This window comes from Oncorhynchus nerka, linkage group LG13, assembly GCF_034236695.1.
Source record: "Oncorhynchus nerka isolate Pitt River linkage group LG13, Oner_Uvic_2.0, whole genome shotgun sequence".
In the NCBI taxonomy this organism is placed as follows: domain Eukaryota; kingdom Metazoa; phylum Chordata; class Actinopteri; order Salmoniformes; family Salmonidae; genus Oncorhynchus; species Oncorhynchus nerka.
Genome location: NC_088408.1, coordinates 81080953 through 81153041, shown reverse-complemented (window position 1 = coordinate 81153041; position 72089 = coordinate 81080953).

Sequence of the window (72089 nt, the reverse complement as noted above, 5' to 3'; positions counted from 1 at the left end):
ATCCCCTTTCTCTCTCTGTATCCCCCTCTCACTCTCTTTCTCTGTATCCCCCTCTCACTCCCTTTTTCTGTATCCCTCTCTCTCTCTCTCTGTATCCCCCTCTCACTCTCTCTCTGTATCCCTCTCTCTCACTTTCTCTGTATCCCCCTCTCACTCTCTTTCTCTGTATCCCCCTCTCTCTCTCTCTCTCTCTCTGTATCCCCCTCTCTCTCTTTCTCTGTATCCCCTCTCACTCCCTTTTTCTCTGTATCCCTCTCTCTCTCTCTGTATCCCCTCTCACTCTCTTCTCTGTATCCCTCTCTCTCTCTCTCTCTCTCCCCTCTCACTCTCCTCTGTATCCCTCTCTCACTCTCTCTCTGTATCCCCGCTCACTCTCTTTCTCTGTATCCCCGCTCACTTTCTCTGTATCCCCCTCTCTCTCTCCCCTCTCTCTCTCTGTATCCCCCTCTCACTCTCTTTCTCTGTATCCCCCTCTCACTCCCTTTCTCTGTATCCCCTCTCACTCTCTTCTCTGTATCCCCCTCTCACTCTCTTTCTCTGTATCCCTCCCCTCTCTCTCTCTCTCTCTCTCTCTGTATCCCCCTCTCACTCTCTTTCTCTGTATCCCCCTCTCATCTCTCTCTTTCTCTGTATCCCCCTCTCACTCTCTCTTCTCTCTGTATCCCCTCTCACTCTCTTTCTCTTTCTCTGTATCCCCTCACTCACTCTCTTTCTCTATCTCTCTCTGTATCCCCTCTCTCTCTGTATCCCCTCTCTGTATCCCCCTCTCACTCTCTTTCTCTCTGTATCCCCCTCACTCTCTTTCTCTGTATCCCCGCTCTTTCTCTGTATCCCTCTCATTCTCTGTATCCCCCTCTCACTCTCTCTCTCTCTTTCTCTGTATCCCCTCCCCCTCTCTGTATCCCTCTCTCCCTTTCTCTGTATCCCCCTCTCTCTCTCTGTATCCCCCTCTCACTCTTTTCTCTGTATCCCCCCCTCTCACTCTCTTTCTGTATCCCCTCTCACTCTCCTTTCTCTGTATCCCCTCTCACTCTCTTTCTCTGTATCCCCCTCTCACTCTCTCTCCCTTTCTCTGATCCCTCCTCTCTCTCTCTTTCTCTCTGTATCCCCCTCTCACTCTCTTCTCTGTATCCCCCTCTCTCTCTCCCTTTCTCTGTATCCCCCTCTCTCTCTCCCCCTCTCTCTGTATCCCCTCTCACTCTCTCTCTCTTTCTCTGTATCCCCCTCTCACTCTCTTTCTCTGTATCCCCTCCCTCCCTCTCTCTCCTCTCTTCTCTGTATCCCCCCTCTCACTCTCTCTCCTTTTTCTCTGTATCCCCCTCCTCACTCTCTCTCCCTTTCTCTGTATCCCCCTCTCACTCTCTCTCTTTTCTCTGTATCCCCCTCTCACTCTCTCTCTATCCCCCTCCACTCTCTCTCTCTCTCTCTCTCTCTCTCTCTCTCTCTCTCTCTCTTTCTCTGTATCCCCCTCTCACTCTCTCTCTCTCTGTATTCCCCTCTCACTCTCTCTCTCTCTCTCCCCCTTTCTCTGTATCCCCTCTCTCTCTCTCTCTGTATCCCCTCTCACTCTCTTTCTCTGTATCCCCCTCTCACTCCCTTTCTCTGTATCCCCCTTTCACTCTCTCTCCCTTTCTCTGTATTCCCCTCTCACTCTCTCTCCCTTTCTCTGTATCCCCCTCTCACTCTCTCTCTTTTTCTCTGTATCCCCCTCTCTCTCTCCCTTTCTCTGTATCCCCCTCTCTCTCTCTCTCCCTCTGTATCCCCTCTCTCTCTCTCTCTGTATCCCCTCTCTCTCCCTTTCTCTGTATCCCCCTCTCACTCTCTTTCTCTGTATCTCTCTCTCTCTCTGTATCCCCTCTCACTCTCTTTCTCTGTATCCCCCTCTCACTCTCTTTCTCTGTATCCCCCTCTCACTCCCTTTCTCTGTATCCCCCTCTCTCTCTCTCTCTCTGTATCCCCCTCTCACTCTCTCTCTCTGTATCCCCCTCTCTCCCTTTCTCTGTATCCCCTCTCTCTCTCCCTTTCTCTGTATCCCCCTCTCACTGTCTTTCTCTGTATCCCCCTCTCACTCCCTTTCTCTGTATCCCTCTCTCTCTCTCTCGCTCTGTATCCCCCTCTCACTCTCTCTCTGTATCCCCCTCTCACTCCCTTTCTCTGTATCCCCTCTCTCTCTCGCTCTGTATCCCCCTCTCTCTCTCTCTGTATCCACCTCTCACTCTCTTTCTCTGTATCCCCCTCTCACTCCCTTTCTCTGTATCCCTCTCTCTCTCTCTCTGTATCCCCCTCTCACTCTCTTTCTCTGTATCCCTCTCTCTCTCACTCTCTCTCTGTATCCCCCGCTCACTCTCTTTCTCTGTATCCCCCGCTCACTCTCATTCTCTGTATCCCCCTCTCTCTCTCTCTCTCTCTCTGTATCCCCTCTCACTCTCTTTCTCTGTATCCCCCTCTCACTCCCTTTCTCTGTATCCCTCTCTCTCTCTCTCTGTATCCCCTCTCACTCTCTTTCTCTGTATCCCTCTCTCTCTCTCTCTCTCTCTCTGTATCCCCCTCTCACTCTCTCTCTGTATCCCCCTCTCACTCTCTTTCTCTGTATCCCCGCTCACTCTCTTTCTCTGTATCCCCGCTCACTATCAATTCTCTGTATCCCCCTCACTCTCTCTCTGTATCCCCCTCTCATTCTCTTTCTCTGTATCCCCGCTCACTCTCTTTCTCTGTATCCCCCGCTCACTCTCTTTCTATGTATCCCCCGCTCACTCTCATTTTCTGTATCCCCTCTCACTCTCTTTCTCTGTATCCCCCGCTCACTCTCTTTCTCTGTATCCCCCTCTCACTCTCTCTCCCTTTCTCTGTATCCCCCTCTCTCTCTCCCTTTCTCTGTATCCCCTCTCTCTCTCTCTGTATCCCCCTCTCACTCTCTTTCTCTGTATCCCCCTCTCACTCTCTTTCTCTGTATCCCCCTCTCACTCTCTCTCCCTTTCTCTGAATCCCCTCTCACTCTCTCTCCCTTTCTCTGTATCCCCTCTCACTCTCTTTTCTCTGTATCCCTCTCTCTCTCTCTCTCTCTGTATCCCCTCTCACTCTCTTTCTCTGTATCCCCCTCTCACTCTCTTTCTCTGTATCCCCCTCTCACTCCCTTTCTCTGTATCCCCCTCTTACCCCCTTTCTCTGTATCCCCCTCTCTCTCTCTCTCTCTCTGTATCCCCCTCTCACTCTCTCTCTCTGTATCCCCCTCTCTCTCCCTTTCTCTGTATCCCCCTCTCTCTCTCCCTTTCTCTGTATCCCCTCTCACTCTCTTTCTCTGTATCCCTCTCTCTCTCTCTGTATCCCCTCTCACTCTCTTTCTCTGTATCCCCCTCTCACTCCCTTTCTCTGTATCCCTCTCTCTCTCTGTATCCCCCTCTCACTCTCTTTCTCTGTATCCCTCTCTCTCTCGCTCTGTATCCCCCTCTCACTCTCTCTCTGTATCCCCCGCTCACTCTCTTTCTCTGTATCCCCCGCTCACTCTCTTTCTCTGTATCCCCCTCTCTCTCTCTCTGTATTCCCCCTCTCTCTCTCTCTCTCTCTCTCTCTCTCCCCTTTCTCTGTATCCCCTCTCACTCTCTCTCCCTTTCTCTGTATCCCCCTCTCTCTCTCCCTTTCTCTGTATCCCCCTCTCTCTCTCACTCTGTATCCCCTCTCTCTCCCTTTCTCTGTATCCCCCTCTCACTCTCTCTCCCTTTCTCTGTATCCCCCTCTCACTCTCTCTCTCTTTTCTCTGTATCCCCCTCTCACTCTCTCTCTCTCTCTCCCTCTCTCTTTCTCTCTCTCTCTCCCTTTCTCTGTATCCCCCTCTCACTCTCTCTCTCTCTCTGTATTCCCTCTCACTCTCTCTCTCTCTCTCTCTCTCTCTCCCTTTCTCTGTATCCCCCTCTCTCTCTCTCTCTGTATCCCCCTCTCACTCTCTTTCTCTGTATCCCCCTCTCACTCCCTTTCTCTGTATCCCCTCTCTCTCTCTCTCTCCTTTCTCTGTATCCCCCTCTCACTCTCTCTCTTTTTCTCTGTATCCCCCTCTCTCTCCTTTCTCTGTATCCCCCTCTCTCTCTCTCTCTCTCTGTATCCCCCTCTCACTCTCTTTCTCTGTATCCCCCTCTCACTCTCTTTCTCTGTATCCCCCTCTCACTCTCTTTCTCTGTATCCCCCTCTCACTCTCTCTCCCTTTCTCTGTATCCCCCTCTCACTCTCTCTCCCTTTCTCTGTATCCCCCTCTCACTCTCTCTCTCTTTCTCTGTATCCCCCTCTCACTCTCTCTCTCTCTCCCTCTCTCTCTCTCTCTCTCTCTCTCTCTCTCTCTCTCTCTCTCTCTCTCTCTCCCTTTCTCTGTATCCCCCTCTCACTCTCTCTCTCTCTCTCTGTATTCCCCTCTCACTCTCTCTCTCTCTCTCCCTTTCTCTGTATCCCCCTCTCTCTCTCTCTCTGTATCCCCCTCTCACTCTCTTTCTCTGTATCCCCCTCTCACTCCCTTTCTCTGTATCCCCCTCTCACTCTCTCTCCCTTTCTCTGTATCCCCCTCTCACTCTCTCTCCCTTTCTCTGTATCCCCCTCTCACTCTCTCTATTTTTCTCTGTATCCCCTCTCTCTCTCCCTTTCTCTGTATCCCCCTCTCTCTCTCTCTCTCTCTGTATCCCCTCTCACTCTCTCTCTCTGTATCCCCTCTCTCTCCCTTTCTCTGTATCCCCCTCTCTCTCTCCCTTTCTCTGTATCCCCCTCTCACTCTCTTTCTCTGTATCTCTCTCTCTCTCTCTCTCTGTATCCCCTCTCACTCTCTTTCTCTGTATCCCCCTCTCACTCCCTTCTCTGTATCCCTCTCTCTCTCTCTCGCTCTGTATCCCCCTCTCACTCTCTCTCTGTATCCCCCTCTCACTCCCTTTCTCTGTATCCCCCTCTCTCTCTCGCTCTGTATCCCCCTCTCTCTCTCTGTATCTACCTCTCACTCTCTTTCTCTGTATCCCCCTCTCACTCCCTTTCTCTGTATCCCTCTCTCTCTCTCTCTGTATCCCCCTCTCACTCTCTTTCTCTGTATTCCTCTCTCTCTCACTCTCTCTCTGTTTCCCCGCTCACTCTCTTTCTCTGTATCCCCCGCTCACTCTCATTCTCTGTATCCCCCTCTCTCTCTCTCTCTCTCTCTCTGTATCCCCCTCTCACTCTCTTTCTCTGTATCCCCCTCTCACTCCCTTTCTCTGTATCCCTCTCTCTCTCTCTCTGTATCCCCCTCTCACTCTCTTTCTCTGTATCCCTCTCTCTCTCTCTCTCTCTCTGTATCCCCCTCTCACTCTCTCTCTGTATCCCCCTCTCACTCTCTTTCTCTGTATCCCCCGCTCACTCTCTTTCTCTGTATCCCCGCTCACTCTCATTCTCTGTATCCACCTCACTCTCTCTCTGTATCCCCCTCTCACTCTCTTTCTCTGTATCCCCCGCTCACTCTCTTTCTCTGTATCCCCCGCTCACTCTCTTTCTCTGTATCCCCCGCTCACTCTCATTCTCTGTATCCCCCTCTCACTCTCTTTCTCTGTATCTCACTCTCTTTCTCTGTATCCCCTCTCACTCTCTCTCCCTTTCTCTGTATCCCCCTCTCTCTCTCCCTTTCTCTGTATCCCCCTCTCTCTCTCTGTATCCCCCTCTCACTCTCTTTCTCTGTATCCCCCGCTCACTCTCTTTCTCTGTATCCCCCGCTCACTCTCTTTTTCTGTATCCCCCACTCACTCTCATTCTCTGTATCCCCCTCTCACTCTCTTTCTCTGTATCCCCCGCTCACTCTCTTTCTCTGTATCCCCCTCTCACTCTCTCTCCCTTTCTCTGTATCCCCCTCTCTCTCTCCCTTTCTCTGTATCCCCCTCTCTCTCTCTGTATCCCCCTCTCACTCTCTTTCTCTGTATCCCCCTCTCACTCTCTCTCCCTTTCTCTGAATCCCCTCTCACTCTCTCTCCCTTTCTCTGTATCCCCCTCTCACTCTCTTTTCTCTGTATCCCTCTCTCTCTCTCTCTCTCTCTGTATCCCCCTCTCACTCTCTTTCTCTGTATCCCCCTCTCACTCTCTTTCTCTGTATCCCCCTCTCACTCCCTTTCTCTGTATCCCCCTCTCACCCCCTTTCTCTGTATCCCCCTCTCTCTCTCTCTCTCTCTCTCTCTGTATCCCCCTCTCACTCTCTCTCTCTGTATCCCCCTCTCTCTCCCTTTCTCTGTATCCCCTCTCTCTCTCCCTTTCTCTGTATCCCCTTCTCACTCTCTTTCTCTGTATCCTGCGCTCACTCTCTTTCTCTGTATCCCCGCTCACTCTCATTCTCTGTATCCCCTCACTCTCTCTCTGTATCCCCCTCTCACTCTCTTTCTCTGTATCCCTCTCTCTCTCTCTCTCGCTCTGTATCCCCTCTCACTCTCTCTCTGTATCCCCCTCTCACTCTCTTTCTCTGTATCCCGCGCTCACTCTCTTTCTCTGTATCCCCCGCTCACTCTCATTCTCTGTATCCCCCTCACTCTCTCTCTGTATCCCCCTCTCACTCTCTTTTCTCTGTATCCCCCGCTCACTCTCTTTCTCTGGATCCCCGCTCACTCTCTTTCTCTGTATCCCCCGCTCACTCTCATTCTCTGTATCCCCTCTCACTCTCTTTCTCTGTATCCCCCGCTCACTCTCTTTCTCTGTATCCCCCTCTCACTCTCTTTCTCTGTATCCCCCTCTCACTCTCTTTCTCTGTATCCCCCGCTCACTCTCTTTCTCTATATCCCCCGCTCACTCTCTCTCTCTGTATCCCCCTCTCACTCTCTTTCTCTGTATCCCCCTCTCACTCCCTTTCTCTGTATCCCTCTCTCTCTCTCTCTCTCTCTCTCTGTATCCCCCGCTCACTCTCATTCTCTGTATCCCCCTCTCACTCTCTTTCTCTGTATCCCCCTCTCACTCTCTTTCTCTGTATCCCTCTCTCACTCTCTCTCTGTATCCCCCGCTCACTCTCATTCTCTGTATCCCTTTCTCTCCCTCTCTCTCTCTCTCTCTCTCTCTCTCTCTCTCCCTTTCTCTGTATCTCTCTCTCTCTCTCCCTTTCTCTGTATCTCTCTCTCTCTCTCTCTCTCTCTGTCACCCTTCTTTTTCTCCTTATCTTTCTTCCTCCCTTTCTTTCCCTCTCTGCATCTTTCTCCCTCCCTGACTTTCTCTCTCTCCCTTATTTCTCTCTCTTTCTCTTTAGCTACATCTGTCTCCCTCCCTCTCTCTCTCTTTCCTCCATCTCAACTGTTTCCATTCTATCAGCTTTTCCTCTGGAGACTGTCAAAATGTCTACTGACACAAATAGAGTCAACAATACGTTTATTTTCCAAGTAATAGTGGTAATTGATACATGTCCATTAGGCAGTGCTGTTAGCTGCTGTGCTATGGCAGGAATCACATTTAAAAGCTGAAGAGTATACACACATCCAGATACCTTTTTGCTGGTGCTGGAGTTGTAGGTGAATTGATGAAAAATTGAAATGAAAAGCGCTGCACACTGCTGTTCATGCTCTCTCGTGATTTTATTGTTTCAATGTTTTGACCCTTAGGTCTTCATCAGGCATCCATATCCCAGCTGGGGGCGGCAGGTAGCCTAGTGCTTAATAGCGTTGGGCCAGTAACCAGAAGGTTGCTGGTTTGAATCCCCTAGGTGAAAAATCTGTCAATCTGCCTTGAGCAAGGCACTTAACCCTAATTTCTCCTGTAAATTTCTCTGGATAAGCGTGTCTGCTAAATGACTAAAATATAGAGGAAGTGCTCAGTAATATCACTTCTTGAAACAGAAGGTAAAAACATACCAGTTCACCATGTAAATATTGTAAATAGAAAACCATACATGAGGAATGTGATAAATATTTACAGTGAGATATACACTACCATTCAAAAGTTTTGGGTCACTTCTAAATTTCCTTGTTTTTGAAAGAAAAGCAATCAATATTTTAGCTAATTTATTACAAATAAAAACAGAAATACCTTATTTACTTGAGTATTCAGACCATTTGCTTACCATTTTTCATCCTTGAGATGCTTCTACAACTTGATTGGAGTCCACCTGTTGTAAATTCAATTGAAAGGCACACACCTGTCTATATAAGGTCCCACAGTTGACAGTGCATGTCAGAGCAAAAACCAAGCCATGAGGTCGAAGGAATTGTCCGTAGAGCTCCGAGACTGGATTGTGTCGAGGCACAGATCTGGGGAAAAGTACCAAAACATTTCTGGAGCATTGAAGGTCCCCGAGAACACTGTGGCCTCCATCATTCTTAAATGGAAGATGTTTGGAACCACCAAGACTCTTCCTAGACCTGGCCGCCCGGCCAACCTGACCAATCAGGGGAGAAAGGCCTTGGTCAAGGAGGTGAACAAGAACCCGATGGTCACTCTGAGCTCCAGAGTTCTTCTGTGGAGATGGGAGAACCTTCCAGAAGGATAATCATCTCTGCAGCACTCCACCAATCAGGCATTTATGGTAGAGTGGCCAGATGAAAGTCACTCCTCAGTAAAAGGCACATGACAGCCCACTTGGAGTTTTCCAAAAGGCATCTAAAGACTCTCGGAACAAGGGAAACCAGACTATCTGGTCTGATGAAACCAAGATTAAACTCTTTGGCCTGAATGCCAAGTATGGAGCAAAGTACAGAGAGGAACTTCCTTTCCTGTGACGGTCCTCATGAGAGCCTGTTTCATCATAGTGGTTTATGGTTTTTGCAACTACACTTGAAGAAACTTTCAGTCCGGACTTACTGACCTTCATGCCTTAAAGTAATGATGGACTGTCGTTTCTCTTTGTCATGCCCTGACCTTAGAGATCCTTTTTATGTCTCTATTTGGTTTGGTCAGGGTGTGATTTGGGGTGGGTATTCTATGTTCTATCATTTGAATTTCTATGTCGCCGCCTTTTTCTAATAAAGAGAACATGTACGCTCACCACGCTACACCTTGGTCCTCTTCATTCAACGGCCCTGACAACTTATTTGAGCTGTTCTTGCCATAGTATGGACTTGGTCTTTTACCAAATAGGGCTATTTTCTGTATGCCTCCTCGACCTTGTCACAACATAACTGATTGGCTCAAACACATTAAGAAGGAAAGAAATTCCACAAATGAAATTTTAACAAGGCACACCTGTTAATTGAAATGCATTCCAGGTGACTAACTCATGAAGCTGGCTGAGAGAATGCTAAGAGTGTGCAAAGCTGTTATCAAGGCAAAGGGTGGCTACTTTGAAGAATCTCAAATACAAAATATATTTTGATTTGGTTAACACTTTTATGGTTACTACATGATTCCATATGTGTTATTTCGTAGTTTTGATGTCTTCACTATTATTCTACAATGTAGAAAATAGCAAAAATAAAGAAAAACCCTTGAATGAGTAGGTGTGTCAACTTTTGACTGGTACTATATGTAAATGTGATATTTAATTTTTTAAAAACGTTTTTTTATACATTAGCATACATTTCAAAAACGTGTTTTTGTCATTATGTGGTATTGTGTGTAGGTTGATGAGGGGGGAAAAACAATTTAATACATTTTAGAATAAGGCTGTAACGTAACAAAATGTGGAAAAAGTCAAGGGGTCTGAATACTTTCCAAATGCACTGTAAACAGTTTTCAATTAGAGTAAAAACAGTAGTTTGGACATTTTAGAACTATAAAAACAGTTTAAAGTCAAACTCCTCATTAAGGCGAAGAGGGTCTATGTATCCAGAAAGATTCCCTTAGTAGTTTCCTCTCAATGTCCCTTCCCCTGCATGACATCTTGACCATTTATATCCCGATGTATCTCACAAAGCTAATAGGATGTCTGGCTTGAACAGCAACAGGGTTTTTTCTCTCACCTGTCTGTATATTGCTGCGGTGCTCACTGATCTGGGTCTTAAGGCTTCTGCAGGTTTTCCCTATGTAGGACAGACCACAGGGACATTTCAACACATAAACAACATTGGTGGACATGCAGGTAATCCGGCCTCTGATCTTAAATCTTTGTTCTGTGCGGGGGTTGGTGAACGAGGGACATTTGTACATGAAACTGCATTAAACACATTGGCAAGATTTGTAATTCCCCTCTGGGACATTGTCCAAGAAGGTTTCACCTTTCTCTGGGGGGTAATCAGATTTGTAATTCCCCTCTGGGACATTGTCCAAGAAGGTTTCACCTTTCTCTGGGGGGTAATCAGATTTGACCACAATGTCTCTCACGTTTGGTGGTCTTTTAAAGACCATATATGGGGGATGGTTTAAGATGGGTTTCAGTTGTGGTTCAGTGTCAACAATGTATCTGTGCTTCCTGATGATGTCCTTAAATGCCTTCCCTAAGGGTACGTATTGGGTGAAGCATGAAGGGACACATTCTGCCTTTTCTTTAACTTTTGGTTGAAGGCTTTCCAACTCTGTTAGCCCTTCATGTTTGACCCAATTGTCTTTATATCCCCTTTCCTTAAACCTTTGTGTGAGGTCCGTGGTCTGTTTCTGGTAGGAAGCATCAGAGCTACATATCCTTCTAATGCGGCTGAATTGACTTACAAGACGACTTTTAATAAGTGAACGTGGATGGAACCTGTCACCTCTAAGGAGGGTGTTCCTGTCCATAACTTTTTATGGTAGAGATCTGTAGAGACTGAGGTTTTGTCCTTAAACACATCAAGAAAACTGATTTGGGATAGGTCATAATTAATGATGAAACGGAGCAGCTCATTTATAGTTTAGATAGGCATGGAAATCCAAAAGCTCTTCCGGGGTCCCTGTATAGATCAGGAAAATATCATAAAACATTTTCCGAATTAGGAAAATATTGGGGAGAAAGGGGTTAAGTTCTGGATTCAGCACCACCTGTTTTTCAAACATTCCTAAATACAGGTAGGCATAATTAGAAACCATAGTTGCTTTCCCTTCAAATCAAATCAAATTCTATTCATCACATGCTTCGTAAACAACAGGTGTAGACTAACAGTAACAATAACTTTTCTATATACAAAGTTACCAGTACAGAGGTGATGTGCAGGGGTCCAAGGTCATTGAGGTAGATATGTACATATAACTAGGAATAAAGTGACAGAGAGCAAACAGTAGCCACGGCGGATGTGATGAGTCAAAAAAGGGTCAATGCAGATAGTCCTGGTAGCTATTTATCTAACTATTTAACTAACTATTTAACAGTCTATTTAGTTAAATAGTTAACTAACGATTTGACAGTCTATTTAGTGAACTATTTAACTATGTAGCAGTCTATTTAATTAACTATTTAACTAACTATTTAGCAGTCTATTTAGTTAACTATTTAACTAACTATTTAACAGTCTATTTTGTTAACTATTTAACTAACTATTTAACAGTCTATTTTGTTAAGTATTTAACTAACTATTTAGCAGTCTTACGGCTTGGGGGTAGAAGCTGTGTGTCCTGTTGGTTCCAGACTTGGTGCATCGGTACCGCTTTCCGTGCGGTAGCAGAGAGAACAGTCTTTGACTTGGGTGGCTGGAGTCTTTGACCCTTTGGTCTGTAAGAAAAAGTCTCCTCTGAATAGAAAAATAGTTGGAGGTTAGTACCAGTTCAGCCAAGTCCACATTACATTTGGTGCTGGGTAGATTAGGGGGACGTTCATTGAGGTAGAACATGAGGGCCCCTAGGCAGCCCTGAAGGGCGATGTTAGTATATAGACTGGTAACATCAAAAGTACACAGAATAGAATTTTCTGGTATGTGGTCCACAGATTTCAGGAGATTGATAAAATCAATAGAGTCTCTGGTGTACGTGGGGATAACTCGCCCAGGGTTTCACAAAATGGTTTACAAAGGTAGAAATGTTCTCTGTCAAAGATCTGTTACTACTCACAATGGGCCTACCTGGTATAGGTGGCGTCATGCACTTGTGAATTTTGGGGAGAGTGTATATGACAGGTGTGGTTGGGCAGTCAACTTTCATATACTCATATTCTGTCTTTGTAATTTCCACTTCATTGAAACATTTAGACAGTTTATCATGGATCAGAGACTTGGATTGATTTGGAGGATCCCTAGAGAGTCTTCTGTAAAATTCATCATCACTGAGTTGTTTTCCATTGCTATTGCACCTTTTTATAAATGATAGTGGAGTTATTCTTGAGCTCCTTAAATGATACTTTCTCTACTTTGGACATTTTGTGGAATACCTTGTGTTCTCGCTTCTGAGACAGGAGATTATGTACACCACATGATCAAAAGTATGTGGATGTCTGCTCGCCGAACATCTCATTCCAAAATCATGGGCATTAATATGGAGTGGTTCCCCCCCTTTGCTACTATAACAGCCTCCACTCTTCTGGGAAGTTCTCTATGCAGGCCAGTCAAGTTCTTCCAAACCGGTCTCGACAAATCATTTCTATATGGACCTCACTTTGTGCTCGGGGGCATTGTCATGCTGAAACAGGAAAGTGCCAAAAAGTTGGAAAGCACATATATCGTCTAGAATGTCACTATATGCTGTAGCCTTAAGATTTCCTTTCACTGGACCTAAGGGACCTAGTCCGAACCATGAAAAAAAGCTCCAGACCATTATTCCTCCTTCACCAAACATTACAGTTGGCACTATGCATTGGGGTAGGTAGCGTTCTCCTGGCATCCGCAAAACCCAGATTCGCCAGTCGAGCTGCCAGATGGTGAAGCGTAATTCATCACTCCAGAGAACAAATTTCCATTGCTCCAGAGTACAATGGCAATGAGCTTTACACCACTCCAGATGACGCTTGGCATTGCGCATGGTGATCTTAGGCTTGTGTGCGGCTGCTCGGCCATGGAAACACCTTTCATGAAGCTCCCAAGGCAGTTTGGAACTCGGTAGTGATTGTTGCAACCGAGGACAGGCGATTTTGTTACATGCTATGTGCTTCAGCACTCAGCGGTCCCATTCTGTGAGCTGGTGTGGCCTACCACTTCGCGGCTGAGCCACTGTTGCTCCTAGATGTTTCCACTTCACAATAACAGCACATATGTTGACCGGGGCAGCTCCAGCAGGGCAGAGATTTGACGAACTGACTTGTTGGAAAGGTGGCATCCTATGATGGTACCACGTTGAAAGTCACTGAGCTCTTCAGTAAGGCCATTCTACTGCCAATGTATGTCTATGCAGAATGCATGGCGGTGTGCCCGATTTTATACACCACTCAGCAATGGGTGTGGCTGAAATAGACAAATCCACTAATTTGAAGGGGTGTCTACATATTTTTGTATACAATGTGTATATCTTTCTAAAATAGGTGCCAGTATGTTTTAAGAGAGGGGTTTCTTTTGGGAGTTATGTGCATTTTCCCTTATCATGTCCTCAGAGCGAAAGTCAAGTTCATTGTCATTTAGGTTATCAATAGGAAGAGCATTAGAACTATGTCTTGTCTGGTTACTTGTTTCATTCAATAGATGTACATTGGCAGGTGCATAGGGAGCAACTCCGTTATCAAAGAACTTGGTTAATGTCACGATCGTCGTAATGAGCGGACAGTGTGAGTATAGATCCACATATTTTTAATCGCCATGAAACAAACAAAACAATAATGAAACAACAAAACGTGAAGTCATGACGTTCACACAGGCAACTAAACACAAACAATATCCCACAAAACACAGGTGGGGAAATGGCTACCTAAATACGATCCCCAATCAGAGGCAACGATAAACAGCTGCCTGTAATTGCGAACCATATTTGCACCAACATAGAAATAGACATACTAGATCACCTCCTAGTCACACCCTGACCTAATACACCATAGAGAACAAAGGGCTCTTTATGGTCAGGGCGTGACAGTTAACCTCAAGCTGAAGAAAAAACATCTCATCTAATTTTATTGGTCACACACGTGATTAGCAGATGTTATTGCGGGTGTAGCAAAATGCGTGTGCTTCTAGCTCCGACAGCTCTGTAATATCTAACAAGGAATATCTAACAAATTACACACGATATACCCAAGACACTAATCTAAGTAGGAGTGAATTAAGACTATACACATACGGACGAGCGATGTCAGAGCAGAATGGACTAAGATACAGTAGAATAGTATAGAATACAATATATCCTGTACATATGAGATGAGTAATGCAAGATATGTAAACATGATTAAACAATTTAAAGGCAAAGCTCCCAAATACGAATAGAGTGTATGTAAACTTCTGACCCACTGTGAATGTGATGAATGAAATAAAAGCTGAAATAAATCATTTTCTCTGCTATTATTCTGACATTTCACATTCTTAAAATAAAGTGGTGATCCTAACTGACCTTAGACCGGGAATTTTTACTAGGATTAAATGTCAGGAATTGTGAAAAACTGAGTTTAAATGTATTTGGCTAAGGTGTATGTAAACTTCCGAATTCAACTGTAAATGTCCTAAAGCAAAAATATACATGAATAATACGTTATCTGATGAAATTGCTACAGAAAGGGGCACAAGACAGGGAAGACCTCTCTCCCCACTCATGTTTGCACTGGCTAAGGAACCGCTTGAAGAAAGAATTAGACATGATACAAATGTAACAGGTATCAGTACTGGTAAACATGAATATAAAATAAACTTATTTGCAGATGATCTCCAGATATATCTGACCAATACTGAAAACTCAATGCCCACTTTGAAATAGAATGTTAGAATCTATTCAGGAGCTTCTGTGGCCTTACTGTACACTAGTTAATGGTTATTGCAATAATGTTCTGCTCAGTTTTACCTGCCTAAGCATACTTTACCCGCCTGGATAGTATATAGATGTTCACACCATAGGGAGGGAGATAGACAACCTTTTCTGTCAGCACAATTATAAACCAATGTGCTGCAGAGTTCTACTCCCTTTGCTTTCTTTGAATCAAAGCAAAGCAGAATAATTAGCCAACAAAGAACCTTGCTCTTGGTCCTTGGTGTGTTTTCTCTCTCTCTCAACTTTTCTTTGTTGTTTTACTGCTTGGCTAGCTTTTGTATTCCCACTCACTTCTCTCTGTTCTGTACTCCTAACGTGTAGTTCCATCTTCGAAGGCCCGTCCTTATAGGGCAGCACACTTAATGGGGCATTCTCTCACTCTCCATGTTGTATCTCTATTTTTCTCTCTCTCATTTCCTCTCACTTCTCCCTTTTACACCTGAGCTTCTATCTTTTTTTCTTCCCCAGTAGAGAGAGATACAAAAAGAGAGATGGAGGAGAAAGAGAGAGGAAAAGGGAGAGAGCTAGAAAGAGAGAGAGATGTAGAGAGAGGTAAAGGGATTGTGTGAATGGCTGCCATGAAGATTAAGCTATTTGGCAGCAGTGTCACAGACCTCCTCAGCGTCACATCCAGGGTGGGTGATGGAACGAGTGGAGGGGTGGGGGGGAGAGAGAGAATGGAGGAGTGGAGCGCTCCATCCATCATCGTCATGCAGGACTGACACAACAAAAGACAGAGTGCTGGGTGCGGCCTCTATGTCAGCAAAGGCCGGGGAACTTCAACAATATTTTTTGGCGCCTGTCAGGCTGTCCAATAAAGGAGGCCGATATATGAACTATCTAGCACTGATGTAATGCGCCTCATAAATCCACTTTAATTACTGAGTGTGGGGACAGCCAGTGGGAGCCCGACTGGATTTATGGTGTCTCTCCGCTTGGCATCTTAAGGACTCTGTGCTTTTAATATCATTACTCTGTAATTTATTATGCACACCCAGACCTACAGCATAACTCATGTTTATTTGTTCCCACTTCTTTGACACAGGCATTTAGCACATTTCACTTGGGGTTTAATATTCTTTTCTAATGAGCCCATTATGTGCTGGTGTCCTCTGGCTGGCTCGCACTCGGGTAGACTAACGTTGGTGCTGGGCCTGGGACTGGGCCTGAGGAGGCACAGGGGCTGGGACTGGGGCCTGGCCCGGCCCAGTCTGTGTGTAGTCCTGCCCCAGCAGCAGCTATCATCACTGGGAAAGGAAGCTCAGTGGAGAGGGTGGGAGGTGGCAGTGAGAGGTAGGTTTTAAGCCCTGCAGAAAGAGCAAGATAGATCTCTCTCTCTTTCCTTCCTTCCTTCCTATCTCTCTCCAAGCCAGGCAGAACAATGAGTGGGGGGAAGAGAGGTTACAGAAGAGAAAGAGCAAGGGGGAAAAATATAAAACATTTAACATTTGTGCAGGGTGAGGACAGACCTGCCATGTCATGCTAATAGCTTCCAGAGCAGGTTTCCATATTACATCCAGGGTCAAGGCCGTCTCAGCCCATCTCCCTAATGCTAGCAGCTAAATGCCTGTGCAGCCCCAATGACAGTGACATATTCGTTTTGCAGCCTTTCACAATCTGATATCTCTGAGTTTGCCACCATACTAAAGATTTGATTCATATCGTTCCATTTGGGCCCTGTAATTCGCCACGACTGCAGTGCCAAATAATGAGTTGTTCCATATCAGAGCAGAGAGAGCAGGAGTGAGGGAATAAGGGAGAGAGAGAAGGCAGGGAGGGAATGAGGGAGAGAGAGGGGTGGAGAGAGAGAGAGTGAAAAAGAGAGAGAAAGATAGAAAGAGAGGCAAAAATATAGGGAGAGAGTCGGGAGAAAAAGAGAGAAAGCAAGAGAGAGAGAGGCCATGCTAATGAGACAGCTGGTTCATTAAGCTTCCAAGGTGGTTTTACTGGTACTGACCAGCTCTTTAAGATTAGAGCAGAGAGGAGTACTGACTTAGAAAGAGCATCCAGTAAGTATTTAGGAAGAAAGTTAACCATGCTGAAGACAGATAGTAGGAGGGAGGAAGGATACATCACATTACAGTAAGGGAGGAATACGCTGGAGTTAACAGGGAATGGGTTTCTTCAAAGTAGCTGATGATTACATCATAACCACAGAGTCATCATGTTGAGGTATTGAATGCTTGTTAAACCATGTAATGGCTGCTGTATTCTTAATGTTAGCATTTTATACATGACATTTTGCCAGGTCCCCCTCAAATGCGAAGGAAGGTTTCTAAACTCCAGGGTCTTTCCTGGTAAAATAAAGGTATTAAAAATGTGTAAACTGTAGCATTATCCACTGGGTTGCTTGATACAGCATATGTCAGTATCTCCTCTTTCTTTATACTATCAGTGAGAAGAGTGAGAAGAACACACCCAGAGAGTGAAAGACAAGTTCTCTTCTGACCTGCAGCCTCCCTGAGGTAAAGTAGAACCCTGCCCTGCCTTGGTCATGTGATTTCTCTGTGCAGGGTTGATGTTGTTGCTGTAGTGACTTGCTATAGCTAGTCAGCCCATTTAAGTTCTTGTGCCCAGGTATCGTATTGTTTCGTCCCCTGTTGTGTCAGACAGAAACATTTGGAATATAATTACTCCAAACAACATATACCGTAGCTACAGTGGTGTGGAAACACCAAATAGAATCACAAATCAAATCAAATGTTATTAGTCACATATACATGGTTAGTTCCTTTTCACTGACCAATTCAAGTTATCCTTTGAATAGGAGTTGAAAAATGAATACTATAAAAATGGCGATATTTTTCATTCATGTGAAATGATATTTCTCATATCCTTTACTGTATGGTGTCACAATGGGTAGATTTGACCAGGTGGCGAATCGCATCTCTGCATGTCTGGCAGACATATCAGTGTGGATGACGGATCACCACCTCAAGCTGAACCTCGGCAAGAAGGAGCTGCTCTTCCTCCCGGGGAAGGACTGCCCATTCCATGATCTCGCCATCACGGTTGACAACTCCATTGTGTCCTCCTCCCAGAGCGCTAAGAACCTTGGCGTGATCCTGGACAACACCCTGTCGTTCTCAACTAACATCAAGGCGGTGGCCCGTTCTTGTAGGTTCATGCTCTACAACATCCGCAGAGTACGACCCTACCTCACACAGGAAGCAGCGCAGGTCCTAATCCAGGCACTTGTTATCTCCCGTCTGGATTACTGCAACTCGCTGTTGGCTGGGCTCCCTGCCTGTGCCATTAAACCCCTACAACTCATCCAGAACGCCGCAGCCCGTCTGGTGTTCAACCTTCCCAAGTTCTCTCACGTCACCCCGCTCCTCTGCTCTCTCCGCTGGCTTCCAGTTGAAGCTCGCATCCGCTACAAGACCATGGTGCTTGTCTACGGAGCTGTGAGGGGAACGGCACCTCAGTACCTCCAGGCTCTGATCAGGCCCTACACCCAAACAAGGGCACTGCGTTCATCCACCTCTGGCCTGCTCGCCTCCCTACCACTGAGGAAGTACAGTTCCCGCGCAGCCCAGTCAAAACTGTTCGCTGCTCTGGCCCCCCAATGGTGGAACAAACTCCCTCACGACGCCAGGACAGCGGAGTCAATCACCACCTTCCGGAGACACCTGAAACCCCACCTCTTTCAGGAATACCTAGGATAGGATAAAGTAATCCTTCTCACCCCCCCCCCCCCTTAAAAGATTTAGATGCACTATTGTAAAGTGGCTGTTCCACTGGATGTCTTAAGGTGAACGCACCAATTTGTAAGTCGCTCTGGATAAGAGCGTCTGCTAAATGACTTAAATGTAAATGTACATTTGTAGAGGGGGGAGATTGTTGTCTGACTGTCACCTCTCTCGGTGTGTGTGTGTTTGTGTTACGTGTGTGCTTGTGTCTTTGTGTCTTTTACAGCATGATACAATTCTAATTGGTTTACAAAAGTACTAACTGGCCTACAAACAGTGAGTTTGCTAGAGAGAGAAAGAGAGAGAGAGAGAGGGAGAGAGAGAGAGATAATGAAAGGAGAGAAAGAAAGAGGAGTGAGAGACAGATTCTGTGTGTCAGTGCAGGGGGCATGAAGATTAAACAGAGAAAAATCTGCAGCCTGGTATGCCTTGAGAGAACAGGAGGAGGATGACATGGGGGAGAAGGAGAGGAGGGCAGGGGGAGGAGAGGAAAGATGAATGTGGCAGGAGAGGTGGAGGTCAGGGCGGGGAGGAGGGAGGGGTGTAGGATGGGGAGGGAATGGGGGAGGAGGCTCATTGGTGCTCAGTTGACCTGGAACTGACCTAAAGAGCTCTCCAACCCTTCCCTGACCCGACCTCCACAACGGACCCTGGATAAAGGAGGTCATAAAGTGAGCGTAGGATTTAAAAAAGGACAAAGGGGATGAAGAAGGAGAGAGGGACCCCCCTCAAAAACATCTGGTGGTAAGTCACCATTTTTTCACGTGATAAATACTCTGTCCTTCCTCCTTAGAGCTATCAGCAAAATTAGGGCCGGTTCAAAAGTTCCTCTAAGCCTATCCATTTAAAGTTCCTATTCCTTTTATTTATCAGGTAAGTTGACTGAGAACACATTCTCATTTGCAGCAACAACCAGGGGAATAGTTACAGGAGAGAGGAGGGGGATGAATGAGCCAAAACTGAGGAATATTAGGTGACCGTGATAGTTTGAGGGCCAGATTGGGAATTTAGCCAGGACACCAGAGTTAACACCTACGATAAGTGCCATGGGATTATTAACAACCTCAGAGAGTCAGGAGTCCCGTTTAACATCCCATCCGAAAGACGGCACCCTACACAGGGCAGTGTTCCCAATCACTGCCTTGGGATATTTATTTTTAGACCAGAGGAAAGAGTGCCTCCTACTGGCCTTCCAACACCACTTCCAGCAGCATCTGGTCTCCCATCCAGGAACTGACCAGGACCAACCCTGCTTAGCTTCAGAAGCAAGCCAGCAGTGGTATGCAGGGTGGTATGCTGCTGGCCTTTGATTCAGTCCTCAAGCTAGCACTTCTCTATGAGTCAAGGACTCTTTCTCTCTCCAACACCTTCAAACAAACACACTGTGTCATATGTATACAGATAGACATCAGATTCCAAGGCCAGTGTTTTTCACTCCCTCCCTTTCTTTTCCTCTGAGTTAATGTGTACTCAAACCAAGAGACTTCTTTGGGACAGACCACTCTGTTGTTTTCCATGTTGTTTTGAATACTCATGGAAATGTGGGTTAGTCATGGCCCACTTTGAATGCTCCCAGAGAGTGTTCTGCTTGACTGGTGTCAGAGCTCGGGTCTGGTCAGTGTGAGAGATTTGGAGGATATGAGTGAAAAACATTTTTTTGGGGGGGATAAGTTGACTGAGAGCACATTCTCTTTTACAGCAACAACTTGGGGAAGTCTGTGGATGAATGAGCCAACTGGAAGCTGGATGATTAGTTCATGATTGTATGAGGGAAACATTAGGAATTTAGCCAGGACACCAGGGTTAATACTCCTACCATGAGATAGTCAGGACACAGTCCCCTTCACTGCCTTGGGATCTCCTTAGACCAGAGGATAAAGTGCCCCCTACTGGACCTCCAACACCACTTCCAGCAGGATCTGGTCTCCCATCCAGGGACTGACCAGGACCAACCCTGCTTAGCTTCAGAGGCAAGACAGCAGTGGGATGCAGGGTGGTATGCCTGAGAAAGGTCTGCCTGCCTGTACGCCTGCATCTTTGTCTGCCTGGCTGCCTGGCTGGGCTGTGTATCCGCGGTGTGTTGACCCCCTGTAATTACACTTTACGATCTGTTCCACAGTAACTGCTCCATAAATCTCACGACGCCTGGCTCCTCCACCCCCGACCCCCTACCCAACCCTCTTTATCATGCAAACATCGTAATCCCGGCCGCAATTTCCTCTCTTTATTGGCAGTCACTTCTGATTTAATGGCCCTTTGATGATTGCACAGTAAAATGGTACATGAGGTGATTGCTCCAGATTGCAAGGGAAGAAGGGTGTGTGTGTGTGTGTGTGTGTGTGTGTGTGTGTGTGTGTGTGTGTGTGTGTGTGTGTCTCTTCTGTGTCTGAGAGTTCTCACTGTCTGCTTGCTGACAGAATGCAGGCAGAATGCTGACAGAATGCAGGCCTCACTAGTTTCAGGTCAACATCCATCAATGCAGGCCTTTTACTGTTACTGTGCTGCCAGTATACTGCAGTGTTGTGTTGTCCTGTTTTACTTCATTGTAAACACCAAACTCTGTTTCCTTGTTGCTATGCTATGACAGTTGGTCCACTGAAAATACTTTTTTTCATGATGAGCCTCTTTCCTATTGGCTTGTCTCAGACTCCCTTTCTCCTTCTCCTGGAATGACATATATATACTGTACCAAAGGAACTAGCCTAGTTCATGTTGGCCCTGGTCAAATATAAGGCACTATAAAGTATGGATGGGAACTCACAATATAATATTATCACGATACTTACAGTTGAAGTCGGAAGTTTACATACACCTTAGACAAATACGTTAAACTCAGTTTTTCACAATTCCTGACATTTAATCCTAGTAAAAATTCACAGTCTTAGGTCAGTTAGGATCACCATTTTATTTTAAGAATGTGAAATGTCAGAATAATAGTAGAAAAAAACGATTTATTTCAGCTTTTATTTCTTTCATCACATTCCCAGTGGGTCAGAAGTTAACATACACTCAATTAGTATTTGGGAGCATTGCTTTTAAATTGTTTAACTTGGGTCAAATGTTTCGGGTAGCCTTCCACAAGCTTCCCACAATAAATTGGGGGAATTTTGGCCCATTCCTCCTGACAAAGCTGGGGTAACTGAATCAGGTTTGTAGGCCTCCTTGCTCGCACACACTTTTTCAGTTCTGCCAACACATTTTCTATAGGATTGAGGTCAGGGCTTTGTGATGGCCACTCCAATACCTTGACTTTGTTGTCCTTAAGCCATTTTGCCACAACTTTGCAAGTATGCTTGGGGTCATTGTTCATTTGGAAGACCCATTTGTGACCAAGCTATAACTTCCTGACTGATGTCTTGAGATGTTGCTTCAATATACCCACATAATTTTCCCGCCTCATGATGCCATCTATTTTGTGAAGTACACCAGTCCCTCCTGCAGCAAAGCACCCCCACAACATGATGCTGCCACCCCCATGCTTCAAGGTTGGGATGGTGTTCTTCAGCTTGCAAGCCTCCCCCTTTTTCCTCCAAACATAACAATGGTCATTATGGCCAAACAGTTCTATTTTTGTTTCATCAGACCAGAGGACAATTCTCCAAAAACTGCGATCTTTGTCTCAATGTGCAGTTGCAGTTTTTTTATGGCAGTTTTGGAGCAGTGGCTTCTTCCTTGCTGAGCGGCCTTTCAGGTTATGTCGATATAGGACTCGTTTTTACTGTATATATAGATACTTTTGTACCTGTTTCCTCCAGCATCTTCACAAGGTCCTTTGCTGTTGTTCTGGGATTGATTTGCAAAAAGAAGGTGGAGAAAAAGCTGTGAAGGAAAAATCCTGGATTGTTGGTGCAGGTACAGCCAACTAGAGCAAAAATAATATTGCAATATTGTCAGAACTATGCGATATGATATATTATCAAAAATAATACCCTGATATATAACTGTAGCGATGTTTCCCCCCAACTATAATAGGGAATAGGGTGTCATTTGGGACGTAGTCCTAGAGTTTTTTAAGGTCAGGGGCCAGGGCTAACTGTGTCATGTGATCAGGCCATTTCTCAGTAGGAGAGGATGGGCTGTGTGCTTCAGCTTGTTACTCTATTTCCCTCCTGCTGTTAACAGCCTCTCTGTCATACTATCATACCCTGTCAGTAAACAACTGCTCCAAGAAAGTAGGAGCACAATTATCAGAGTGCCCAGCCTTACATACCAATGACCGCGAAGAGATAACCTTTAGTACATACAGTATCTGTGAAAATGTAGGTGCGTCATTTATTAGAGGGTATTAGAGGGTAGCAGGTTGGTGGCCTCGGCCATACTACCCAGAGACAGAGGACCTGTCCAGAAACAACCCATAGCCCCTAGCATCTTGCCCCCATAGCCCTCAGCCCTTAGTCCTAAACTGTCACGGTTCATGAATCCACTGCCTCCTTTTCCTTTTCTCTCTCTCTCTCTCTCTCCCGTGTTTGTGTGGGCGTGGTTCCCAATCTCGGCCTGATTGTCTGCGCCAGCTGGAATCACTTATCTTCCCTTTATATGTTCTGTAACCAGTGTTTCTTGTTGTCAGATCGTTGTTACTTCCCTGAGGTTGTGTCGTGTGTCCGTGCTCATCTCTCGCCGCTCTTGTGTGGATTATCTGCTGTGCTCCTTCCCACCCATCCGGACACTCTCCCCTGGGTTTCTCAGCACGCTTTCATAGGAGGATGCGCCCTAGTCCCTGGGTCGGATTCCGTCTGAGTACAGTCTGTCTGTCCTGTTGCTGCTGTAACCTGTATTCATTAAACCATCGTTGCTTGCATCTTGCATCCGCCTCTGTATTGTTACAGAACGATCTGACCAGACCATGGATGCAGCGAGTTCAACGAGTCTGACCGAATTCATTTCCCGCAGTATCACGAGAATGGATCAACAAGAGGAGAACATCTCCAGCACAGGTCGGGCAGTACAAGCCATTGCGACGCAGGTATCCCAGCTGACCCAACAATTACAACATCTGAGGGGTCCCGCTGCGCCACCTACACCGGCAGTTCAACCCGCCCCGCCAGAGCCGGATTCCCAGCTAGAGCCACGGCTACCGACACCAGAGGGTTATTCAGGTGATCCTGACTATTGCAGAGCTTTTCTTACGAGATGTTCCATGCATTTCTCGTTGCAGCCACGGACCTTCAACCGTGAACAGTCTAAGGTAGCATTCGTACTCACACTGCTATCAGGCAAAGCGGCTCTTTGGGGAACGGCGGTGTGGGCGAACCAGGACCCATGCTGCACCTCTTTCCAGACACTCTCCGAGGAGATGAGAAGGGTTTTCGATCGGGCCGTGGCGGGTAGGGAGGCGGCCAGACTACTCGCTGACCTTCGCCAAGGAGACCGTTCAGTATCGGAATACTCCATCCAATTCCGCACTCTGGCCGCAGAGTGTCAGTGGAACGAGGAGGCGCAGTGGGACATGTTCCTGCATGGGCTGGAGGACCGGATCCAGAAGGAGATTTATGTTCTGGACCTTCCCAGGAGTTTAAATGGACTAGTGGAACTAGCCTTGAGGGTCGACGCTCGTCTGAGTCGTGTTGGCCGCCGAGCATGCCCTAACAGACCGTATAACGACACGGAGTGCTGGCATGTCAGCGGCGGGAACACGGCCAGTTCAGCCTCCGCTCACGAACCCATGCAGCTGGGAGAGCTCGCCTCTCCGGGAAGAGAGGGAGGCGGAGATCCCAAGGACTCTGTCTCTACTGTGGTAGAGCGGGCCACTTTATCCACTCCTGCCCGGTAAAAGATTAGGCCCGGTAGTAAGAATGAGGCTACTATCGGGTGGTGTCACCACAGAGAAGACCTCATCATCTACTCTCCTCCCGGTAAGACTAAGATGGGCCAACCACACGCACGACACCCAAGCCTTACTGGACTCAGGAGCAGAGGGTAATTTCATGGACTTCAAGCTCGCTCACAAACTCCAGATTCCTATCACCTCACTCACGCACAAGATATCCGTCAACGCTCTCAATGGTCAAGAACTACCCAACATTTCTCACACCACTGAACCTATCACACTCATCACTTCTGGCAATCACACTGAGACACTATCATTTCTACTCATGGACTCACCCCTTGCACCATTAGTTCTCGGCCACCCTTGGCTCACCCAACACAACCCCAGAGTTGACTGGGGTCATAACTCTATATCCATGTGGAGTAACAAATGTCTTGAGTCCTGTTTAGTGTCTGCTTGTTCGTCTGTGTCTGATTCTGTGTTTCTAGAGGAGGCAGTGGATTTGTCTAACGTGCCCGTTGAATACCTCGACCTGAAGGAGGTGTTCAGTAAGTCCCATGCTGCTTCTCTTCCTCCGCATCGTCCCTATGACTGTGCAATAGAATTATTGCCAGGTGAGTCTCCGCCTAAAGGCAAGTTATATTCACTCTCTGTTCCTGAGAGGGAGGCTATGGAGAGATACATCTCTGGTTCTCTGGCATCTGGATTCATTCGTCCTTCCTCTTCTCCAGCGGGGCGGGGTTCTTCTTTGTGGAGAAGAAGGACGGATCTCTGCGTCCTTGCATTGATTACCGTGGGTTGAATAACATCACAGTGAAGAATACCTATCCCTTACCGTTGATGTCCTCAGCCTTTGAAAGGTTACAGGGAGCATCCGTGTTCACTAAGTTGGATTTACGTAATGCATATCATTTGGTTCGCATAAGGGGGGGGGACGAATGGAAGACCGCGTTTAACACCCCCAGAGGGCACTTTGAATATTTGGTCATGCCTTTTGGGCTATCCAACTCCCCAGCGGTTTTCCAGGCACTCGTAAATGACGTGCTGAGAGATATGATTGATCAGTTCATATATGTTTACCTGGATGACATACTGATTTTTTCTTCTTCTCTCCAGGAACACGTTCAGCACGTCAGACGAGTGCTTCAGAGGTTGTTGGAGAATGGACTTTTTGTCAAGGCGGAGAAATGCATTTTTCATGCACAATCCGTTCCATTCCTAGGTTACATCGTCTCGACTGAAGGTATTCGCATGGATCCTGACAAGGTTAAGGCTGTGGTGGATTGGCCAAGCCCAGATTCCCGTAAGGCCCTACAGAGGTTTCTGGGATTCGCCAATTTCTACCGGCGTTTCGTTCGCAACTTTAGCCAGATAGTCGCTCCTCTTACCGCCTTAACCTCCCCAGAGTGACGTTCAGGTGGTCCGATACAGCCGAGGCTGCATTCGTCAAACTCAAGAGCCGCTTTGTTTCGGCTCCCATCCTCATAGCTCCCGATCCCTCGCGTCAGTTCGTGGTGGAGGTGGACGCTTCAGAGGTGGGGGTAGGTGCGGTACTTTCCCAACGTTCCTCTTCTGACGACAAGATGCACCCTTGCGCGTTCCTTTCCCATCGGTTATCACCTGCGGAACGCAACTACGACATTGGCAACAGAGAGTTGTTGGCAGTGAAGTTAGCACTGGAGGAGTGGCGCCATTGGTTAGAGGGTTCGGGGGTACCTTTTATAGTTTGGACCGATCACAAAAATTTGGAATATATCAGAACCGCCAAGCGACTCTCTCCAGGCAGGCGCGGTGGGCACTTTTTTCGGACGTTTTGACTTCTCTCTCTCGTATCGCCCGGGTTCCAAGAATGTCAAACCCGATTCCCTTTCTCGCATTTTTGACCATTCCGAACGCCCATCCACTCCCGAGTGCATCCTACCCGGGACCCTAGAGGTCTCCACACTCACATGGGAGGTTGAATCGAGGGTCAAAACGGCCTTAGAAGGGGTAACGCCTCCGCCCGGTTGCCCGCCTAATCGGTTGTTTGTGTCGGAGGGGTGTCGGTCCGATGTTATTCGGTGGGGGCATTGCTCCAACGTAGCGTGTCATCCAGGAGTCAGTCGCACTAGCTTTTTGGTTAAGCAACGCTTTTGGTGGCCACTGATGGCTCGTGACATTCACAGTTTTGTCTTGGCTTGCTCGGTTTGTGCCACTGGGAAGACTTCTAATCGACCCCCAGATGGGTTACTCCAACCGCTGTCGGTCCCTTCGAGACCCTGGTCCCACATCGCGCTAGATTTTGTTACCGCCTCCCGCCCTCCCAGGGCAAGACGGTTGTTTTGACCGTGGTGGACCGGTTCTCGAAGGCGGCTCATTTTATTCCCTTGCCTAAATTACCATCTGCCAAGGAGACAGCGGTAACTGTCGTGGATCACGCTTTCGCTTACATGGTCTGCCGATGGACGTAGTTTCTGACAGGGGCCCCAATTTGTGTCCAAGTTTTGGCAAGATTTTTGTAGGTTACTGGGAGCGAGTGTCAGCCTGTCTTCAGGGTTTCATCCCCAGAGCAACGGTCAAGCGGAGAGGGCCAACCAAGATTTGGAGAGAGTGTTGCGATGTTTGGTTTCTAAGAATCCCTCTTCCTGGAGTCAACAACTCTCTATGGTTGAGTACGCTCACAATTCGTTGCCAGTGGCAGCCACGGGTCTCTCTCCGTTTGAGTGTAGTTTAGGTTACCAGCCACCTATCTTTCCCAGTACGGAGTCCGAGGTGTCTGTTCCCTCCGCTCACGCTTTCATCCAGAGGTGCCGTCACGCATGGAGCAGAGCCCGTGAGACTCTTCTCCGGGTGGGGGCGCGCACCAAGGCTAAGGCCGATCGCCACCGGTCGAAGCCTCCGGTATACGTCGTTGGCCAAAGAGTGTGGCTTTCTACTAAGAACATTCCACTCCGATCCGTTTCGAACAAGCTTGCCCCCAAATTTATCGGCCCGTTCAAAGTCACCAGGATCATTAGTCCGGTGGCGGTCCGGCTCCAGCTTCCTCCGGCGTATAGGAGAATTCATCCTACCTTTCATGTGTCTAAAATAAAACCTGTGTTTCAGGCACGCATTAACCCACCGGTCCCGGTTCCCCGCCGCCACGACTTGTTGATGGGGAACCCACCTTTTCTGTCAATCGTATTTTGGACTCTAGAAGGAGGGGACGCGGATTCCAGTACCTGGTGGACTGGGAGGGTTACGGCCCGGAGGAGAGAAGTTGGGTACCTGCTAGGGACATTCTGGATCACTCCCTTATCGATGATTTCAATCGACAGGTAAATTCGCCTGAGAGAGGCGTTCCTAGGGGGGGTATTGTCACGGTTCATGAATCCACTGCCTCCTTTTCCTTTTCTCTCTCTCTCTCTCTCTCCCGTGTTTGTGTGGGCGTGGTTCCCAATCTCGGCCTGATTGTCTGCGCCAGCTGGAATCACTTATCTTCCCTTTATATGTTCTGTAACCAGTGTTTCTTGTTGTCAGATCGTTGTTACTTCCCTGAGGTTGTGTCGTGTGTCCGTGCTCATCTCTCGCCGCTCTTGTGTGGATTATCTGCTGTGCTCCTTCCTACCCATCCGGACACTCTCCCCTGGGTTTCTCAGCACGCTTTCATAGGAGGATGCGCCCTAGTCCCTGGGTCGGATTCCGTCTGAGTACAGTCTGTCTGTCCTGTTGCTGCTGTAACCTGTATTCATTAAACCATCGTTGCTTGCATCTTGCATCCGCCTCTGTATTGTTACATAAACTCCTTCACATTTGTGGATCTCTGAGAGGACTGCATACATTTAAGCAATATGGCTAAGAAAAAGCATAAATCTATCCACTCCTTTAAGATCTCTACAAGTGGTGTAGGATGCTATAGGGGCAAGGGGTTGTTTGTGGACAGGGCCAGAGACAAAGACAGAGGCTGGGTGCAGTGAGTGGGCAGACCTATCTGTCATGGCCTCCCAGCTGACTGAGTGTGGTGAGGAGTGAAGGAGTGAAGTGAAGTTAGCGGGCTAGAGAGGGCGTCACTGGCGGACAGCTAGAGGGCCACTCCTGTGGAATGTTAATCCCTCCTCTCTCACCACCCACTCCCTCCCTCCAACCTCTTCTCCTCCGATCTTTAGCTACCTGCCTGGGCTCTTTTGTCTACTCACTGTTGTTGTTCGTCATCAGCGGCTGGAACAAGGGGTCAGGAGAATGGGCTTGGTATGGCCACGGTGGGGTGGCAGGGTGAAGGGAGGGGGAGTGTTTCCTCAGCTACCTCCCTCCTACTGCCCTTGAAATCCCCTCTTCACCAAACCTTCTCCTGGAGTTTGTGTCTTTAAAGGAACTAAATAGAAAGCATTTTTTTCATGACATATTATTGTATTGCAAAAACAATCAATGCATGTCAATACCTTTTCTTGTTTTATTATTTGGCAGATTCTGCTGTATCACATTCAATGGAGGATCCATTGCTCTAAATTCTAGTTGAAATGGATGTGCCAATCAGCTGTGGATATGGAACGGGCCCAGGAGCAAAGCTGTAATGTATTCCCAGGGTGCAATGGTTGTCGTAAATACAAGCATACAACCATATTGTTGAGCGGCGGATCATATTTTACATTGTTAACACGCCATCTGGTTCTCCCTATAAGCATTCATTACACATAATGGAACACACTCTACAGGCAGGGTACTGCAGAGTACACCCTGTCACGCACAATACGAACACTCACACAGCACTAGAAGCTTTCAGAGTGTAAACAGAGGACATGGTTCAAATGAGGGTAATGCATAACAAAACATCAGAGAGAGAGCAAGCGAGAGAGAGAGGGGGGTGGGGGGAAGGGGGTGGCATTGTACATGACATTGTGACATTCCTGAAAAATAAAAAGGAAAACGCTGCACAACGCTGTGGAGATTTTTTGGTTATAACATTTCAACCCTTTCAACCCTTAAGTCATCAGGCATCCATATCCCAGATGGGGATATGACCTATATATTGGGGCAGTGCTCAGTGACATCACTTCCTGAAACAGGAGGTAAAAACATATATCGGTTCACAATATTAACGTTCAATATATAAAAATATATAACCATACATGTGGAAAACTTTTGAGTGGGATAATGCTGACTACAAGCAGCAGAAGGTGTATTTCTGGAGAGATGGCTTCCCCGCAAGAAATGTAGGAAGACGGCAACAAACGAAGTCCCCTCCCACTCACACGGAGCAAGACACGGTAATACACTTGTCCAATAGGTCTATATCTGACACAAGCTCATCTGCGTTAGTGATAATGGGATATATTTGATCATGTGAATGATTAGAATATTCCACCCTGAAACCATATGATTGTATGAAATTTATTAAAATCATGATGGAAATTGATTAGAATCATGAGATTATTCTAATGGTGTGTGTGGTTTTAGTCAGTAGAATTATATATCTGTGTGTGTGTAGGTTATGTCTAATATAGTATCTTAAAAACAGACTGTCTGATCAAGATTCGGTGCCGACCTTGGCTGGGGCCACTGAGAGTACTTCCCAGGGTCTCCCTATCTTAAGGGAGGATGGGGAGTAAGTCTCACGGATTCCCCTAATCTTTGTCGGCTGGGTAGCAGGACATTGTGTGCTAATGTTAGAGTGAATGTGTGTGCGTATGTTAGTGTGAATGTGTGTGAGTGAGAAGCCAGTATAAAATGAATTGTTTTGTACAACAGACCAGCGCTCTCGTAAATAAACTTTCTGACTATCGTAGCTGGGCCTCCGTCTGATTCATTTCAACCAGTTTCTTACCAATTCTGGGTTTTATGTCCGAGTAGTGAATTGAATTGGGTTTATGAACATTGAGAACATAATTCTCGTAACACTTAGGTAACAAAATATACTTTGTCTCAACATTACAGGCCAATGACTTTGATACAGTTATAGATGTCTGCCACGTCGCCGAGATCGACGTCTTGCTTACGGACAGACTAAACACATTCTTTGCACGCTTTGAGGATAACACAGTGCCACCGACGCGGCCTGCTACCGAGGACTGTGGGCTCTCCTCCGGGGACGACGTGAGTAGAACATTTAAACTCATTAAAACTTGTTAACTCTCGACAAGGCTGCCGATCAAGACGGCATCCCTAGCCGCGTCCTCCGAGCATGTGCAGACCAGCTGGCTGGTGTGTTTACGGACATATTCAATGTCCCCACATGCTTCAAGATGGCCACCATTGTTCTTGTACCCAAGAAGGCAAAGGTAACTGAACTTAATGATTATCGCCCCGTGGCGAGTCACCTCTGTCATCATGAAGTGCTTTGAGAGACTAGTCAAGGATCATATCACCTCCACCTTACCTGCCACATTAGACCCACTTCAATTTGCTTACTGCCCCGATAGATCCACAGACGATGCAATCGCCATCACTCTGCACACTGCCCTATCCCATCTAGACAAGTGGAATACCTATGTAAGAATGCTGTTTATTGACTATAGCTCAGAATTCAACACCATAGTACCCTACAAGCTCATCATTAAGCTTGAGGCCCCGGGTCTCAACCCTGCCCTGTGCAATTGGGTCCTGGACTACCTAAAGGGCCGCCCCCAAGTGGTGAAGGTGGGAAACATCACCTCCACTCCACTGATCCTCAACACTGGGGCCCCACAAGGGTGCGTGCTCAGACCCCTCCTGTACTCCCTGTTCCCCCATGACTGCGTGGCCAAGCACGCCTATCTACATTGACGGGACCGCAGTGGAGAAGGTGGAAAGCTTCAAGTTCCTTGGCGTACACATCACTGACAAACTGAAGTGGACCACCCACACAGACAGTGTGGAGAAGAAGGCACAACAGAGCCTGTTCAACCTCAGGAGGCTAATGAAATTTGACTTGTCACCTAAAACCCTCATGTATTTTTAAAGATGCACATTTGAAAGTATCCTGTCGGGATGTATCACCGCCTGGTACGACAACTGCACCGCCCGCAACCGCAAGGCTCTCCAGAGGGTGGTGCGGTCTGCCCAGCGCATTACCGGGGCAAACTACCAGCCCTCCAGGACACCTACAGCAAGGACATCAACCACCCGAGCCACTGCCTGTTCACCCCATTATCATCCAGGACGTGAGGTCAGTACAGATGCATCAAAGCTGGGACCGAGAGACTGAAAAACAGCTTCTATCTCAAGGCCATCAGACTATTAAACAGCCATCACTATCACATTAGAGGTTGCTGCCTATAGGCATAGACTAGGAATCACTGGCCACTTTTAAGGAATGGAACACTAGTCACTTTAACTTGGGTCAGATGTTTCAGGTTGCCTTCCACAAGCTTCCCACAATAAGTTGGGTGAATTTTGGCCCATTCCCCCTGACAGAGCTGGTGTAACTGAGTCAGGTTTGTCGGCCTCCTTGCTCACACTCGCTTTTTCAGTCCTGCCAACAAATTCTCTATAGGATTGAGGTCAGGGCTTTGTGATGGAGATTCCAATACCTTGATTTTGTTGTCCTTAAGCCATTTTGCGACAATTTTAGAAATATGCTTGGGGTCATTGTCCATTTGGAAGACCCATTTGTGACCAAGCTTTAACTTCCTGACTGATGTCTTGAGATGTTGCTTCAATATATCCACATCATTTTCATTCTTCGTGATGCCATCTATTTTGTGAAGTGCACCAGTCCCTCCTGCAGCAAAGCACCCCCACAACATGATGCTGCCACCGCCGCCCTTCACAGTAGGGATGGTGTTCTTCAGCTTGCAAGCGTCCCCCTTTTTCCTCCAAACATAACGATGGTCATTATGGCCAAACAGTTCTATTTTTGTTTCATCAGACCAGAGGACATTTCTCCAAAAAGTACAATCTTTGTCCCCATGTGCAGTTGCAAACTGTAGTCTGGCTTTTTTTATGGCGGTTATAGAGCAGTGGCTTCTTCCTTGCTGAGCGGCCTTTCAGGTTATGTCGATATAGGACACATTTAACTGTGGATATAGATATTTTTGTACCTGTTTCCTCCAGCATCTTCACAAGGTCCTTTGCTGTTGTTCTGGGATTGATTTGCACCTTTCGCACGAGAGGAACATTCATCTCTAGGAGAGAGAACGCGTCTCCTTCCTGAGCGGTATGAAGGCTGCATGGTCAAATGGTGTTTATACTTGCGTACCATTGTTTTACAGATGAACGTGGTACCTTCAGGCATTTGGAAATTGCTCCCAAGGATGAACCAGACTTGTGGAGGTAGACTATTTTTTTATGAGGTCTTGGTTGATTTCTTTTGATTTTCACATGATGTCAAGCAAAGAGGCACTGAGTTTGAAGGTAGGCCTTGAAATAAATCAACAGGTACTCCTCCAATTGACAAATGATGTCAATTTGCCTATCAGAAGCTTCTAAAGCCATGACCTAATTGTCTGGAATTTTCCAAGCTGTTTAAAGGCACAGTCAACTTAGTATATTGAAACTTCTGACCCACTGGAATTGTGATACAGTGAATTATAAGTGAAATAATCTGTTTGTAAACAATTGTTGGAAAAATGACTTGCCAAAACTATAGTTTGTTAACAAGACATTTGTGGAGTGGTTTAAAAATGGATTTTAATGACTCCAACCTAAGTGTATGTAAACGTGCGACTTCAACTGTATATATGTTTATTTCATGTATTATTTAAGCTAGAAAGTTCAAAGCTTTCAAAGTTTTTAATAGAAAAGCCCATTCAAGACGGTCGAAAGCCTTTTTGGCATCAACAGCCATTATTGATGAGTCTATATCTTGTTATTTTGCGTATTGTATTAAACTGAAACGTGTTCTTGTATTTGTTTGTAAGTGCTTTTTTAAAAATAAAACCCTATTTGATTGATATGTATCAAGTCTGGTAAGGTTTTGCCATTCTATTGCTTTTAAGCTCAATTGGATATCATGACGGTTTTTTAAATACAAATATACAAAATATACAACATTTAAAAAAAAAGTTGAATAAAGTTTAGTACTATTTCATTGTCACAATTTATTAAACTTTTTTTGGGAAATTTATATTTTGTACATTTGTATTTTAAAAAACATCATGATATCCGATTGGTAGTTACAGTCTTGTCCCATTGCTGCAACTCCTGTATGGACTCAGGAGAGGCGAAGGTCGAGAGCCATGAAAAACGAGAGCCATGAGTCTGAAAAATGACCCTGCCAAGCTTCTTTAAACACTGCTCGCTTAACCTGGAGGGAAGCCGCACCAATGTGTTGGAGAAAACACCGTACAGCGTGCATGCGCCCAGCCACCACAAGGAGTTGCTAAAGCACAATGGGACAACGACATCCCAGCTTGCCAAACCATCCCCTAACGTGGACAACGCTAGGCCAATTGTGCACCGCCTCATGTGTCTCCCGGTCGGCTGTGACACAGCCTGGGATTGAACCTGGATCTGTAGTGATGCCGCTAGCACTGCGATGCAGTGCCTTAGACCACTGTGCCACACGGGAGGCCCAACAATTTATGAAACTTATGGGTCTATAATCAGTGGGGGACTCTCCAGATAATAATGGCTGTATCCAGGCACTCTGCGCTGCGTTGTGCTAAGGAACAGCCCTTAGCCGTGGTATAATGGCCAAATACCACACCTCCTCTAGCCTTATTGCTTACTTATAATAGTGGGACAAAGCCATTTTTTAAAAACATAGTGAATGCTCCTTAATTTCATATCTGGATTGTGTCTCAAATAGCACCCTATTCCCTATATAGTGCACTATGGTGTCTGGTCAATAGTAACGCACTATGGGCAATACTGTGCCATTTGGGAAGCACACCTGGTGGTGTTTTAATTCACCAGGGGCTTGTTCCTTTCAGCGTTTGGAATCAGGGCTGCATCACATGCATGGTGGTGTGTCCTGGTTTGGTCAGTGATCACCTTGGGGGAGAGAGACAGGGGAGTACAGCAGCCGCATCAGTGTTGGTGTGTGTGTGTGTGGGGGGGGCTTTGTCCTTGGTTTCTCCTGTCGTCCTCTAGAACAGCAGACAGGAGGAGAAAGGCTACGTACATTACAGCATACTAACACAAGACACTCTAACCAGGCTGCAGATGTCATTAGTTACAGGTACAGAGGGTGTGTCAAACACTGATCTAATGTAATGCAATCTGGGCCTGATCAATATATGGTTGTGTCTCAAATGGCATGCTACTCACTATACAGTATAGTGCATGAATTTTGACTAGGGCCCATACCACTCTGGTCAAAAGTAGTGCAGCATGTAGGGAAAAATATGCCATTTGTGATACAGTCAAAGTGTGTTCTTAGTTTGACTATAACTCTGATGATGTCATACACTCAGTGTACAAGACATTAAGGAACACCTTCCTAATATTAAGTTGCAGAAACCCACCCCTGTTTGAGTGTATCTTTTGCCCTCAGACCAGCTTCAATTAATCAAGGCATGGGGACTACAAGGTGTCGAAAGCATTCCACAGGGATGCTGGCCCATGTTGACTCCAATGCTGACTCCACTCTTCTGTCAAGTTGGCTGGATGTCCTTTGGGTGGTGGACCATTCTTGATACACACAGAAAACTGTTGAGTGTGAAAAACCCAGCAGTGTTGCTGTTCTTTACACAAACCAGTGCGCCTGGCTCCTACTACCATACCCTGTTCAAAGGCACTTATATTATTTGACTTGCCCATTCACCCTATGAATGGCACACCTACACAATCCATGTCTCAATTGTCTGAAGACTTAAAAATCCTTCTTTCACCTGTCTCCTCCCCTTCATCTACACTGATTTGAAGTGATATCAATAAGGGATCATAGTTTTCACCTGGATTCCCCTAGTCTGTCTATGTCACGGAAAGAGCAGGTGTCCTTAATGTTTTATACACTCAGTGTAGAGAGTATTGACAACAGCACTTGCACTGTCAAAATGTCACTTTTAGTTTTTCCCTCCAAAATCATCAGCCAGGCCAGATCCTCTCCATAATGTTTCAGCCGCCCTTCTGCAGGTCTAGTAAACAGTGATGTCATCACAGCTAATCTATTGGATGAGCAGCTACAACCCCCAGATGAGATCATCAGCACTATGCTCTATCTCTAATGGACGTTAAACCGGTGTGCCTGGCACCTACTATCATACCCCGTTCAAAGGCACTTAAATGTTTTGACTTGCCCATTCGCCCTCTGAATGGCACATACACAATCCGTGCCTAAATTGTCTCTAGGCTTAAAAATCCTTCTTTAATAAGGCTAGAGGGCCTTATTCGGACGTGCCCAAAGTAAACTGCCTGTTACTCAGGCCCAGATGCTAGGATATGCATATAATTGATAGCATTGGATAGAAAACTGTTAAATGTCTGTGAGTATAACAGAACTGATATGGCAGGCGAAAACCCGAGGAGAGTCCATCCTGAATTTTTTATTTTTCTGAGGTCCCCACCCATTGAAATGTTTGTCTATGGGATATTCAAAGGAAATCCTCCAAGATTGCAGTTCCTATGGCTCCCACTAGATGTCAACAGTCTTTAGAAAGGGTTTCAGGCTTGTTTTTTGAAAAATTACTTAGTAATTGTAGTTTTTCAAGGTGTCTCTCATTTTGGACTGTAGTCAAGTGGCACTCTTGGATGGGGGCACGCACTTCATTATTTATCTCCGGTATTGAACATACTACATACCGTCTTAAATTTGATTGTTTATTTACATATTAGGGTACCTGAGGATTGATTAGAAACGTTGTTTGTGTAACGGATGTGAAACGGCTAGCTTAGTTAGCGGTGCACGCTAAATAGCGTTTCAATCGGTGACGTCACTTGCTCTGAGACCTTGAAGTAGTAGTTCCCCCATGGCTTTTGTGGAGCGATGGGTAACGATGCTTCATGGGTGTCAGTTGTTGATGTGTGCAGAGGGTCCCTGGTTCGCGCCCGGGTATGGGCGAGGGGACGGTTTAAAGTTATACTGTTACATTGGTGTACGCTAGCTAACACACTTATTTACAGCAATCATATGCCAAAGCACATCCCAAAAAGCCCCTCAATCCCTAACAGGTCCCATATACCCACACATGTATAAATAAGTAACGTACAGCAAACTTGTACACATTGTAAAATAGAAAACAGTATTCAGAACGTGACCTGCCCCTTGCATCACATTTTCATACTGGGGAGACCTGACGTTCGCGATCTCCCCCTATCTGCAAGCGGGGCCAATCACAACACACCTTATTGTCATCAGAGTTGAACTAACCAATAAGAATGCTTGAACATTAAATACACATTTCTTTAGAGGCAAGTGGAAACATAACCAACCCTGTTACAATTGACTTGTTTGGACGAAGATTATTGGTAACTTTTAGGATTCCTTTGTATGCATGTTGAACGAGTGGAACGGGTGGATTACTGAATCAAACGCGCCAACTAAACTGACTTTTTTTGGATATAAAGAAGGACTTTATCAAACAAAATGACCATTTGTTGTGTAGCTGGGACCCCTGAGATTGCAAACAGAGGAAGCTCTTCAAAGCTAAGTGATTTATTTTATCGCTATTTCCGACTTTTGTGACACCTCTGCTGGTTTGGAAAATGTTTTTAATGCTTTTGTATGCAGGGCGCTGTCCTCAGATAATCGCATGGTATGCTTTCACTGCAAAGCCTTTTTGAAATCTGACAAAGCGGCTGGATTGACAAGAAGTTAAGCTTTTAAATGATGTATGACCCTTGTATTTTCATGAATGTATATTACGATTTTTGTATTTTGAATTTCGTGCTCTGTATTTTCACCAGATGTTGTCGAGCGTCCCACCTAGCCCAAAGAGGTTTTAACCTGTCTCCGTACCTTCATCTTTACTGATTGAAGTGGATTTGACAGGTGACATCAGTAAGGGACCATAGCTTTCTCTTGGATTCACCTGGTCAGTCGATGTCGTGGAAAGAGAAGGTGTTCTTAATGTTTTGTACACAAGTTGCAGTAGGTGCCATTTAAGATGATCTTGGCCTTATTTGGCCTTATTTCTATTACAACATATTGGATGACAGTCATTGATATTTCATTCACCCAGCTCAATGTAACATTGATAGGTTTAGGCTATTAGGCTAATGGCACCCTCTCCGAGTTGGGCATCTCCGGCGCGGCCCATGCTTGGATTGCGTCCTACATGACAGGTCGCTCCTACCAGGTGGCGTGGCGAGAATCTGTCTCCTCACCACGCGCTCTCACCACTGGTGTCCCCCAGGGCTCTGTTCTAGGCCCTCTCCTATTCTCGCTATACACCAAGTCACTTGGCTCTGTCATAACCTCACATGGTCTCTCCTATCATTGCTATGCAGACGACACACAATTAATCTTCTCCTTTCCCCCCTCTGATGACCAGGTGGCGAATCGCATCTCTGCATGTCTGGCAGACATATCAGTGTGGATGACGGATCACCACCTCAAGCTGAACCTCGGCAAGACGGAGCTGCTCTTCCTCCCGGGGAAGGACTGCCCGTTCCATGATCTCGCCATCACGGTTGACAACTCATCGTGTCCTCCTCCCAGAGCGCTAAGAACCTTGGCGTGATCCTGGACAACACCCTGTCGTTCTCAACTAACATCAAGGCGGTGGCCCGTTCCTGTAGGTTCATGCTCTACAACATCCGCAGAGTACGACCCTGCCTCACACAGGAAGCGGCGCAGGTCCTAATCCAGGCACTTGTCATCTCCCGTCTGGATTACTGCAACTCGCTGTTGGCTGGGCTCCTGCCTGTGCCATTAAACCCCTACAACTCATCCAGAACGCCGCAGCCCGTCTGGTGTTCAACCTTCCCAAGTTCTCTCACGTCACCCCGCTCCTCCGCTCTCTCCACTGGCTTCCAGTTGAAGCTCGCATCCGCTACAAGACCATGGTGCTTGCCTACGGAGCTGTGAGGGGAACGGCACCTCAGTACCTCCAGGCTCTGATCAGGCCCTACACCCAAACAAGGGCACTGCGTTCATCCACCTCTGGCCTGCTCGCCTCCCTACCACTGAGGAAGTACAGTTCCCGCTCAGCCCAGTCAAAACTGTTCGCTGCTCTGGCCCCCCAATGGTGGAACAAACTCCCTCACGACGCCAGGACAGCGGAGTCAATCACCACCTTCCGGAGACACCTGAAACCCCACCTCTTTAAGGAATACCTAGGATAGGATAAAGTAATCCTTCTCACCCCCCCCCTTAAAAGATTTAGATGCACTATTGTAAAGTGGCTGTTCCACTGGATGTCATAAGGTGAAAGCACCAATTTGTAAGTCGCTCTGGATAAGAGCGTCTGCTAAATGACTTAAATGTAAAAAAAAAAATGTATTACATGATACTTGAATTTTCCCTATACCCATAATTAGGTTGTTACAACCTAGCCTATGAATGAAAATTTACAACGTAGATTCAAATGTCGAGAGAAAGTTTTGTATTCAAGGTGACAGACATTCACACATTCAATACCGCATTGCACACTCTTGCCTGAATCTAGCTGATCCAGGGTGTAATCATTAGTCCAACAGTTGCAAATGAGAGTTTCTTTTTGAAAAATGAAGGTATGTTTATCTCCCTGTTTCGTTCCGTTTGTTTCTATTTCAGAAACATTTTACAACAGCATCTACGGAATGAATACATCCCTGCTCACACACAGACTTAGCAGCCAATTCATAGCAGCCAATTCCTTCCTCCTCTCACCTTTTCCCTTTGCTTGTGGACTTCAGTGCACAACACATCAGCTGTCTGTGACCAGGTGAGAATCTGACTGCCGATAAACTGCCGATAGGTACTCATCACAGTAGGAGACCGTTCCCTCTCTTGCTAGAACAAAATATGTACCTGCTGTGTACTGACCTGGTACAGACAAATCTGCCGTTTCTACTTGCAGAATCGCAATGGTCGGCACTGGCCGACAACTTGACGTTGATCCCACCAGAGAGCAGGAAAGAAGAGGGAACTTTTTCCGGTCTAATCCACTCTTTTCATCAGAATTGTTCCAAATAGCTAGTCAAATCATGCTAACCATTTATATAACATTAGCCAGCTAGCTATAAATATATCTATGGGCTGTATGGGTGATTATGGAGAGCAAATTAAATAGTTTATTTATCATCTTGATGGCTAGTTATCTAGCCGTGGCCATCTGGTTAGTATCAACAAGGGCTTTCTACAACAATAGCAACATTAACACAGCTAGCTAGCTGAAATTGACTAGACCATAAAGTAACATACACGGACATCCATTGCCAAACAATGCTACTAACACCTTCTGGTTTGGAATATTTTAACAAGGCTGAGTGGCTGACGATTTCAAGGTCTTTACTGCGTGAACACAAAAGGGAATGACAGCCGCAATCTGTTCAAAGGTGCTAAATACTGAAGGCAGGCAAACATTTGACAATCCTACTGGTGTGTCTGAGCTTGAAAACAAAGCGCGCTGTCCAATCAGCACATGAACGCAAGATTCACATTCAGTGCGATGTGTGAGAGCCTTTAGCCAGACTATATAGCCTTGCGCAGCGGAGAGTAAGAGTTTTTCCAAACTGAAGAGCCTGTTTTTGTAGCCAATCATATCACACTTCCACCGAGCAGCCCGTAGGTGAGCTCTCTCTCTTTCTCTTTCCATTAAATTCAATTCAATTCAATTTAAGGGCTTTATTGGCATGGGAAACATATGTTAACTGTCACCCCTGCTCCTGCTCTCCCTCTCTGGCACTCAAGGGCACCAGGCTGCCCTTCATTACGCACACCTGTCACCATCATTACTTGCATTAGCGCTACCTGGACTCACCTGGACTCCTTCACTTTGTTGATTGCCTTCCTTATTTCTGTCTGCTCCCCCATTTTTTCCCCAGTGTCAGCATTAATGTTGTTATGTGTTCATGTCCAGACGCTGTCCTGTTCCATGTCCATTGCTATTAAATGTTCACTCCCTGTACCTGCTTCTCGTCTACCAGCATCGATCCTTTCAGAATGCTGACACCACTAAAAGAAGCATCAGGGAGTTTTTGTTTTTTGTTTTGGTTAGTGACGTCGGGTCCGGCAGTTTTTTTTGTTAATTCTTTCCAATGTGTCAAGTAATTATCTTTTTGTTTTCTCATGATTTGGTTGGGTCTAATTGTGTTGCTGTCTTGGGGCTCTGTGGGGTCAGTTTGTGTTTGTGAACAGAGTCCTCTCTCTCCTCCCCCTCGCCCCCCTCCCACCCCTCTCTCTCTCCCCCCTCTCTCTCCCTCTCTCTCTCTCAATTCAATAAACATTACACTCACAAAATACATTTCAAATGTTATTTTACCGGCCATGTGCAAATAGTCTCTCTCTCTCTCTTTTTTTTTCCTGCCTAGGTGATGATTAGCCACATAAGTTCACTTGTGCAACAGGTACTCCTGTCTCAGTGCCCTTGTAAGGGCATACTCCTGTACACTGCACTGTTTACTCTTTAGCTTCAACCTTCAAAGAGGGAGGGAGGGAGCCAGCTGCATTTCCCGTTTAGAAGTCTCTCATAATTACAGATATGGACATTTTTCCTGGCTTCATCCCAAATGGCACCCTACTCCCTATTTACTGTACATATTTTGAGCAGAGCACTATGGGCCCTGATCAAAAGTAGTGCACTGTATATGGAATGGGGTGCCGTTTTGGATGCAGCCCTCCAGTCCCCTAGGTGTGATTAATGAGGTGCACATGGAGCCCCATGTGCTGCACCTGAGAGACTCACCAAGCTGAAATGTCTTTCCGGCCTTTCACCCTGACATTCTGTATCCCGGATGAAAAACGACGTCTTTGACATGGTTCCTTACTGTGCCAGTCAGTCCTCTCCCACGCATATTTCTCTCCACCTAAGCCTCGTACCACACAAAGCTTAGATACAATTCAGACTGTGTGTGTGTCTATGCCACTCTGCATTTAACTCACTTATCTAGACAGCTACAGCTATTCCTGTTGGAGCAGGACAGGACTTCTGCTTGATTCTGAAGATTGTTACAATAATAGACAAGCCATTGGAAGGAATACGGGCAGCTAAAGCAGGAAGGATTTCAGTGATCCACGCTTGATAAAAAGCCCAATGGCCACTTTCTGCTGTGCCAGACTTACTGATATGACAATGGTTGTAATCACGGTTCCTATTTGAAGTTATGGATGTAATTTTGCCTGTCTGAGACCGCTGTCCATTTGTCTGACTTTTCCAGCCTTAATCATTCAAGCACGTACGCACACTGTCACACACACAAGCATATACATACACACACATAAACACACTCCCTGCTACTCAGCACTCTCTCAAGGGCACGCTCCAATAAAGCGCCATTGGAAAACAGGCTTCTGATGGATTGGGCCCAGAGACAACGGCGCAGGCAAATCCCCTAATGTGGCATAAATAAGACTGCAGCGCTCCGGTAGCTCTCTACAGACAATGTAAATTATATTGTCAGCCGCAGTCACTTCCCCGCTCGCACTGCAGCTAACAAGAGTCGCCCGCCAAAGCCCTGACAAGGAGAGGAAGAGAGGCTGAGGCGGAGAGGAGGAGTGACCTGGGGAGAGGAAGGATGGAGGGAGGGAATTCATTCATTAATAAACCCACCTACCTCCAACGCTATATGCACGTGGGCGTACAAACAGACACACTCACTCACATGCGCACACACACAGACACATAGATGTGCCTTTGAATTATGCCTCCCTCTACCCTTCTCCCCACTCCCCCCTCCCCCTCTCCCTGTGAGTCTCAGTGAAGGTCGATGAGACAGCTCTGTTGAGAAACTGAGGTGAGGGCTCAGCCATTTTGGAGCTAACCATTTCTGTGTCTGCCTGAGGCCCACAGATACGTACAGTGCCTTCAGAAAGTCTTCAGACGCCTTGACATATTCCACATTTTCTTGTGTTACAGCCTGAATTTTAAAAAATCTAACATACATTTTTTTTCTCATCAATCTACACACAAAAACCCATAATAACAAAGTGAAAACATGTTTTTAGAAATGTTTGTATTGAAATAAAATATAGAAATATCTCTGTTACATAAGTATTCACACCCCTGAATCAATACATGTTAGAATCGCCTTTGACAGGAATTACAGCTACGAGTCTTTTTGGGTAAGTCTCTAAGAGCTTTGCACACCTGGATTGTACAATATTTGCCCATTATTCTTTTCATAATTCTTCAAGCTCTGTCAAATTGGTTGTTTATCATTGTTAGACAACCATTTTCAAGTCTTGCCATAGATTTTCTAGCATATCTAAGTCAAAACTGTAACTCAGCCACAGGAACATTCACTGTCTGCTTGGTAAGCAACTCCAGTGTATATTTGGCCTTATGTTTCAGGTTATTGTCCTCCTGAAAGGTCAGTTAATCTCCCAGTGTCTGGTGAAAAGCAGACTGAACCAGGTTTTCCTCTAGGATTTTACCTGTGCTTAGCGCCATTCCATTTATATTTTATCCTGAAAGCTCCCCAGTTCTTAACTATTACAAGCATACCCAAAACATGATGCTATACTTGAAAATATGAAGAGTGGTCCTCAGTAATGTGCTCTATTGGATTTGCCCCAAACATAACACTTTGTATTCAGGACAAAAAGTTAATTGCTTTGCCACATTCTTTGCAATATTACTTTAGTCCCTTGTTGCAAACAGGATGCATGTTTTGGAATATTTTTATTCTATACAGGCTTCCTTCTTTTCACTCTGTCATTTCGGTTAGTATTGTGGAATAACTGCAATGTTGTTGATCCATCCTTAGTTTTCTCCTATCACAGCTATTAAACTCTGTTTTAAAGTCACCATTGGCCTCATGGGGAAATTTCGGAGCAGTTTCCTTCCTCAACAGCAACTGAGTTAGGAAGGACGCCTGTATCTATGTAGTGACTGGGTGTATTGATACACCATCCAAAGTGAAATTAGAAATAGATATTCAATGTCTCCTTAAAATAAATTACCCATCTACCAATAGGTGCCCTTCCTTGCAAGGCATTGGAAAACCTCCCTGGTCTTTGTGATTGAATCTGTGTTTGAAATAGGCTTTCCATAATAAATGGGTTGAATACTTATCGACTCAGTTGACCCGCTTTTCAATTAATTCATTTGTAAAAATGTCAAAAAACAAAATTCCACTTTGACGTTATGAAGTAGTATGTGTAAGCCAAAAAAACGATATTTAATCCATTTTAAATTGAGGCTGTAACACAATAACATTTGGGAAAAGTGGAGGGGTGTGAATACTTTCTCAAGGCACTGTCTGAAAACTGGGCTGAAAACTGAACAGATCACTGAGGATTGTGAGTAACGTAGTGCGATCACTGAAGACTTCCTAAAGTAGCTTGCATCCTGAATCTTATTCACAAACAGAATGACTGAAAGAGACTGAGTCTGGGCGAGACAGTTGGGATATTAGTGTGAATGTTACTCACAGTGGACGCATCCCAGTAGACACCCCTATGGTCACTGGTCAAAAGTAGTGCATTATAAAGGGAACAGGGTGCAGTTTGAAATTCACACATAGGGAATAGACAGTGAACCAGAGTAACTGTAGTGTTCAGCTTATTAATGTCTTCCTTAGCCATGCTTGTTTTCACGACATGTCTGTGAGAGCAGTTCCAGCTGTTTCCTGACAGGGCAGGCTGACACCGGGCTGACACCGGGCTGACACCTGGCTGACACCGAGCTGACACCGGGCTGACACCGAGCTGACACCGGGCTGACACCGAGCTGACACCGAGCTGACACCGGGCTGACACCGGGCTGACACCGGGCTGACACCGGCTGACACCGGGCTGACACCGGGCTGACACCGAGCTGACACCGGGCTGACACCGGGCTGACACCGGGCTGACACCAGGCTGACACCGGGCTGACACCGAGCAGCAGCAGGCGGAGAGGAAGAGCCAGGAAGGTTAAGTATGGAAAAAGACTGTTGAGACTGGATAAAGCGTATAGCGGTGTTGGTCTATTGATGTCCTGTATCATGTCATGTTTTTAGTTTTTTTGTGTACCCCAGGAAGAGTAACTGCAGCGTCAACAACAGCTCATGGACAGATGTAAATGTATTGGGGGGAGGGGCTGGTCCAACTGAAGGTGATCATTAAAAAATGCACTCCCCAACATTACAAATATTTTGACATGACCCTCCCCTTGTACTGAAAATTAAATTGAACACCCTCCCCTCTCATAGAATTAACTCAAAATAATGTTTACAACCAAAATTAACAATAACTGTGGCGACCCTGTATTTAAAAACGTGGATATCGACTTTGTCACTTCCGCACTCTTTTGTGGCACAGTCGATGCCACACAGAGCTACTGGCCAAAAGGTTCAGGGTTTACCGACCACCACAGACGAGCTCACTCTACCTGCCTGTTTCATTGCACGATGATCAGAGCCGGCTGTAGACAATGATAACCTAGGGGGAAATCAGATTTTCAACATTTTGATGCCATATTTATAATTATATAAAATATATGCAACTAATTTTCTACCAACAGGTTGTATTTGCCAATGCACCACACAACCAATTATCAAAGCATACCGACTTTGGGTGTTTAAATATCATGGTTTGCCTTTTCAACACCACAATAAATAGACTATGACTAGGTCAATCTCGACATTCTAAAAATACATCCCTCCCTACCTTATAGGCCTAACCAGTATTGAAGGCTTGGCTTGTGATTCATCTTTTTATTTTATTTTTAGGCTGCAATCTGAGGTGCAGTTAACTCTAATAACTTATCCTCTGCAGCAGGATAGCCCTTACACCTTCAGGATGTGTAAGGGCTATTTGACCAAGAAGGAAAGTGATGGAGGGTTACATCAAATGACCTGACCTCCACAGTCACCCGACCTCAACCCAATTGAGATGGTTTGGGATGAGTTGGAACGCAGAGTGAAGCAAAAGCAGCTCAGCATATGCAGGAACTCCAAGACTGTTGGAAAAGCATTGCAGGTGAAGCTGGTTGAGATAATGCCAAGAGTGTGCAAAGTAGTCATCAAGGCAAAGGGTGGCTACTTTGAAGCATCTAAAATCTAAAATATATTTTTATTTGTTTAACACTTTTTTTGGTTACTTCATGATTCCATGTGTGTTTTTTCATAGTTTTGATATCTTCACTATTATTCTACAATGTAGAAAATAGTAAAATAAAGAAAAACCCTTGAATGTATATATATATACAGTGGGGAGAACAAGTATTTGATACACTGCCGATTTTGCAGGTTTTCCTACTTACAAAGCATGTAGAGGTCTGCAATTTTTATCATAGGTACACATCAACTGTGAGAGACGGAATCAACATTTTTTTAAATCCAGAAAATCCAGAAAATCACATTGTATGATTTTTAAGTAATTAATTTGCATTTTATTGCATGACATAAGTATTTGATCACCTACCAACAAGTAAGAATTCCGGCTCTCACAGACCTGTTAGTTTTTCTTTAAGAAGCCCTCCTGAAGCTGTCTCTCTTTGTACTCTATTAGCCAAAAGGCTCATATTGCAATTTTGGAAACTGGAGACGGTACCTACCTTTGAAATGTGGGTACGGGCTTTAGGGAATGTAATACATATGGAAAATATTCAATACAATACCTCCAATAGAAGTCCAATGTTTTACAAAATATGGCAGCCGATACTGGATAAATGGTCTAGTCCCGCTTCATAACTGGGTTGATGATCTGCTGCTACTCTGTGCTGGACTCCACTCAATATTTATTTTTGGCTTAACTACACTGCTTGGAATGACTATATGCCGTCTTCTTATACATGTACCACCTAATAGGATTTTGTTTTATTTTGTGTATGTGTGAGTTAAGTTTTGTTTTGTCCTCTAAATTGGCCATCCCATTCAACAGTACAATGAATGTCATTGTTAGTATTGCTGTCTTTTTTATTTGATTTTTTATTGTAAAATAATAAACATATTATAAAAATAATGCCAACCTCCCCCCCCCTCCACCAAAAAAAAAAGAAAAAAAAGAAGCCACCTGTTCTCCGCTCATTACCTGTATTAACTGCACCTGTTTGAACTCGTTACCTGTATAAAAGACACCTGTCCACACACTCAATCAAACAGACTCCAACCTCTCCACAATGGCCAAGACCAGTGAGCTGTGTAAGGACATCAGGGATAAAATTGTAGACCTGTACAAGGCTGGTATGGGCTACAGGACAATAGGCAAGCAGCTTGGTGAGAAGGCAACAACTGTTGGCGCAATTATTAGAAAATGGAAGAAGTTCAAGATGACGGTCAATCACCCTCGGTCTGGGGCTCCATGCAAGTTCTCACCTCGTGGTGCATCAATGATCATGAGAAAGGTGAGGGATCAGCCCAGAACTACACGGCAGTACCTGGTCAATGACCTGAAGAGAGCTGGGACCACAGTCTCAAAGAAAACCATTAGTAACACACTACGCCGTCATGGATTAAAATCCTGCAGCGCACACTAGGTCCCCCTGCTCAAGCCAGTGCATGTCCAGGCCCATCTGAAGTTTGCCAATGAGCATCTGGATGATCCAGAGGAGGAATGGGAGAAGGTCATGTGGCCTGATGAGAAAGAAAATTGAGATTTTTGGTCTAAACTCCACTCGCCGTGATTGGAGGAAGAAGAAGGATGAGTACAACCCCAAGAACACGATCCCAACCGTGAAGCATGGAGGTGGAAACATCATTCTTTGGGGATGCTTTTTTGCAAAGGGGACAGGACGACTGCACCGTATTGAGGGGAGGATGGATGGGGCCATGTATCGCGAGATCTTGGCCAACAACCTCCTTCCCTCAGTAAGAGCATTGAAGATGGGTCGTGGCTGGGTCTTCCAGCATGACAACGACCCGAAACACACAGCCAGGGCAACTAAGGAGTGGCTCCGTAAGAAGCATCTCAAGGTCCTGGAGTGGCCTAGCCAGTCTCCAGACCTGAACCCAATAGAACATCTTTGGAGGGAGCTGAAAGTCCGTATTGCCCAGCAACAGCCCCGAAACATGAAGGACCTGGAGAAGGTCTGTATGGAGGAATGGGCCAAAATCCCTGCTGCAGTGTGTGCAAACCTGGTCAAGAACTACAGGAAACGTATGATATCTGTAATTGAAAACAAAGGTTTCTGTACCAAATATTAAGTTCTGCTTTTCTGATGTATCAAATACTTACAGTGGGGCAAAAAAGTCTTTAGTCAGCCACCAATTGTGCAAGTTCTCCCACTTAAAAAGATGAGAGAGGCCTGTAATTTTCATCATAGGTACACTTCAACTATGACAGACAAAATGAGAAAAAAAATCCAGAAAATCACATTATTGGATTTTTAATGAATTTATTTGCAAATTATGGTGGAAAATAAGTATTTGGTCACCTACAAACAAGCAAGATTTCTGGCTCTCACAGACCTGTAACTTCTTCTTTAAGAGGCTCTTCTGTCCTACACTCGTTACCTGTATTAATGGCACCTGTTTGAACTTGTTATCAGTATAAAATACACCTGTCCACAACCTCAAACAGTCACACTCCACACACACACACACACACACACACACACACACACACACACACACACAGCTCCACATTAATTACACACAACACACACTCACACATAAACAAACACAGTCACTCATTGGCCATCCCACAAACTGTAATATGTTTCCCATGTATACACTACTCTAGGTTAGCGAGCTAGCTCCCATAGAAACAGCTTTGCCCTCTCTCTGTCAAACATTTCCTCCACTAGCTCAGAATTTTTTTTTTGACAGGGAGAATGGATGGCCTCCATTACGCCTGGCTACAAACACATTCCGCCCGGATGAAGGGGCAGTAAATTATCTGGCAGCGAGACGAGCAAAGCAGCTAGCTAGGCCGCTGCAGAGCCAAGAACCCCCCCCCTCTCCCTCCCCTCTCTCTCTCTCCCCCCGTCCTCTCTGTCTACCCCTCCCCCCATGCCTCCCCTCTCTTTAATGGGGTCAGCCCAGCCAGGGTCCAAGCCAGTCACACAACCAACACCCCACACTTAGTGTCATCGTCATCACCACCTGAGAGAAGGGACAAATGGGTGGATCTGTCCCCCTCCGCTGTTGAGGACCATTCCTGGGGTAGGATTCTCTAGCCATTCGGAATATGATTCAAGATGTGTGTGTGCCTTCATATCTATGTGTGTGTGTGTGTGTGTGTGTGTGTGTGTGTGTGTGTGTGTGTGTGTGTACAGATGTACTATCATCATTTGATTACTGCGCAGCAGGAAATGCAAATTGTAATGTATTTGAGGTTTAAAAAGGTGGAAGGAGGAGGAAAGTAGATGGGTTTACTATTTCTGGGGACTTAGAGGAGGATCAGGAATGACAAAATCTATACACTGATAACAACAACTATAAAGTCCCAGGACAGGATGGTTGCAGTACTGTGAGCCCAATGTTCTGTCACACACACACACACACACACACACACACACACACACACACACACACACACACACACACACACACACACACACACACACACACACGTGACTAACCAGTGCCCTGCACATTGACTCAATCCTGAGTCGGAAATTAGGAGGATCTCACTGGTGGAAATATTGACTGGAATCTTCCTGTGAGATGACCAAAAACCCAGAGACAGGAAGCCCTGCTTTACACTTCCTGTTGGAATAACCCACCATTACCATGGCGACAACACAGCAAAGTTCTACTACAGTGTCTGCGTCCCAAATGGCACCATATTCCATACATCAGGGTTTCCCAAACGCAATCCTGAGAACCCCAAGTGGGTTTTGTTTTTGCTCTAGCAATACACAGGTGATTCAAATAATCAACTAATCACTAAGCTTTGAATCAGCTGTGTAGTGTTAGGGCAAAAAACAATACGTGCACCCTTTGGGGTCCCGAGAACGGAGTTTGGGAAACGCTGCCCTACATACTGCACTTCTTTTGACCAGGGGTTCTGGGGCACTATATAGAGAATAGGAACACATTATATAGAACTGAGATCTATAGATTTTATTAACATTTATTTAACTGGGCAAGTCGGTTAAAATCAAATTAAATTTTATTGGTCAGCACATGTTATTGCGAGTGTAGCGAAATGCTTGTTCTTCTAGTTCCGACAATGCAGCAATATCTAACAAGTAATCTAACAATTCCACAACAACTACCTAATACACACAAATCTAAGTAAAGGAATGGAATAAGAATATATACAGTTGAAGTCGGAAGTTTACATACACCTTAGCCAAATACTACTGTCTCTGTCTCTGCTTTCTCTGCCATCTCTACCGTCTCTGATACCTGTCTCTACTCTCTGCTGTCTCTACCGTCTCTGATACCTGTCTCTACTCTCTGCTGTCTCTACCGTCTCTGATACCTGTCTCTACTCTGTGAAAATGTGAAAATATCTGTCATTTATCCCTTTAGCAAGGCAGTTAACCCCCACATGGCAGTTAATCCCCCACAGGGCAGTTAACCCCGCACAAGGCAGTTAATCCCCCACAGGGCAGTTATCCCCCACAAGGCAGTTAATCCCCCACAAGGCAGTTAATCCCTCACAAGGCAGTTAATCCCCCACAAGGCAGTTAATCCCCCACAAGGCAGTTAATCCCCCACAAGGCAGTTACCCCCCACAAGGCAGTTAATCCCCCACAAAACAGGCACCCCCCCACAAGGCAGTTACCCCCCACAAGGCAGTTAATCCCCACAAGACAGGTACCCCCCACAAGGCAGTTAATCCCCCACAAGACAGTTACCCCCCACAAGGCAGTTAAACCCCAACAAGGCAGTTAACCTCCCACAAGGCAGTTAACCCCACACAAGGCAGTTAACCCCCCACAAGACAGTTACCCCTCCCCCTACAAGACAGTTAAACTTCCGACAAGGCAGTTAAACCCCCACAAGACAGTTAACCCCCCTCCACAAGACAGTTAACCCCCAACAAGGCAGTAAAACCCCCACAAGGCAGTTAAACCCCCACAAGGCAGTTAATCCCCCACAAGGCGTTTAAACCCCACAAGGCAGTTAAACCCCACAAGTCAGTAAATCCCCCACAAGACAGTTAACCCCCTCCACAAGACAGTTAACCCCAAAAAGGCAGTAAAACCCCACAAGGCAGTTAAACCACCACTAGGCAGATAAACCCCCACAAGGCAGTTAATCCCCCACAAGGCAGTTAAACCCCACAAGGCAGTTAATCCCCCACAAGGTAGTTAACCCCCCCCCACACTAGACAGTTAACCCCCCACAAGACAGTTAATCCCCCACAAGGTAGGTAACCCCCACTAGACCACCGTTCAAACATGGATGTCATAAGGTGAATGCACCAATTTGTAAGTCGCTCTGGATAAGAGCGTCTGCTAAATGACTTAAATGTAAATGTAAATGTACTCTCTGCTGTCTCTACCGTCTCTACCATCTCTACCGTCTCTGATACCTGTCTCTACTCTCTGCTGTCTCTACCGTCTCTGATACCTGTCTCTACTCTCTGCTGTCTCTACCGTCTCTACCATCTCTACCGTCTCTGATACCTGTCTCTACTCTCTGCTGTCTCTACCGTCTCTGATACCTGTCTCTACTCTCTGCTGTCTCTACTCTCTGCTGTCTCTACCGTCTCTACCATCTCTACCATCTCTGATACCTGTCTCTACTCTCTGCTGTCTCTACCGTCTCTACCATCTCTACCGTCTCTGATACCTGTCTCTACTCTCTGCTGTCTCTACCGTCTCTGATACCTGTCTCTACTCTCTGCTGTCTCTACCGTCTCTACCATCTCTACCGTCTCTGATACCTGTCTCTACTCTCTGCTGTCTCTACCGTCTCTGATACCTGTCTCTACTGTCTCTGTCTCTACCGTCTCTACCATCTCTACCGTCTCTGATACCTGTCTCTACTCTCTGCTGTCTCTACCGTCTCTGATACCTGTCTCTACTCTCTGCTGTCTCTACCGTCTCTACCATCTCTACCGTCTCTGATACCTGTCTCTACTCTCTGCTGTCTCTACCGTCTCTGATACCTGTCTCTACTCTCTGCTGTCTCTACCGTCTCTACCATCTCTACCGTCTCTGATACCTGTCTCTACTCTCTGCTGTCTCTACCGTCTCTGATACCTGTCTCTACTCTCTGCTGTCTCTACTCTCTGCTGTCTCTACCGTCTCTACCATCTCTACCGTCTCTGATACCTGTCTCTACTCTCTGCTGTCTCTACCGTCTCTACCATCTCTACCGTCTCTGATACCTGTCTCTACTCTCTGCTGTCTCTACCGTCTCTGATACCTGTCTCTACTCTCTGCTGTCTCTACCGTCTCTACCATCTCTACCGTCTCTGATACCTGTCTCTACTCTCTGCTGTCTCTACCGTCTCTGATACCTGTCTCTACTCTCTGCTGTCTCTACCGTCTCTACCATCTCTACCGTCTCTGATACCTGTCTCTACTCTCTGCTGTCTCTACCGTCTCTACCATCTCTACCGTCTCTGATACATGTCTCTACTCTCTGCTGTCTCTACCGTCTCTGCCATCTCTACCGTCTCTGATACCTGTCTCTACTCTCTGCTGTCTCTACCGTCTCTACCATCTCTACGGTCTCTGATACCTGTCTCTACTCTCTGCTGTCTCTACCGTCTCTACCATCTCTACCGTCTCTGATACCTGTCTCTACTCTCTGCTGTCTCTACCGTCTCTGATATCTGTCTCTACTCTCTGCTGTCTCTACCGTCCCTACCATCTCTACCGTCTCTGATACCTGTCTCTACTCTCTGCTGTCTCTACCGTCTCTGATACCTGTCTCTACTCTCTGCTGTCTCTACCGTTTCTGCCATCTCTACCGTCTCTGATACCTGTCTCTACTCTCTGCTGTCTCTACCGTCTCTACCATCTCTACGGTCTCTGATACCTGTCTCTACTCTCTGCTGTCTCTACCGTCTCTACCATCTCTACCGTCTCTGATACCTGTCTCTACTCTCTGCTGTCTCTACCGTCTCTGATACCTGTCTCTACTCTCTGCTGTCTCTACCGTCTCTACCATCTCTACGGTCTCTGATACCTGTCTCTACTCTCTGCTGTCTCTACCGTCTCTACCATCTCTACCGTCTCTGATACCTGTCTCTACTCTCTGCTGTCTCTACCGTCTCTGATACCTGTCTCTACTCTCTGCTGTCTCTACCGTCCCTACCATCTCTACCGTCTCTGATACCTGTCTCTACTCTCTGCTGTCTCTACCGTCTCTGATACCTGTCTCTACTCTCTGCTGTCTCTACCGTCTCTGCCATCTCTACCGTCTCTGATACCTGTCTCTACTCTCTGCTGTCTCTACCGTCTCTGATACCTGTCTCTACTCTCTGCTGTCTCTACCGTCTCTACCATCTCTACCGTCTCTGATACCTGTCTCTACTCTCTGCTGTCTCTACCGTCTCTGATACCTGTCTCTACTCTCTGCTGTCTCTACCGTCTCTACCATCTCTACCGTCTCTGATACCTGTCTCTACTCTCTGCTGTCTCTACCGTCTCTGATACCTGTCTCTACTCTCTGCTGTCTCTACCGTCTCTACCATCTCTACCGTCTCTGATACCTGTCTCTACTCTCTGCTGTCTCTACCGTCTCTGATACCTGTCTCTACTCTCTGCTGTCTCTACCGTCTCTACCATCTCTACTGTCTTTGAAATCTCTACCGCCTCTACCGTCTCTGAGATCTCTACTGTTTCTACCATCCCTACCATCTCTACTGTCTCTGCCATCTCTACCGTCTCTGAGATCTCTACTGTTTCTACCATCCCTACCATCTCTACTGTCTCTGCCATCTCTACCGTCTCTGAGATCTCTACTGTTTCTACCATCCCTACCATCTCTACTGTCTCTGCTTTCTCTGCCATCTCTACCGTCTCTGAGATCTCTACTGTTTCTACCATCCCTACCATCTCTACTGTCTCTGCTTTCTCTGCCATCTCTACCGTCTCTGATACCTGTCTCTACTCTCTGCCACCTCTACCGTCTCTGAGATCTCTACTGTTTCTACCATCCCTATCATCTCTACTGTCTCTGCTTTCTCTGCCATCTCTACCGTCTCTGATACCTGTCTCTACTCTCTACCGCCTCTACCGTCTCTGAGATCTCTACTGTTTCTACCATCCCTATCATCTCTACTGTCTCTGCTTTCTCTGCCATCTCTACCGTCTCTGAGATCTCTACTGTTTCTACCATCCCTACCATCTCTACTGTCTCTGCTTTCTCTGCCATCTTTACCGTCTCTGATACCTGTCTCTACTCTCTGCCACCTCTACCGTCTCTGAGATCTCTACTGTTTCTACCATCCCTACCATCTCTACTGTCTCTGCTTTCTCTGCCATCTCTACCGTCTCTGATACCTGTCTCTACTCTCTACCACTTCTACCGTCTCTGAGATCTCTACCGTTTCTACCATCCCTACTGTCCCTGCTGTCTCTGTTGTCTCTGCTTTATATGCTGTCTCTACCATCTCTATCGTCTCTGTCTCTACCGTCTCTCTTGTCTCTGCTGTCTTTGTCTCCACTGTCTCTCTCTCTGCCGCCTCTGCCACCTCTGCCACCTCTGTGTTGTCTCTGCTGTCTCTAGTGTCTTCGCGCTCTCTGTCTCTACCGGCTCTACCATCTTTGCTGTCTCTACTGTCTCTGCTTTCTCTGCTGTCTCTGTTGCTGATGTCTCTGCTGTCTCTACTGTCTCTGCTGTGTCTACTGTCTCAGCTGTCTACTGTCTCTGCTGTTTCTGTCTCAGCTGTCTCTACAGTCTCTACTGTCTCGGCTGTCTTTGCAGTCTCTACTGTCTCTACTATCTGTACTGTCTCTGCTGTCTCGGCTGTTTCTACTGTTTGTGCTGTCTCTAGTGTCTTTGTCTCTGCTGTCTCTGCTGTGTCTGTGCCCTCCTTACTCCTCAGCAGCATAAGTCTAAGCATAAGCATAAGTCTCTTTCTCTTTCCTTTTCACTCACTCTCTTTGGGAAGATCTCAATTGCATGCTCCTTGCGCCTTCTCTCCTTTCTCCTCGTCTCCTTCTCAAAACTCATCCAATGGGTTTTGAGAATGACATGAGGAGAGAGGAGAGAGGATGCGATGAGTATGTAATTGAGATCTTCCTGCTATCTCTCTCTGTCTCTTTCTCTCTTGTTCTCCCTCCCCTTTCTTATCTTTCTCTCTTTCACATTCTTTCAGTCCTTCTTTCTTCTTCTCTTCCTGTCTCACCCCATCTTTGTACATCTCATTTTCTCTCTATTTTTCACTCTCCTTTGGTATCTTTCTCTCTCTCCTTCTCCAGCTTTCTTTATGTCCCTCTCTCTCGGTTATTGCCTCTGTCTCTCTCCCTCTCTCCTCCCCACTTTCTCTCTCTCATACTGTGACTTGTCAGGCTGATCGTACCCCCTCCAACCACCATTTGACATGTTCACCATAATGACAGCCCAGTCAACATACCCCTACTCACATGACATTTTCATCTTGCTGGCTGTGTTGTGCTATCACTAATGACCACCTCACACACACACACGGTATGGGGGGAGAAAGCGCTGAAGCATTTGGTTATGTCAGTTTGAGATACAGAACAGTGTGTTGGCATGCCATGCATGATTATATCAAACAGCTACAGTCCTCCTCTACAGAGGTCTGTCCTGCAGGTAATTACAACCTAAAGTCATTCCAACACACACACACACACACACACACACACACACGTGACCCCAAATATTTATAAAGAAGTGCAAAGCTTTACTCTTTCCAAACCTGGAACTATTCAACCCTACTGAAGCAGAAAATACAGTATGTCTCCACTATGTATGGTCCTGTTTGTGTTACTGCTGTTGCTTCGTCACATAATATGCATAACCCACATGACCTTGAGTACCTGCATGCACACATGCAAGCACAGACAAATACAAGCATGGACACATTGAAGGTGTAAAGTTCATCAGTAACACGTAACTTTAGGTTCACAGGGCAGGCAGCCAAGTCTTAATGTGAGGCCTGTCTGTCGTTCTCCTCAGACCGTTCTTTCACGTACTCTCTTTTCCCTGTCTGTCTGTCTGTGGCTCACTCTGGGACTCGTTCCGGACCGTCTTTCACAGTTTGTCAGAGGAGAGGGTGGAAGGACAGGCTTTGTATGTGTGTGTGTGTCTGTGCATGTGTGTATGTGCACGCGTGTGTGTAAATAGTACCCGCAAAACACCAGTCTCAATGTCAACAGTGAAGAGGCGACTCCGGGATGCTGGCCTTCTAGGCAGAATTCCTCTGTCCAGTGTCTGTGTTCTTTTGCCCATCTTAATCTTTTCTTTCTTTTGGACAGGCTGTGTCATGTCCTAATCTGTTTCACCTGTCCTTGTGCTTGTCTCCACCCCCCTCCAGATGTCGCCCATCTTTCCAAGTATTTATACCTGTGTTCTCTGTCTATTTGTTGCCAGTTCGTCTTGTTCGTTCAAGCTTACCAGCAGTTTTCCTGTCAGCGCCTGTCGTTTCCCAGCCTCTCTTTGCTAGTCCTCCTGGTTTTGACCTTTGCCTGTCCTGATCCTGTTACCTGCCCGCCTGACCTCTCTGCCTGACACTGAGCCTGCCTGCCATCCTATACCTTTTCTCCACCTCTGGATTACTGAACCCTGCCTGTCCCTGACCCTGAGTCCACCTGCCTTCCTGTACCTTTGCCTTACCCTGGATTTGACCTGTCTTCGCCTACCCCTGTTGCTACAATAAAGTGTTACTTCGACAGTCTGCATCTGGGTCTTACCTTGATTCCTGATAGTCTGAGATATGGCTTTTTCTTTGCAACTCTGCCTAGAAGGCCAGCATCTCAGAGTAGCCTCTTCATTGTTGACGGTGAGACTGGTGTTTTGCGGGTTCTATTTAATGAACCTGCCAATTGAGGACTTGTGAGGTGTCTGTTTCTCTAACTAGACACTCTAATGTACTTGTCCTCTTGCTCAGTTGAGCACTTGGGCCTCCCACTCCTATTTCTATTCTGGTTAGAGCCTGTTTGTGCTTTTCTGTGAAGGGAGTGGTACACAGCGTTGTACGAGATCTTCAGTTTCTTGGCAATTTCTCACATGGAAAAGCCTTAATTTCTCAGAACAAGAATAGACCTATGAGTTTCAGAAAATATGTCTTTGCTTCTGGCCATTTTGAGCCTGTAATCGAACCCACAAATGCTGATGCTCCAGATACTCAACTAGTCTAAAGAAGGCCAGTTTTACTGCTTCTTTAATCAGTACAACAGTTTTCAGCTGTGCTAATATAATTGCAAAAGTGTTTTCTAATGATCAATTAGCCTTTTAAAATGATAAACTTGGATTAGCTAACACAACGTGCCGTTGGAACACAGGAGTGATGGTTGCTGATAATGGGCCTCTGTACGCCTATGTAGATATTCCATAAAAAATCAGCCGTTTCCAGCTACAATAGTCATTTACAACATTAGCAATGTCTACACTGTATTTCTGATCAATTTGATGTTATTTTAATGGACAAAAAAAAATGTTTTTCTTTGAAAATCAAGGACATTTCTAAGTGACCCCAAACTTTTGAATGGTTGTGTATATGGAGGATAATTTGATTAAGAAACAAAACTTAGAATTACATAATGCTAATGTTATCTTATCACTGAGAGAGGACAGGAAGTTAGCTAAATTAATGTAGGAAAATGACAAACAGTAATGAACTAATGATTTAAAAACATGACATGAATGTGTTGGAGAAGTAGAGAGAGAGAGAGAGAGTAGGAGAGAGAGAGAGAGAGAGAGAGAGAGAGCAGCCACACACAGCGGGGCCCTGCAATTTAAAAAGCTGAGACAAGGCTTTCCCTGTGAGCTCGGCCCCCTCCCTCTCTCCATGCTCTCTCCCATCAACAGCACGTATGTTTGTAATAATATTGAAATGATTTATTTAAACATCAGAGAAGTGTCACCTCACCTTTCATTTCTTAAAATGTTTGTGTTTTTCCTGGATGATAAATGTATCTTCAGACAACCCCAATTGAACTAATTCACTTTGAAATATAAGAACCAGATGTTTGGGTGAAGTAAGTTTTAAGAGGCAGCCCCCACCCCCCATCCCTTTCTATCTCCCTTTCTCTTTCTCTCGCTGCCCTGTCTCTCACTCACTTTCACTCCCTCAGTCTCTTCTGTCTTCACTGTATAGCTCTCCTGTCCATTGACTTCACCCAGTCTTATTTCACTGCCCATAAATCTTGTGAGGTTTAACCCACACATGCCCTCTGGTTACGTCCGCCTCTCTCCATCACTCACCACCTCACACTAATTTATGCTCTTTGCTCCTCCATCCAACTCCCTCTTTCCAACCATGACAGATGTTAATCCAACATTCACCTTTAATATGCAGTGCATGAGCAGATGCCCAGAAAAGAGTAACCAAACACCAAAGCTAACAAACACAAAGTCAGCTTTCCACTCAAAAACATCCTTGTGCTTTCAAACCATCAACATTGAATTGTATTTTTTCCAGCCTTAATTCTTTTGCCGCTTTTAGCTTTATGTCATACTTTATTTACTCGTTAAATCTAGATAATGTACAGATTAGGAATCAATAGAAATATATGAATTCTGAGTTGGAGCGTGAGTGAGAAATCGTTGTCCCTGCTGAAATGTATTGAAAGGGCAGTGCAGGAAGGCTGCCTGTGTGCCGTGCTGACGGTTTGACAGTTGGCCATGAGTGACGTCTGATCTGTACAAATTTCAGGACTAATAAATTTACCTGTCAGAGAAGGAGACTTGAAAGGACCGCAGCCCCGCAGCACAGCTTTGACACAACTTCAGTTTGATGAAATTCTGTAGGCTGGAGAATTATAGCTGTCAGAAAAACGCCCACATCAAACCTGAAGGCTTGGCGTTCTTTATTTATTTATTTTTTCACCTCAGCTCTCTCAACACTCATATATTGCTCACTTTCCCACCTTTCTTCTCCCTTCCCTTCTCCCTCCCTCCTTCTCCCCTCCCTTTCTCCTTTCCTTGCTCCCTCCCTCCTTTCCTCCTCCCTCTCTACTTCTCTTCTCCCTCTCTCCCCCTCTCTCCTTCCCTTGTTCCCTCTTTCCTTCCCTCGCTCCCTACTTCCAGATGTCGCTCTTTTCCTTCCTCTTGTTCCTTCTCAGAGCTGGAAAATGAAACAGACTTCTTTCATGCTTTGGTAACTATTATTACATCATTTTGACACCCTCCACCACCCCTCCATCAACCTTTCCACTCATCTACTGTAGCTACCCTTCCTGTTTTCTCATCATATGCTTTTAAAAACCGAAAATAGATCAACATTATTACACAGACAATAAGTCATAAAAGGTGGTGGGTGTGACATGGCTGCTATCCTTCTCTTACTAGGGCTGGCATTGGTCCACGGTAGGAGAAGGTGTGCTCCGGTCACAGTGTACCAATGCCACCAGCCAGGGGTTAAATGGGGTGGAAGGCGGAAACGCGCCACATGATTTCACAAGGAGGGGAGCTTTATGTGTGTGATTTCAATACCAAAAGGCTCATAAATCAACTAGGCCTTAACCCTCCAACCCCTCACATACCCTCCCCTCCCCTGCACAGCACTGGGATTTAGATTTATTCCTGTTTATCTTTATTTTTGGATGGCGTTCCGTGACCGCATCTCCTTTAAACTCAGCAGAGGTATCTGGTGGGTCATAACTCAACCCTGTTTGGACACTGCTCTCCCGGTGCTAATTTTCCTGTAAACTTTCTAAGGGGGATCATATTTGCATTCTTCAAAGGCCGGTGTTAAAAGTTCATTGGAATCTATGTGAAGAACAGGGACCTGGCCTATCGATTTAAATGTCAAAAGACTCCGTTTTAGCATCTGCCTGGAAAGGCCCGGGCTGAGTGATCAGTCATTGACAGGTAGCACAGAGGATCTGCCAGCACAGCACTCTGTTTTATCATTCAAAAACTACACAATATATAGAGAAACACATTGGGCAATTTGCTGGATTTATGACTGGAAGACGGACACAGCATATCACGTCATCTGTTTCACACCAACTTATAGTGCAGCTGGGGACTAGGGAGCAAAAACACATGAAAAATACATCCTCCACATGATAAAAAATGACTGGGTTGAATTACTGTGCATCACCAAGTGAGTGAGTCTTAACCTCTTCAACCTATGGGGGCGCTATGTCATTATTGGATAAAGAAACGTGCCCGTTTTAAGCACAATATTTTGACACGAAAAGATGCTCGACTATGCATATAATTGGCAGCTTTGGAAAGAAAACACTCTGACGTTTCCAAAACTGCAAAGATATTATCTGGGAGTGCCCCAGAACTGATGCTACAGGCGAAACCAAGATGAAACTTCAAACAGGAAATGAGCAGGATTTTTGACGCTCTGTTTTTCATTGTCTCCTTATATGGCTGTGAAAGCGCCACAAATTAGCCTGCCCTTTCTATCGTTTCTCCAAGTTGTCTGCAGCATTGTGACGTATTTGTAGGCATATCATTGGAAGATTGGCCATAAGAGACTACATTTACCAGGGGTCCGCCCAGTGTCCTTTGTTGAAATTGTTGCGTAATCTCCAAGCTGCTCGCATTCATCCATGTGATTGAGACAGAGAGGAGACTTCCAGGAATGATATATCATGAAGAGATATGTGAAAAACACCTTGAGGATTGATTCTAAACAACGTTTACCATGTTTCAGTCGATATTATGGAGTTAATGTGGAAGAAAGTTTGGCGTTTGGATGAATGAATTTTCGGGGTTTTTTGGTAGCCAAACATGACGCAGAAAACGGACCGATTTCTCCTGCACAAATAATCTTTCAGGAAAAACTGAACATTTGCTATCTAACTGAGTCTCCTCATTGAAAACATCCAAAGTTCTTCAAAGGTAAATGATTTTATTTGAATGGTTTTCTGGTTTTTGTGAAAATGTTGCCTGCTGAATGCTAATGCTAAATGCTAACGCTAAATGCTAACGCTAGCTATCAATACTGTTACACAAATGCTTGTTCTGCTATGGTTGAGAAGCATATTTTTTTAAATCTGAGATGACAGTGTTGTTAACAAAAGGCTAAGCTTGAGAGCTAGCATATTGATTTCATTTCATTTGCGATTTTCATGAATAGTTAACGTTGTGTTATGCTAATGAGCTTGCTGATAGATTTACACAATCCTGGATACATTTTTTTTCTTAGCTAAACGTGACGCACAAAATGGAGCGATTTCTCCTAAACAAATTATCTTTCAGGAAAAACTGAACATTTGCTATCTAACTGAGAGTCTCCTCATTGAAAACATCAGAAGTTCTTCAAAGGTAAATGATTTTATTTGAATGGTTTTCTGGTTTTTGTGAAAATGTTGCCTGCTGAATGCTAACGCTAAATGCTGTTACACAAATGCTTGTTTTGCTATGGTTGAGAAGCATATTTTTGAAAATCTGAGATGACAGTGTTGTTAACAAAAGGCTAAGCTTGAGAGCTAGCATATTTATTTCATTTCATTTGCGATTCTCATGAATAGTTAACGTTGCGTTATGGTAATGAGCTTGAGGCTGTATTCACGATCCCGGATCCGGGATGGCTCGACGCAAGAAGTTAAATACCCAAGTCCCACAGTATGTCAGCAATAGTTCCATCATATCATTGAATCCTCAAGTCCTTCCATCATATCATCACTACATCAGATTAATGAGTAACTAAACAGCTGAGACAGCACAACCTGTACTGTATTTATTGCGGAGGAATTTTTATTGACCACACCCTGCTTAAACATCATCAGCATCCATTTACACTATACAGCCTAAACAACCAACCAACACTCCAATTCATCAGCCAGTCAGCCTGTCAGTCAGTCAGCCAGCCAGACAGCCAGCCAGCCAGCCAGTCTCTGTGATCTCTCTCAAGGGTTGCAGGGTAGACAACAAAGGCCCTGGGTACAGTAGTAATTGGTGTGATAAAGACGTCTCACTAAAAGCAGCACTGTCAGTCAATGAGTCTGTGACTGATGAATCAATTGGAACACAAACAGTGACACCAGTTAACCACAGGACAGGAGAAAGTAGTTAAGCTATATAAGGGCTTTAAACAGTTACTAGTCAGTAACCAGTCACTGTAACCAGCTGGACTGTCTAAACTAACAAACAGAACAGGCACTCCAGGCCTGAGGCTCCTTCATCCCTCTCTCACGCCTCTCTCACCCCTCTCCCTGTAGTCCAGCCCTGACCCACCACACTCTCTGCGGAGGTCAGCCGAATCGCCCCTCTACCGCAGTCACTCACACAAACACACATACACGCACATGGACGTGCACACACATGCACGCACACAGACACCTGTTTCTCATTTCTCACTTTTCACTTTCAATCTGTGGCTTGGGTGGGATGGTGTCAATCTGTCGGAGCGTGTGGGAGTGAGGTGGGGTGGAGAGTTCTGTAGCTAACTTGAAACAAATATAAATTACTGTCCAGGCCAATTTAGTATAAGACACAGTGAGTTGTCAGCTTGTGAACTGAAGCTTCCTCACTTTACCTGGTGTACTTCAACTGACAGAATATTTATAAAATTCAATAGATGTCTTTTCAGACTTTTGCGTAAACATAATGTAGAATGAGATATCATAACCAACAATTCTCTGACATCTTATGTTACGGCTGTCGTCAGAATGAGACCAAGGTGCAGCGTGGTAGGTGTACATTTTGAATTTATTAAATGAACAACCCCAAAAAACAAGAAAGATAAACGACACATAAAGTACTGTAGCACTAAACCAGCAACTAACAAAAACAAGATCCCACAACAGAAAGTGGGAAAAAGGGCTGCCTAAGTATGATCCTCAATCAGAGACAACGATAGACAGCTGCCTCTGATTGGGAACCATACTCGGCCAAAAACAAAGAAATAGACAACATTGAATGCCCATCCCAAATCACACCCTGACCTAACCAAATAGAGAAATAAAACGTCTCTCTAAGGTCAGGGCGTGATATCTTATCCATCATGTATCCCTAAACTTTTCTTTGTTACTAAATAATAGCCATTTTGATTGAAAATTAACCTTATACTAAGACATTATAAAAGGTGTATACAGGCATACTTAAAACAAGTAATAAAGCATTATACCTACACTAAATTAACTGTCACCTAAGAACAAAAAATTCTGAGGTCAGTTGGTCAGTTCACTTCAGTAGTCTCCGGACCATCCTGTCCTGTCCTATCCTGGCTGCCAACCTGTTATGTAGGTTATTGAGTGTCTCCTCTGCTATCCAGATGCCCTGCCAGTGACCTCTACCCTCTCCATCAGCCCTGTCTCCTCAGACACCTACCTCTCCTGTGTGTGTGTGTGTGTGTGTGTGTGTGTGTGTGTGTGTGTGTGTGTGTGTGTGTGTGTGTGTGTGTGTGTGTGTGTGTGTGTGACCCCTGCAATAGGAGAGCAGACCAGGGGGCCACCCAAACCCTGAAAGGAGAGAAAGACGGACCCCCAGGCAGCTTGTAAGGTCCTCTCTCATACATAACACACACACACACACACACACATGCATAGGACCTCTGTCTACCCACCCGGCCCTTCATTCGTTATCCATTATTCATCATGCAGATCAAAGGACCCTAACAAGTAGGAGTCCATCCTCTGTTTGACAGGCCATTGCTCATCCTCAACTGACACGAGCAAGTCAAGGGCACAATTTGAAACTTACTCCCTCAGCATTCTAGTGCTGTGGTTGTTAGTTGTTACAATTTTTATATACTTGTATTATGTGGTATTAATGCTTTTATTAGGTGGTATTAATGCTTGTATTATGTGGTATTAATGCTTGTATTATGTGGTATTAATGCTTGTATTATGTGGTATTAATGCTTGTATTATGTGGTATTAATGCTTGTATTATGTGGTATTAATGCTTGTATTATGTGGTATTAATGCTTGTATTATGTGGTATTAATGCTTGTATTATGTGGTATTAATGCTTGTATTATGTGGTATTAATGCTTTTATTATGTGGTTTGCTTCAGTCTCCTTGTTACAAAACCAAATTGATCTGGTTGCACTTATTCAACATCTGCTAAATGGCTGAAATAGATAAACACATCTGTAGCTAATGTTATGTAACATTTTAATGTGCCAAAATAGAGACAAAACCTTGTCAAAAATATTGTAATAACTAGCTAGAATCAAAACCAACTCACTGCCTTTTCAAAACATTGACTATGTCAAGTATTATTTTACAAGGTAACTTTGATAGAGAAAGAATAACCATTCAAGAACCATACGCAAAAAGTTTGCATACATTTTTTAAAAATAGCTAGCGGAGGTGCAGGCTACAGGCCCATGAGAGAGTTACTCATTTTTGATGGGTGCAGTGTGCCCCCCTTGCCCCCCTGCCTGGCCTGGCTGAGAGGTGACCCTTTCACTGCACCTCCCCTCTTCTTTCCTCTCCTCTCCTGCTGCACAGGAGGCATCAATTACAGCTCGTCAGTCCTTGTGTCACAGCGCTGTAATTAATGGCCTCTCCCGTCCCACCCCTCCCAGCAGGCACTCTGCCATGGGGCCTGGCCTCACCGTGAACTCCACAGGAATTCAAACACACAAACACACACACACACACACACACACACACACACACACACGGTAAGACACACACACTCTCCCGTCCCTGCTGCCAGCCCTTCTATTTGTCCATCACGCAGACAGACAGAAGCATGCCTGCCAAGTCACCGGGTCACAAGATCTTCTGATTCCTCTACTGCCTTACATCTCAGCCTGGATGCACCTCAAATGGCACCGTAGTCCCTATATAGTGCATTACTTTTGACCAGTTCCCATAGGGCTCATTGTTTGAAAGTGCCAAAACACTCACTACTACTGTATCCGGTTGACTTACCAGCCCTGTGGAGACTCAATGATGTCAGCTACTAACATTCCCCTCACACACTATATTGAGAGGCGCAGCGGTCTACGGCACTGCATCTCAGTGCAAGAGGCGTCAATACAGTCTCTGGTTCAAATCCAGGCTGCATCACATCCGGCTGTGATTGGGAGTTCCATAGGGTGGTGCACAATTGTCCCAGTGTCATCTGGGTTTGGCTGGGGTGGGCCATCATTGTAAATGGGACGGCAGGTAGGTTAGAGCGTTGGACTAGTAACTGAAAATATGCAAGATCAAATCCCCGAGCTGACAAGGTAAAACTCTGTCATTCTGCCCCTGAACAAGGCAGTTAACCCACTGTTCCTAGGCCATCATTGAAAATACGAATTTGTTCATAACTGACTTGCCTACTTAAATAAAGGTTACAAATATATATTTTTTAATCCTGTTGACTTTCAAACTCTCTCTAGTTCTCCTTCTTATTTCCTGTGGCAGACATGCATAAAATGCAACTTACAGTTACTTCCCCTCAGTTCCTGCCTCTTTTGCCCTCCCTCCCTCCCACATGACACCTGGAGCTGACACTGAGGCTGACCCTGCCTTTATTATTGCAGCAGGGCAGAGGCACACATAGGGTATGGACTGTCACCTCGGTGATTAAAGAGTGTATGTTTTTAGTAAAAGCCCTCAGAGGGGAGGAGAGGAGGACGGGAGGGGGAGCAGAGACAGAGGGAGAAAGAGAGAAACCAGAGGGATATACAGAGAGCCTATGAGATATGCATGTAGAGTAGAGTAGAGCAATTCAAACATAAAACTCATATTTTCATCAAACAGGGTGATTGACATTTGGACCACCTCATAGTGGTCCAAACCAAAAGTAACAGGGGGATTTTGGACCAGCTCATAGTGGTCCAAACCAAAAGTAACAGGGGGATTTTGGACCACCTCACAGTGGTCCAAACCAAAAGTAACAGGGGATTTTTTCCTTTCACGAGTTTGAAACAAGCAGATAAAAGAGTGGTTTGTTCACTTATGGCCGTGCGGTGGATAAGGGAGAGTGGTAGATGTGACATTTTGACCATTAGACCTTGCAAAATATTATATTTATTAATGTGAACATGAATCGGCTTCTCCTACAGCACTCTGGAGGATTAAAACCAATAGGCCCATGAAAGCCCCAGGCATGGAAAAAAATAAATAGCAACGTTGCCTCCATATTTCATTTTACAGTCACCTCCGAGAGCTATGGGACTCCATGTTCAACAGAAAAGCCAAACACTTGGAAGTTTGCACAATCATAAATTAACAACTTGACAGTTAAAAGTGTTCAAACTAATTTGTCAAATCTCCCTGTTTTTTTTTTGCCATCTAAATTTATTGCAGCAGTTTTTATTTCTTCTGAAAACGAAAGGGAGGGGCTCGGCTCCAGAAATGTGGTGGTCATATTTTATTTTCACAGTTACACAGCATTCGGTCTGAGAGAGTGTGTTTGAAACTAATACAAAACGTTGTGTCCCTATACGAACAAAGGAACAGTGTGAGGTTTTCCAACACAAGTAACTCTCTGAAACTCAATCCATTAATTGGTCTGGATTACAGACCAGGCAGTAAATTAATTTCCTGGCAGGCACGATGAATCAAAACAGATCAGATTGCTGATTGTATTGTATTACTTGTCTCTGCAGAGGACTCCCTGTTAGCACAGAATATTCTGAGAACCACATGTTTCTTGGAACTCTCTTAGAGCGTGGTTGTCCTATGGTTATTTTGCATAGAACTTTCCCACAAAGTTCTGGGAATGGTGCAGGATACCCAGCTAGCACAAAACGTTCTGAAAACCATATGTTTCTTAGGTGGGAATTTCAGTACTTCAGCATAACCTTTTCTGCAGGTTTCCTCATGATTCTATTTGAAGTCATATACTCAAAACTTTTTGAAAATGTTAATAAACAATGTTGTTCTGTGGGAATTTAAGTATTTCAGCATAATGTTTTCTACAGGTTTCCTCATTATTCTATTTAAAGTCATGTTCTCAGAACATTAAGAAAACTTTCCAGAAAAACCACAAGAAAACATTAATAACGTTCAAAGAACGTTCTAAGAATGTTATTTAAAATCAAATGCATTCCATTCTTAGTGTCAACAAAACTCTCTATCCTACCTTGTTAAGTGTGTTCAGGTGTGTAGGTCGCGCCCACTAACTGGCCACACCAGATCTTAATGAGTGCTTGTTTCCTTTGAATGGTGTCTGTTTGAATAGACACAAATGAAAAGCTTTGTATGAGTAAAACAAAAACATGGCTTTCTAGCTCCATCCTAGTGGCACAGTGGACTAATTCCATTGATAGAGAACAGAAGATCACAGGTTCCAATCTCAGTGACCCTGTGCCACAATAAAAAAATACATGTGTTTGAAATGTGTCCTATCTGTGCTTGGAGTTCAAAATATTTAACCCAAACTAAGCTTGCATGTTCTCAGAACATGTTCTCAGAATGTTAATAAAAAAATTTTTAAATAACCTATCATTTCTGCTCTCAGAACATTAATAAAACTCCCAGGCTAGCTTTCAGGGAACCATAGTAAAATGTTCTCAAAACCTCATACATTCCCACAACTTCCAAGAAACCAAATGTGCTAGTGTCACGTTCTGACCTTAGTTCCTTTGTTTTAGTATGGTCAGGGCGTGAGTTGGGGTGGGCAGTCTATGTTCTTTTTTCTATAATTTGGGATTTCTGTGTTTGGCCTGGTATGGTTCTCAATCAGAGGCAGCTGTCAATCATTGTCCCTGATTGAGAACCATACTTAGGTAGCCTGGTTTCACCTTTGAGTTGTGGGTGATTATTTTTCAATTTCAGTGTTTGCACCATTCGGGACTGTTTCGGTTTTCATTTTGATTCTCTTGTTCTTTTGTATTTTGTATTCATTTTCCATTAAATTACATTATGGATACATACCACGCTGCATTTTGGTCCTCCGATCCGTCCTACTACTCCTCCTCAGAGGAGGAAGAAGAAACCCATTACAGCTAGCTGGGTTTTGTCTGGTCGAAATCAATAGTGAGCCCAAACACAGGACTATGTGGAAATATATTGTTTTTGCAGGTTTGGAGATAATGATGTGGTTGATATTTTTGAATGTGATCGTTTTGGAGGTTGTGTTGAATCCTCTTTCGCAACTTAAAAGGGCAAGCTGCAATTAGTACATTCTTGGACTTTAAAATGAAGGATGTACACTCAGGGTATTAGGTACACCCATCTAGTATTGGGTTGGACCCCTCTTTGCCTCCAGAACAGACTGAATTCTTTGGTGCATAGAAACGTTGCTCAATTGGTATCAAGGGACCTAAAGTGTAGGGAATGTTGTATGTCGCAACAGGAAGCGGGATTTGTCGGACCAAGCAATGTTTTTCCACTCAATTGTCCAGTGTTGGTGATCGTGTGCCCACGGGAGCCGCTGCCTCTTGTTTTTAGCTTATGGAACCCGGTGTGGTCGTCTGCTGCAATAGCCCATCCATGACAAAGACCGACGAGTTGTGCGTTCCGAGATGCCGTTCTGCACACCACTGTTGTACTGCTCCATTGTTTGCCTGTTTGTGGCCCGCCTGTTAGCTTGCACGATTCTTGCCATTCTACTTTGACCTTCCATTAACAGGCTGTTTTTGTCCACAGGACAAATTCTTATTTTTTTGTTTTGTTGCACCATTCTCTGTAAACCCTAGACACTTTTGCGCTTGGAGAACCCAGGAGGACGGCTGTTTCTGAGATACTGGAACCGGCGCGCCGAGCACCAATCATACCACTCTCAAAGTCGGTTAGGTCACTCCTTTTGCCCATTGTAATGTCCAATCAAACAATAAATGAATGCCTCAATGCCTGTCTGCCTACTTTAAATAGCAAGCCACTGCCACGTGACTCACACTCTGTAGGCGCGAACCATCAATGGGGTGGTGTACCTACAAACTGACCACTACGTGTATACCCATTGATTCTTGATGAAGCTGCTTATAAAATGCTCCATAAGCTTAAACTGTCCTACCCCTTCAGAAACCAAAATATAAGCTTGTTTTGCTCTAATCATCACTACCACTGTCACGCCCTAATTTGTTTCACCTGCCCTTGTGATTGTCTCCACCCCCTCCAGGTGTCGCTTATTTTCCCCAGTGTATTTATCCCTGTGTCTCCTGTCTCTCTGTGCCAGTTCGTCTTGTATGTTCAAGTCAAACAGCATGTTTTTCCCGGGCTCCTGCTTTTTCTACTCTCTTTTTGCTAGTCCTCCCGGTTTCGACCTTTGCCTGTTTCTGGACTCTGTACTTGCCTGCCTGACCACTCTGCCTCCCGTGTCTGCATCTGGGTCTCGCCTTGTGCCCTTATAACTACAACTGTTCACTGGTCAGTTTATTTAACAACATCAACAAAAGCAATCCTCTACTAGTCCTTGTTTGAATGATATGTTGCCATTGACAAGATGTTGCCGGGGAGATCTCTCCCTTGTTCCTCTCGTTATTTGTGTGTTTAAAAAGGACACACTGAGTCAGAGCAGACATAATTCCAGGATCACAGATACTGTACGCTCCTCATACCCGTCCTCCTTCTTTTCTGTCTCTCCTTCTCCTTTCTCTCAATCCTCTCATTCTGGGCCAGACACATGCCAGCTCTCATCTCTTGTCGGTGGATTTGAAGAACCAAACATGGAGATCCATTATCCCTCCCTACCCACGGGTCTCTCATCTGGTGATGCAATTGTCTAGGCTCCTTTCCCACCCAGCCTCCCTCCACTGCTCGGCAAGCAGCGATCAAACCAACCAACCAGAGGCTGTGTCCCAAATGGAACACTACACCATATAGTGCACTACTCAAAAGTAGTGCACTATATAGGGAATAGGGTACCATCTGGGAAACAATCATAGCAGCCACACGACCATGAAATCCACAAAGCCTCCTCCATCTAATACCTCCTGTAATTTATGTGTCTCTGATACGTGTCATGCTTCAGCAAAACAAACAGCCCTTTGTCACTGACAGCTTCCTTTGATCAGGATGAATCACATTCACTGTCTCACTGGAATATATGCCCTGCTGCCACTGCTGCTGGTTTCCTGTGCAAGTATTTCCTCTCCTCCCCTCGTCCTCTCCTCCCCTCCTCCTCCCCTCCCCTCGTCCTCTCCTCCCCTCCTCCCCTCCCCTCCTCCCCTTGTCCTGGTTACAACAGTGCCAAAAGTCTCCCTTTTCTCACACACATGCACGCACACACACAGGCACACAGACACATGCACAGGCAGACAGGCACACAGACACATGCACAGGCAGACAGGCACACAGACACAGACACAGGCACACAGACACACACAAAGGCACACACACACACAGGCACACACACACACACACACACACAGACACACAGGCACACAGGCACACACACAGGCACACAGACATACACACAGGCACATAGACACACACAAAGGCACACAGACACACAGGGTGTGATTGACAGCTAGGGGGAATAAAAGGGGTGGAGGGGTGAGGGAGAGGGAAGTTATGAGGACAGACAACACAAGAGTATAAGACAGTCCAACATCTGTTAAGTCACATAAGCTGAAATGACCCCTGATGAACTGCCAGAGCAACCAACTGCGAGTTCAGTTCAATTTAGTTCTGCCACCAGGATCAACATCACCTGTCAGACATGTTTTTGTATCAGGCAACCTGTGGAGTGGATGGACGTCATCCAAATGAAAACATAACAACATAGTTGAGTTATTTTGAAACTTCCACTGTGGCATGTTATCATTTTATTTATACATATAGACAGATTTAGGATACATCCCAAATAGCACATTAATTCCTATGTAGTGCACTACTTATGCACTACTTATGACAAGGCATTATAGGAAATATGTAGTATACAGTAGATAATAGGGTGCCATTTGGGACACAAACATAGAAAGCGCTGGAGTGGGGCTAACTGACGGAGTGATTAAGCATGTCACTGTTGGGTTCAGAGATTGACAGTAATGTGGGTTGACTTGGGCACACAAGGGGAGAAGACTGGGCTGGTTGTGTAACAGGCAGGTACTGTTCTCCTGTAGCCCATGAAACAAACCGCTGTTGACATCCCTGTCACCAACACTCATTTCCACCGCTCCGCCAGATTAAACTCAACTGCCGAGCCGCTAAAGACAGTGGCATTAAATGAATGCTGTGCTGACAGCCAACATGTTTCGTGTTCGACTTCAGGCTGTTTTCCTTTTCGTTTTGCCTCATATGAAATGTTATCATTCACTTCACATTCCAAAAGCAGGGATCAAATATTACATTGGAGTAGATTTGGAGGAGCTTTGATGAGTGTGTGGGATCAAAAACACTGGCTTTGAGATTGAAATGCTCTCTAGACATTGTACCTAATAGGCATATTCTGGCTTTTAGATCCAACTTTTATAGACTTTCCCAAAATGACACACACATAGGCCTATACTCTCCCTCTTCCTTACACACACACAAGCGCACGCACACAAACATACATCATTCAATAGAGGGGAAATGACACACAGCATATTTTCATAAATCTCCCGGCCTGTTGGCATACGTAGCTCTGGCATAGGGCCTGTCAGCGGGCTGTCTCCTTAGTTCAACCATCAGACACACATAAACAAGCAAACACACAGGGACAGCACACTGTGCCCTGCAAGTTAGAGAGAGAGAGAGAGTGTAATGTTTACAGTTCATTTCTGATTGTTTATTTCACTTTTGTTTATTGTCTGTTTCACTTGCTTTGGCAATGTAAACATACAGTATGTTTCCCATACCAATAAAGCCCATTGAATTGAGAGGGGGGGGGGCACTGTAAATTATGAGAGAGAGAGTGAAGGAGAGAAAGCTCTGAACTTGAAAAACCAAACATGGAGATCCATTTCCCTCCCCACCCACGTGTTTCTCATCTGGTGATGCAATTGTCTAGGCTCCTTTCCCACCCAGCCTCCCTCCACTGCTCGGCAAGCAGTAATCCAACCAACCAAACAGAGAGAGGGAGGGAGGCACAGGTTAAGTTAGCCTGATTTAATCTCAAACACCAAACTCCAATTATGAGGCCATTATCCCTTTGACTGGTACTGTAACATAAGCCGGGCGGCCAGGGGCAAATGTGAGTCACTATTAGTTTGGGAAAGTGACTTTGATGAGGTGGCTGATAGCCATGGCACAGAGCCCACACTACCTGCCTCTGTCCTGAAACGGTATTGGTCCTGATGGCTTTACTCCCCTGTTCAGAGACACACACGCACACGCACACATATGCACTTGCACAGGGACAGGGCTGGGTAGAGGTAGAGGTAGAGGCAGGCACAGGGCTGGGTAGAGGTAGAGGCAGGCACAGGGCTGGGTAGATGTAGAGGCAGACACAGGTTTGGGTAGAGGTAGAGGCAGGGACAGGGCTGGGTAGAGGTAGAGGCAGGCACAGGGATTGATAGAGGTAGAGGCAGGCACAGGGCTGGGTAGAGGTAGAGGCGGGCACAGGGCTGAGTAGAGGTAGAGGCAGGCACAGGGATGGGTAGAGGTAGATACAGGTCGGGGCTGGGTAGAGGTAGTGGTAGATACAGGTCGGGGCTGTGTAGAGGTAGTGGTAGACACAGGTCGGGGCTGGGTAGAGGTAGAGGTAGATACAGGTCGGAGCTGGGAAGAGGTAGATACATGTTGGAGCTGGATAGAGGTAGCGGTAGATACAGGTCGGGGCTGGGTAGAGGTAGATACATGTTGGAGCTGGATAGAGGTAGTGGTAGACACAGGTCGGGGCTGGGTAGAGGTAGAGGTAGATACAGGTCGGGGCTGGGTAGAGGTAGAGGTAGATACATGTTGGAGCTGGATAGAGGTAGTGGTAGATACAGGTCGGGGCTGGGTAGAGGTAGATACATGTTGGAGCTGGATAGAAGTAGTGGTAGATACAGGTCGGGGCTGGGTAGAGGTAGTGGTAGATACAGGTCGGGGCTGGGTAGAGGTAGTGGTAGATACAGATCGGGGCTGGGTAGAGGTAGATACAGATCGGGGCTGGGTAGAGGTAGTGGTAGATACAGATCGGGGCTGGGTAGAGGTAGTGGTAGATACAGGTCGGGGCTGGGTAGAGGTAGAGGTAGATACAGGTCGGGGCTGGGTAGAGGTAGAGGTAGATACAGGTCGGGGCTGGGTAGAGGTAGAGGTAGATACAGATCGGGGCTGGGTAGAGGTAGATACAGATCGGGGCTGGGTAGAGGTAGTGGTAGATACATGTTGGA